General features: G+C 35.3%; 5 protein-coding genes and 1 long non-coding RNA gene across 8 annotated transcripts in view; 5 read left to right on the top strand and 1 right to left on the bottom strand.

The window, feature by feature from the left end:
• Positions 1–731, top strand: part of LOC18100433 (protein SPEAR1) — a 2,093-nt gene extending 1,362 nt beyond the window's left edge. Inside the window, exons 3-5 of the mRNA XM_006381674.3 lie at positions 1–39; positions 207–291; positions 400–731. The exon at positions 1–39 is cut by the window's left edge and continues 32 nt beyond it. Of these exons, the coding sequence (XP_006381736.2) occupies positions 1–39; positions 207–291; positions 400–516 (241 nt within the window). The 3' untranslated portion in view covers positions 517–731. The remainder of the gene's footprint in view (positions 40–206; positions 292–399) is intronic.
• Positions 732–7,756: 7,025 nt separating this feature from the next.
• On the top strand, positions 7,757–13,891 carry LOC112327943 (uncharacterized). The gene is made up of 2 exons (XR_002982470.2): positions 7,757–8,338; positions 13,317–13,891. It is a non-coding gene; the product is annotated as an uncharacterized LOC112327943 (long non-coding RNA).
• Positions 13,892–31,268: 17,377 nt separating this feature from the next.
• LOC18100423 (aldehyde oxidase GLOX1) lies at positions 31,269–33,829 on the top strand. Its single transcript, XM_006381664.3, has 3 exons — positions 31,269–31,857; positions 32,209–32,369; positions 32,476–33,829. Exons 1-3 carry the CDS (start codon positions 31,366–31,368, stop codon positions 33,650–33,652), a joined length of 1,830 nt encoding a protein of 609 aa, XP_006381726.1. The 5' UTR covers positions 31,269–31,365; the 3' UTR covers positions 33,653–33,829.
• Positions 33,830–39,451: 5,622 nt separating this feature from the next.
• On the top strand, positions 39,452–41,490 carry LOC18100422 (probable xyloglucan endotransglucosylase/hydrolase protein 26). Its single transcript, XM_006381663.3, has 4 exons — positions 39,452–39,720; positions 39,870–39,970; positions 40,305–40,498; positions 40,843–41,490. Exons 1-4 carry the CDS (start codon positions 39,549–39,551, stop codon positions 41,249–41,251), a joined length of 876 nt encoding a protein of 291 aa, XP_006381725.3. The 5' UTR covers positions 39,452–39,548; the 3' UTR covers positions 41,252–41,490.
• A 7,965-nt stretch (positions 41,491–49,455) lies between these two features.
• LOC18100421 (probable lactoylglutathione lyase, chloroplastic) lies at positions 49,456–53,607 on the bottom strand. 2 transcript variants are annotated; one of them, XM_006381662.3, is made up of 9 exons: positions 53,213–53,607; positions 52,834–53,032; positions 52,602–52,726; positions 52,328–52,392; positions 51,911–52,123; positions 51,773–51,820; positions 50,739–50,846; positions 50,423–50,563; positions 49,456–49,724 (listed from the first exon to the last, which is right to left on the bottom strand). In XM_006381662.3, exons 1-9 carry the CDS (start codon positions 53,331–53,333, stop codon positions 49,677–49,679), a joined length of 1,068 nt encoding a protein of 355 aa, XP_006381724.1. In that variant the 5' UTR covers positions 53,334–53,607; the 3' UTR covers positions 49,456–49,676. The 2 variants fall into 2 exon arrangements, with proteins under 2 accessions (XP_006381724.1, XP_052310225.1); XM_052454265.1 differs by having other exon boundaries at positions 52,834–52,999.
• Positions 53,608–66,540: 12,933 nt separating this feature from the next.
• On the top strand, positions 66,541–71,644 carry LOC18100420 (uncharacterized). Of its 2 annotated transcripts, XM_024603658.2 has the most exons (3): positions 66,541–66,887; positions 70,441–70,744; positions 70,891–71,644. In XM_024603658.2, the coding sequence occupies exons 1-3, from the start codon at positions 66,689–66,691 to the stop codon at positions 71,498–71,500; spliced, it is 1,113 nt and encodes a 370-aa protein (XP_024459426.1). In that variant the 5' UTR covers positions 66,541–66,688; the 3' UTR covers positions 71,501–71,644. The 2 variants fall into 2 exon arrangements, with proteins under 2 accessions (XP_024459426.1, XP_024459425.2); XM_024603657.2 differs by lacking the exon at positions 66,541–66,887 and having other exon boundaries at positions 68,741–70,744.
• Positions 71,645–72,089: the final 445 nt, after the last annotated feature.

Here is a 72,089-nt window from a genome sequence, read left to right as displayed (position 1 = left end):
CAGATATGGTGGTGATTTTCAACCCCCAACTGCGGCAAGGTACTTAATTACCTATGCTACTTGATTTAATTCTCGATCAAACAAGGTTTTTTTTTTATTTGGAACAAGGTCTAGATTTTCATGTCTTTCCTTGGAAGTTTGCTCAACCTTAGCTACACTAGCTAGGTTTCTAATTAATCTATATGTTTATAATTTATTTACCTCAGTTGGAACTCCGGACATAACATCTATGAGGCTCAACATTATGCACAAGCAAATGCAACTAGACACCCTTGGCCTCTGCAAGTTGAGGTGTTGTTTTCATCCTTCGTAAATTTCTACAATAAGATTCTCAAACTAGGATTTGAATGTGATAGATAATGTCTTGATATCAATCACTCTCGTGTTTCCATTAATTAGGACACGCCGCAAAAACACAGCAAGAAACACCGAAGTAGCTCGATGGGCTCTAGCAGTCAAAATTCTGAATCAAGAGATACACAAGAACTAGATTTGGAGCTCAGATTGTCAATATAACGAGCCATTTTCTGCCAATCAAATGAAAGGAATCTCATTTCATGCTCTTAAGTGTTAATTGGAAGTTAATGATGACAGGCTGGGGCTTTGGTAAACTGCACACAAGGTAGGCAGTGGTGATGAGCGAGTCTGAACTTTCATTTGGAAGGAATCTTAATTATGTAATTGAAGATGGGTTCACTTTCTGCATAAAAAAATTAGATTTTCTTCTTGTTTATGAAGTGTCAAAGAAATGAGAAAATCATAGTAATTGTGCAGAATCCTTCCTTTGGTTCAGGTCTAGCAGGCAGCATCTAAGAAATCATATAGTTTCCTTGACTGAAACAAATCTAGTTCATTGGATGCCGAATGTCTCTATTCTCTTACCCCCCACCCATTGTTCAGTAGTTCTAACTTAAAGAAGATACAAGAGAGATTAAGAAGGACGAAAAATCGTACTAAAAGGGAAATTAACCAGAGTTGTCCATTGACGAAAAAGTGATGGGCAACCTTGGAATCTCCACATAGTTTCTTTTCATGATTTTATGTATCTATCATCAAGGCCGGAAATTAAGCACGGTATTAATTAATTGACTATAACATTAATTTTGATGATGGTGCATTAGCTAGGTGGGTGAATAGATGACAATTTTGCTTCTAACTTCCAAATTCACTAGGTGCTAATAGAGGGTTCAATTCAATGAGACATAAATATTTGAAACCAGGGAAGTGCATGTTGCGGCTACTAGCTAGTGCAAATGTTTAGAACCTAGCTATCCCCCATTCCGTATGTCGTATCAGAACTAAATTCCAAGGCTTAAATGGACAATTGACTTTCTTGTCTATAAACTATAATATATGCACCTCTCAACCGAAAATCAAGCTCAGCTGTTAGGCGGTTTGCTGCTGGAATCAACTTCTAGCTAGCTACGTGGTTAAACAAGTTTTTGATATTATGTTAAAACTGAAAAAACTTAAGTACTTAGATTTAATTTCATGATACTTTGTAACAATAGAAAGGAAGCAAAATTTAGAAGGGGATTGTCTCACACCCCTTTCCTCTTTCAAGAAGCTAGCTAGTGTGTCTTCCCTGCTGATCTGTTTCTCAAGACCAATTCAAAGTTTCTCTTCTATTTATTTTTATTTTTTTTAGTTTAACGTGGGTGTCCGGGCCAGCTTGCGCGCACCTCGACTAATCCCACGGGCCCTGAAGTTAACGACCATGTAAGTCTCCAGTGGCCATCATATGAGCAACCACAGGGTTCGAACCTGAGACCACAGAGGGAGCAAATCTCTTGGTCCCAATCTCTTACCACTGAACCACCACCTAAATGGTTTCTATTTTAGTTTTATTTATGTTGAAGGGAGGGCAATGAGGGACGTTGGTTAATGTACAAAACACATAAATTTATCAATTGAGGCTAGCTTTAGGATATAAGCCACCTATTTGGAAATCGTTTTGTTATAAGCACATGAGTTTCCATGGAGGTGTGTTCGTAAAATACTGGGTAAATATTTCAATTTATTTTTATATAATTAGATACATCTTTGGTACGCACTTACGTTTCTAATTTTATTTATTATATCCTTGTATAATACCCAATTCTCCAATATGTTCTTTTATTATTTTTTTCTATCCAAAATGATAAAATTAAATTTTCCATTAGTTATATAAGAATATAATAGAAATTTTTCAAAATTGCTCAAAATTTTTTTAAAAAAATAAAAAAATTTCAAAATTAATCAATCATAATTTTTTTTAAAAATAAAGATTTTATTTTTTTTAATAAAAACCAAAATTATATTCTTGTAAATCTCAACGATACTTTTAGAATGAAAAATGTAATTATATCGATTTGGGTAGAAACATTTAATATAAACAACTCTTCTAGAACTCCTTCCCCCCCCCCCCCCCCCCCCCCCCAAAAAAAAACCAAACTAAAATAAAAACAAACAGAAAAAAATGCTCTCAACCAAAAGCCCTCCCCTTCCCCCAACCAAGCCCCTTGCAATCTCGATCAAACCTACCTTACCCAATCTCACCTCTCAAACACCTGCAAACACTATTATCAACCTCGAGACATTTCAATTATTTTATTTCTTGATAATTAAGTGTGAAGAGGTGTAATATTTTTTATTTTAAAAAGGTGGGCCTTCTTATAGTAAATATATTTGCTATTTTTTTTGCTTTACTCTTGATTTCTTGATTTTATGGGACCTACGAGGAAAGAAAAAAAATATAAAGTTATCAATGTACTTTGCTATCTTCTCTCCCTGTAACCCTAATATAAATTTCTGCAACCGGTCAAAAACAAAAATAAAGATACAAATCGAAAGAGGAATTTCCCTGCGGAAAGATTGAAGCAAGCCACCAATTAATTCATCTTTCATCAAACAAAACAAGGTAATTGGGCTTCGATAACTTAAATTTAAAATATATTTTTGTTTTGTTTTGAGATGTTTGTTAAGAATTTGATGAGATTTTTATATAATTCTACTATTTTTTCTCTTTTGTTTTTTTTTAGATTTGCTAGTTCTACCAATTATTTTTTGAATTCTTGTTATAGTTATTTTTTCTAATTAATTAGATATATTTTATTGGTTTGTTTTGATTATGTTTGAATTTTTTTATGTTTTGTTTTTAGCAGAGCCACCAAAATTATCAATTTTTTCTCACGATATATGTTTTGATTTTAAGTTGAACCATGAACCTGCGTTGATTAGTGAATAACCTCTTATTAGAATCAACATTGCTCATTTAATTAGATATCCAAGGAATCGTTCTCAAATTTGGAAATACCCGGTTAATCAACAAGGTGAAATTCGAAGGGCATACATTAATTTGGGGCCATATCAACCTTTGATGTCTCATTGGTTCAAAAGTTATTCGTGGCTTGAATATTCAGAGAAAAATACTGCATTTTGTTTCCCTTGCTATTTATTTCCAAGTAAACCATCTGGAAAGACAGGATCAGACACATTTACTGTTAAAGGATTTAATTGTTGGAAGAAAGTTAATGATGGGGAACGGTGTGCTTTTTTTACTCATATGGGAAAAGGTTTCAGCTCATAGATTTGCTACCATATGCTTGAAAGTTTTGAAAAATCACTCATGTCATATTGAGAAGGTAGTTAAGAGGCAAACTATTCAAGAAATTCTAAATAATTGATTGCGTATGAAAGCTTCAATAAATATTGTTCATTGGCTCACATTTCAAGCATGTGCTTTTAGAGGGCATGATGAACGTCCAGAATAAAAAAAACCGAGGTAATTTTCTTGAAATGATAGAACTTTTAACATCATACAATGAACAAGTAGGTGCTCTTGTTTTGGGTAATGCTCCACAAAATGCTAAATACACCTCACATCAAATTCAAAAAGAAATTTTGCATGTCTTTGCTAGAAATGTACAGTTTTCAATTCGTCATGAGATTGGTGATGCAAGATTCTGTTTAATTGTTGATGAAACTCGAGATGAATCTAGAAGAGAGCAAATGACCCTTGTTATTAGGTTTGTTGATAGAAGTGGATTTATACGAGAACGATTTTTGGATATAATTCATGTCAAAGATACAACTGCTTCAACTCTTGAGGAAGAGATTTTTCCTTTGTTTTATCTCATCACAATCTTGATGTTCAAAATATTAGAGGACAAGGGTATGATAGTGCTAGTAATATGCGTGGAGAGTGGAATGGTTTGCAAGCTTTATTCATTAATGATTGCCTTTATGCATATTATGTACATTGTTGAGCTCATCAATTACAATTAGCTCTTATTGTTGCAGCTAGATAAATATATTATGCTCATACTTTCTTTCAGAATTTGATTTTTATTATTAACATTGTTAGTGCTTCTTGTAAGCGTAATGATGAATGACGGGCTTTTCAAGCAGCTACAGTTGAACATTTAGCTAATATTGATGAGATTGAAATGGGTAAAAGAGGTAATCAAGTAGGTGGTTTGCAACGACCTGGAGATAGCAGATGGAGTTCGCACTTCAAATCAATTTGCAGTTTGATAAAAATATATGGGGTAACTTGCTTGGTTCTAGAAAACTTTGCTTTAGATGGATCTACTTATTCTCAACGTGGTGATGCGACCTTTTCATTTAAGTTGCTAATGTCATTTGATTTTTTGTTCATCTTACATATAATGAAGAATATTATAGGAATTATTGACATGCTTTGCCAAGCCGTGCAACAAAAATCTCAAGACATTTTAAATGTTATGCATTTGGTGACTACCACAAAGACTTTAATTCAGAAGTTAAGAGAAGATGGTTGGGAAACTCTTTTAGAAGAAGTGACATCATTTTGTAAGCATCAAGACATTGAAGTTCCTGATATGGATGCTTGTTTTTTTAGTGTGGGACGATCTCGCCGTAAAAAAAATTCAGTAATAGTTGATCATCACTACCGAGTTGATATATTTACAGCTATCATTGATCAACAATTGCAAGAGCTAAATAATAGATTCAATGAGCAGGCGATCGAGCTTCTTAAGTTGAGCACAACTTTAGATCCTAGAAATAGCTATAAATTATTCAATGTTTAAGATATATGCTTACTTGTTGACAAGTTCTATCCTGAAGATTTTTCTGATCAAGAAAAAATTCATTTGAGACTTCAGTTGCAACATTATGAGCGTGATGTACCCAATCATCCAAAGTTAAAGAACATGTCATCGATTGCTGATTTATGTCAAGGATTGGTTGAAACAGAAAAATCAATACTTTATCCACTAGTTGACAAGTTGATTCGGTTTATTTTGACTCTTCCTGTTTCGACAACAACTATTAAACGAGCTTTTTCAGCGATGAAGATTGTTAAAACAAGACTTCGCAATCGGATGAAGGATGATTTTCTTGCAAATTATTTGATTGTCTATATAGAAAAAGAAATTGCTGAAAGATTCACAATTGATATGATAATCGATGATTTCTATTCTATGAAAGAATGATGAGCACAATTAAAATAAATATGTAAGAATCATTCTTTATACTTTTTTACTTTATTTCAAAGTTTATCAAACATAAATAATGTTTCGCTTTAGCTAATGTTTCTTATATACTTTGTATGCTTATATTTGATAGGTATAAAGACCAACAACATTAAAGTAATGAATACATTATGAAGATGAAATTAACTTCATTGCTTTGACTCAATTTGGTATTGCTCCATACCTTTTACCTTATACAAAGATCATTATATGTTTGTAGTAAGTTATTTGAATAAAAAACATCATGCAGATTTTTTTTATAACTCATGTATAATAAATTAAAACAAATATTATATCTTGTTATATTAATCCCCCCCTTGTATGTTTATATTTGATAGATATAAAGACCAACAACATTAAAGTGATGGATACATTATGAAGATGAAATTAACTTCATTGCTTTGACTCAATTTGATATTGCTCAATATCTTTTACGTTATATAAAGATCATTATATGTTTGTAGTAAGTTATGTGAATAAAACAACATCATGCAGATTTTTTTTACAACTCATGTACAATAAATTAAAACAAATATTATATCTTATTATATTAATAATCCTAACTTCGCCCCTAACCTCATAAATCACCATGCACCCTCACCTTTTTAAACATCCACAACATTCTCCTCACTCCCCTGTTAAACCGAGATTTCAAAAACCAGTTTTTTAACCCACATACAACACCCTGAGCAACAAACACTTTTCTAACACACCTCCCCTGTCCTTTGAATTCTCAAAGTTCTACTTTGAACGACTCCCATCTTGGATATATAGGCAACAATGACCTCAAAAAGACTTTCAAAGATTGGTTTCGTCACTAGTCTCTTTGTTTCCAAGAAAAGACATCAAGAGGAAGACGATTTGGTTTTGTTTCTTTCCTCTCCCCTTTAAAAGAAACAAACATTTGCAATAGCATGAACCTTATATGGTTTGACTCGTTCAAACTTCTTGCAAATCCAGTCAGATTTCAACCTCTTCAAGATAAAAAAAATAAAAAAAAATGCCAAACCACACAACCAAACCTGACCCTAAACCTATGCCCAAGTTAACCTTGAGGGACACTGAAACATTTGTTGAAGTTCTCTCACTGTCGCAAAGCCATTAAGAAAGACAGTGGTGTATGAGACTATCCCTGATGATAAGGAATGGCTTTTGAGAAGTTTAGATGGATAGATAGCCACAAACATAAACTATGCTACTTTAGAGCATATGGTTTTGAAATATGTTAAACAGGCAGTTGGCTTTCATTTCTTGGGTGCAAGCCAAGCAATTATCACTTTCACGGACAAGGAGTCTATGGAGAAAGAACTGAAAGATGTTTGCTCTGTTATGAAAAACTCTTTCATTCGTTTCAAACCGTGGGAACAGAAGGTTAAAGCCACAGATCAGATTTGTTTGGGTGTCCATTCTGGGACTACCGTTGGTAGGTTGGAACCGCAAATGTATTGAGACGATTGTTGAGGGCGCAGGGAAGATGGTAGGATACGACATTACCAGTGTTAGTCAAGGTTCGCTTATGAGTAAAGGTGTTACTAAACACGACTTCTTTTGTGACCTTAAGCGAACAGATATCGCTGATTCTTGACGGCGACGAATATGAAATCTTAGTCAACAAATTGAATCCAGATTTTAGTCCCCTGTTTACTACAATCAAGCACTCAATGGATGCATCCGGTACTCGCGTCTCAGATGAGGAGTCCTGCAGTGAGAATAAAAATTCAGAAGGGTACAAGGTGGTAGTTGTACAACGGATACAGTTTTTGCAGAGCATAAGGAGGTGGATATGGAGAGTGACTCTTCTCTCCTCCTCTGTCTAGGCCACGCTGGACAAATGAGCTACCCGGATCACACTGACACAACTTTCAAATCCTTTTGCTTGTTTCCCGAAATTAAGGGAAAGTACACGCACAGTTTGCAGACGAAAGATAAGCAAATGTCCATTGCCCCATACTAGCCGTCCTTTGTTCTGTCATGCTATGATAAATTTATGGCAAACACTCAAGAGGCAAGGGATAGAGACAACAGTTCAGATGATTCAATTATTGAAGTGGGCCTTACCAAAAAACATGTTACAGGTCATAACACCTCTTCAACCCAAGAAACAAGTCTTGTTAACAAGCCCGTGAGGTCATGGGCTACAGGCCTTAACATCTCTTCAGCCCAAGAAACAAGCCCTTCTTCTAAGCCAATGAGACCCAAGAACTCAGACCAGCTTTACAACAAGCGACTTGTGCCCAAATATTCCTATAATAAAAGGAAGAAAGTGAAGAAAGATAGATGTGTTTTGGCTTATGATGGCATATCAGCTGAAGATCTTGAGTTCCCTGTAACAAATATATCCGATCATCAAAAGGATACATCTCTGAAAGACACCAGCTTATCCCCTGTTACTAGGTCAGCCGCAGATGAAAGAGAAGAAAGGAATCCTAATCATGCCTCCACGGAAGAAGAGGTTAGGGGTACAGAGGTTTGTTTACCAGCCTCGTTGAATACTCAGTGCAGTCAGCAGGGCTCTTTAGATGCGAAAAGGAAAACAACGCTGCTAGAAGCAAAACAAGGAAACTGAAAATGTTGACAGCAAGTGGCAGGGTAGCTAATACAACCGAAGAAAGTGTTTCCGTAGACTCCCTCAATTTGGGAATCCAGCAAGGGAATGTTCGGTATCAGATAACTTGCAATAATAATCAAGCTGACGGTTTTGATAAAGAAAAGGAGTTTCAGGAAATGATACAAGATGCAGTTACTCTGGGTTTGGGGAATCCTCGGGATCTCACAGCGTATGAAGATGGAATCTGGAGCAATATTGACAGAGAAGTGAATGAATGGATATCGATCAACCGACTGTAAGTGATCCGTTTTGCTCAGCATGCCTCGTTTTGGTTTTTAGTTATTCTCTATTAATATCTTTGCTTGGAACAGTTGTGGTTTAGATATGTCTAATAAACACAATTCCATCCAGAATAGGCTAATAAATTGTAATGTGGGAATTGTTCTGACTCTTTCATCAGAAATCTGTGAAATGTTGTAAATGTTAAATAGGCTTCCCTGTAGGCAAATCAGGAGGAATAATTGTGATATGGGATAGTTCTATCTTTGAGGTGGATAGCATTGAATTTAGGGGGCAGTGGATTTATTCATGCGGCACAAATGTTAAGTCTTCCTGGTAGTTGGTGTCTATGTAGCATCTTATGTGTAAGAACGTGCTAAATTATGGGAAGATATTACTATTCTTAAGTTTGCTTTTGAATTGTCAATGGTGGTGTTAGGTGACTTCAACGAAACCCTTTACTCTCATGAGAGAAGTAGTGGTTACCTCAATCATTCAGGTTCAGCATCTTTTCACAGCTTCTTATCTGACTGTGAATTGATAGAATTCAATCCACATGGCAATCGTTTCACTTGGTACAGGGGTGGATACATGAGCCGCATTGACAAGGCTTTTGCCACTCCAGATGTTCATCTTTAGTTCCAGACTTTAACTCTCTGCTGTTATTCGAGGGGACCGTCGGATCATTGTCAACTGCTACTTGAAAACTCTAAGGTAGACTGGGTTGCCTCTTGGTGGGCAATCCGAGTAGGCTTTCTACTTGGAAACCAGTGTTGTCTTCTATCAAAGCTAAGTTGAGTACTTGGAAAAGAAAGATTCTAACATGGTTGGGAGGATATGTTTTAAGTTTTTTGCCTCTATATTATATGTCTATTTTTCCTATGTTAAAGGGTATTATCAATGCCATATCTTATATCAATCACTTTTTTTTTTGTGGAATGGTATTTCAAACTCTCATGCTATTTGCAAGGTGGCTTGGCATAAGATCATCAAGTGTAAATCTTTTGGTGGTCTTGACTTGGGATCTTTGCACCATAAAAACTTGGCTTTGCTCTTTAAATGGTTCTAAAGTCTAGACAAATGAGTGGTAGGAGGCTGGCAAGACTTTATCCTTCGAAAATATCAGCCAAATTTTGCAAATGGACTTTCTGTGTTTGTCGATTCTCTTTCCCAAACTTGGCATGACATGGTGTCGACTATCTTCACAAATGAAAGCATAATCATTCCTCTCAAGTCTAACATTGGGTTCAAGGTGGGTCATGACAACAACATTTGGTTTTGGACCAATTCTTGGCTAGGTACTGCAACCCCTCTTCAGATCTTATTTCTTAGACTATATAATCTCTCTCTGCAGCAATCAATAAGCCTTGTAGATGTGTATTGCCTGGCTAATAATTCAGTCAACCTGTCTTGGAAGAGAAGTACCGGTCACGTGAGCTTTGTATGTGGGAAAGCTTATTTGTAGAGGTGGAGCGTGGTCTAGTCTTCTCTGAAGGTGAAGACATAAAGGTATAAATATTTCATAATTTCGACACTTACTCAGTTTATTTAGGATGCTAATTGCTAGATAGCCTCTCTGCTTCAGGGGATCCTTCCTTTTCCATTTTGCTTTGGAAAGGTTTTGCCCTTTATCAATCGACGTTTTCATATGGTTCCCGTTTAATGGAGTCTTAGCACAAAGGGTTTTTAGCTGAGAGGGGGATTATTAACTATGAAGATGCTCTTTGTCCTTTTTTTTTATTGTAAGGAGATTTGGACTATAAATCACCCTTTTCATCAGTGTATTATTACGTGGAATTTTTGGGGTAGATTCATGCATTGGTTTGGATGTTTAGGTTGTCTGCCCAGGGACCCAAATCATAATCTATAGGAATGGCTCAAATCAGTCAGAGGTAACTTTTAGCGTCAGGCTATTACTCTTCTTTACAAAGGCTTCTATTAGTCTATCTGGATAGTTAGCAATCGTCTCATATTTGGGTCCAAAACTCCAGACTAGGATGTGATTTTCGACCTTACCTATAAACACTTAACAAAAAAAAAGTAAAGCTAGAAACGACTTCATCGTTGCTGTCGATTTCTGTATAGGCAACGACACAGTTTTCCCTGCTGATTTCTGGATCAGCAGCGACACAATTTTCGCTGCAGATTTCTTGATCGGCAGCAACACAATTTTCATTACTAATCTCTGAGTCGGCAGCGACACCTTTTTTTGTTGTCGATTTCCGAATCGGCAGCGACATAGTTTTCGATGCTGATTTCTGAGTCAACGATGGTTGGGTGCGCTGACGAATCCATGTGTTTTGTAAAACCTGACAAATCTTGTCTTTGGTCGAGCCATACTAGGAAGAATTAAGGGGTGAAAAACTGGCCAACTTTGGAGGAAAAAAATGTAAATCCCAACGGGAACTTGAATAAAAGGCCAACCAACACTAAACAAAATTAAAAGGACCAAACTGGTTTACTCTTAAGAGGCCTTCAGAAGGGGGAAAACTGGTTTCTCGGATAACTTAATGAGGGATAATGATAAGGTAGAACAACCCCCAAACACCCCAGCACACTTATAAAGGCTATAAATACAAGGAGAAAGAAAGGGTGACCCTTCCTCTTTCTAAAGACTAGTTGTAGCAGCTGTATGCTCTTGCTCCTCTACCCCTTCTCCACAGAAAACCAGACCCAATCTAGCTGCATGCCCCCTCCATTAAATGTGTGAGCTAAAGAAGACCTAGAGAGTGAGGTTAGTGACTGAAATCATGGAAGGAGGAAGGGTGTAGCAGGCCTATTAAGCTGCAGAAGAAAAGAACAAGAGAAAATCGGACAGAAAAAGAAAGAGATACCTCTGAAACTACACTTGGAACCTGTAAAAAAAGACATAAGGTAAGACCCATTTCATCTCTTGACTAAAAGATACCTCACGATTTGGATAAGGAGAAAAAAGGAGAAAGAAGAACCTAGAGGGTTGGTTGGACAACAGGTGAGAGAAGGAAGAAGCTGGACACAAAGAGATGAACAGACCACCAAATCCCTTCCTAAGGTTATTGAAAACCATGAGGTATGAACTAGAACCCTTCTCCACTGTTCTTTTGACTTTGGGACTGAAAAGAAAGAAGAAAACCCTAAGCAAATGGCCTAGGATTCTTACATCAGTTGTTGAGGAAATCTAGATTAGAAAGAGGGACAAAAAGGGGACTGAATAGGGGGACTTAATTCCAGAACACTTAACAAAGGAAATGAACAATTTTGAATGCATAAACTTAGAGAGATGGCTGACCAAAGTGAGGGTTGGACAGAACATGGATTAAAAGGATAAAATGCAAAGATTATCCTTGTTAGAGTTGCTCAATTATGTGAAGCCAAAACAGAACTTATGCTTGTGTTTATGACAACATTTTTGCATATATGAATGATGAAATTATGTGAAAATATGGTAAAAAGTGTTATGAACATAATTGTACTATCATTTGAACCTTAGAAGCATATGGAAATCAGAACTGAATTCACTCCATGTTGATGCCTTGAGTTTGTGTGTGTAATGGATGAACTTGTTTAATTAGGAAGCAAAAGGTATACGTATGAGTACGATATGTTGCTCGCTATACTATTGTGTTAAACTTGATGAAATGCATGTGAAAGATTAGATGAAAGAGGCATATATGTTTCGGTCAAGAATAGGAACATTGACGAAATCTAACATGATGAACCTCTATAAGTTGGTGTGAAATAACATAAATGTGGGACTTGTTTACGTGTAGTTGAATTGCTACAAATTATATTGATGAATTTTGGATAATACCATTGAGGACTTAAAGTGATGTTGGAAGGGATGAATTGGGGAAAACCTTGTTAAATGAACATGTGTTGATATTTGTGTTGTTTGGTGATGAGTAATTAATGAAGTGTGATTCGTTGAGGTTCTAGACCCATCTAGGGTGAGAAATATTGGTAGAGGGAAGCATAGCGTAAGCCTTATGCTTGGCTGAAGGGAAGGAGTGAAACTAGAAATGATTTCATCACCGTTGTCGATTTCTGAATCGGTAGCAACAAGAGTTGCGTTAATGATTTCTAAGTCAGCAATGACTCAGTTTCGTCAACAATTTATGCGTCAACCATAAACCATATGCGCTGACGATTTCAGCGTTAACCGGGAAACTATGTTGCATTGATGATTTCTAAGTCGGTAACGACTTGGTTTTCATCAACGATTTCTGAGTCAGCAGTATCCAAGATAGGTTGATGATTTCCACCAAGTACATTGTTCCCAGCGAATTAGTTCTCGATGCCGGATTTGTGGAGTCAGCAGCAAATCAGTTTCGTTGTCAAATTGTGGAGTCAGCAACGAATTAGTTTTCACTGCCGAATTGTGGTGTCAATAGAGAATCAGTTTTCGCTGTCGAATTGTGGTGTCAGCAGAGAATCAGTCTTCGCTGCCGAATTGTGTAGTCAGCAGCGAATCAGCTTTCATTTTGAATTGTGATGTCAGCAGCGAATTAGTTTTTACTGCTGAATTTGTGGAGTTAGCAACGAATCAGTTTCGCTGTCGAATTGTGGTGTCAGCAGCGAATCAAGTTTTGCTGCCAAATTATGGTGTCAGCAGCGAATCAATTTTTGGTGCCGAAGTGTGGTGTCAGCAGCGAATTAGTTTTCGCTGCTGAATTGTGGTGTCAGCAGCAAATCAGTTTTCGCTGCCGAATCATGTGCTCCAGCGAATCAGTTTGCTAACGTGTTTGTGTCACCAGCAAACCAATTTCACTGACAATTTTGTATTCCAGCGAATCAGTTCGCTGACAAATCTGCAGCACCAGTGAACCAGTTTCGGTGACGAAGTTCTGCGACAAATTACATAACAGAACTGGTTCCATGATTAAAATGATTGCATTGTATGATTGTAATATATAAACGCTAGAATGTGAACACGTGTGTTCTTGAAATTTCTATGGTGATAAGTTGTTTGATTACTGAAATGCAAATGAACTGATTTGTGACCATTGATGTGTTAGGTGATACGACCAGGACCCGATCCGTGACCGGACAAGGACATCCCATGGAAGGAGTAGGTAAGTGATTTCCACCCCCTTCTAGCATAACGTTAGTTTTTGAAGTGAATTTATTACGAAGGATCTATTGTTGTGCTATATGGAATGCTAAATTGTCACGAATGGTGTATGAGCATTACAAAGGATTTACCGTTGTATTATAATGAATGTTAATTATCACGAATGGTTGTATAAGTATTACAAAGGATCTATCGTTGCATTATATTGAATGTTAGTTGTTACGAATGGTTATATGAGTATTGTGAAGGATCTATTATTGTGCATACATAGTGCTAAATTGTTACAAATTTTTGTATAAGTATTACGAAGGATCTATCGTTGTATTATGCTGAAGGTTATTTGTCACGAATGTTTATATGAGTACTGCGAAGGATCTATTATTATGCAGACATAATGCTAAATTGTTATGAATTTTTGTATGAGTGTTACGAGGATCTATTGTTGTATTGTATTGAACATTAACTGTAATGAATGGTTAGATAAGTAATACGAAGGATCTACTATTGTGTTATACTAAATGCTAAACTGTTACAGATTGTTTGTTCGAGTATTACAAATGATTTATTATTGTGTATACTGAATGTTAAACTATTACGGAATGTCTGTACAGGTATTACAAAAGGTCTATTATTATGTTATAGTGCATGTCAAATTGTTATGAATTGTTTGAATATGCATTACAAATGATATATTATCATGTTATAGTGATTCCATAAACCGCCTATGGAATGTTTGATTGGCTAATGATTAACTTCGGTTAATGGCATCCTAGAAGGATAACCGACCTTACTCAACTCATGATCTGACTTGATAGTTAACACTTGTGCAACGACCGATAATTTACCATGATTTGTGCAACCATCCCATAATGGTTCGTCAGAATCTTTCAAAAGATAAAAAAACATGGCCGCATCCGTATTAAGTTCTTCATTTACAATTGGACATTGACTGACATGACACTGACTCATTCCCATAAAAAAACTATAATCCTATAAGGATTATACAACTCCATGCACATTGCTAGCACTAAAAGTTGACCCAACCATTATTTCTACCATGATCTTGTAAGGAACATATGGTTCTCCGTGTGCATACCAACACAAGTATTGATCTATGAACTCTTTTTGTAGAAGATGCATTGTTACAACATCTGAATCGAGAAATTTTTTATTTTTACATCTCTTGTATGGACATCTAATACTGTCTCTATTAATATTTCTTGGATTAGATATTATGTAATTAATAAAACCCTGAACCTCACTATTGTAATCCATCCTCCGCACTCCTTTGGGTAAATATTGATACATCCATGAACGATCATTCATCACTTCTATCAAACCTATATAAAACAATGATGGCAACATGTATTAATTAACTACGTTAACTAAATAAATTTGCAAAAGTATTGGTTTAGCTTAAGATTATTCAAATCTATTTTAATACTTGTTTTAATCCATTATCAATTATCTACGTAGATGCAATTTTGTACATATTTAAGGAAATTACAACTCGGAAATGAAATTGACAAAATATAAAAGGAACCCATTAAACAAGTTATTATTTATTCATCACAAAACATCTAAGTCAGTAATTCGACATAAATTTCAACAATTTACAAACAAATATTATTTTACAAAATCTAAAACAAACCATAACATGTACAAATCATAAATCCATACAGCAAGTTTGTTTAAGAAAAAAATAATAAAACAAGTAAACACCCAAACAAAATACATATACTACAGAAATATGCAAAAAAAATAACATTTTAAAATTATGTTCAAATTTAAAAAAGATAGATTTGCTTACTTAAGGTGGAGAATCCTTAATAAAATTTTAATCAGAACACAAATGCTGACAAACTAAGTGTTATGGTGGCTGAAAAAGTTGTGGGAGGTTGAGTTGTGTTGAGATTGAAGGGGGGTTGGTTGTTTTGTTGCACAAAAAGTTTCTACAAAGAAGAAGTAGAAATGGGGGAGGGGGAGAGGAGGGTCGAGCGCCAGATCATATATTAAATATTATCGATCGATTTATCAATGAAATTATTTCGATGGTGACTTCATCGACAATTCTGTCGATATCAATGCCACATCACTGTACGATTTGCAAGAGAGAGATGTTTTGTTTTGTTTTAAAAATAAAATAGTTTTTTTTATAAAAAAAAAAGACATCAGTTTTTCTTTAAAAGCAAAATAGGTGTTAATGAAATACTATTTTACATTAAAAATAGTTAAAATAGTTATGCTATTCCCAACAAACATATAGAATAATCTAAAATAAATTGTCGCCAAAACACAAAATATTGATGTTGAAACCTCAGACATGTTCGACTTTACTTTATCTAATACTTGCCTAACAATGCCACATTCGATATTAGATTCTTTGAATGAGTACAAAATATTCCAACTGATGACTTCTCTTAAAGTTAGCTAATTCTATTAAGTTCTCTCGCTAATAAATGTCAATATCTAAATTTATATGTTTAAAGCATAGAACAATAAAGAAAATAAAGTATAGATCTTGTGAGAAATTTTATTTTAAAATTTGAATGATAAAGAGGGTTATGAAAATAATGAATTGTTTAGAAATTGTGTCAATACAAATTCTCAATAAAATTAATAATATAAAAAATAGGTTTTCAAATAGAGTTTCATAAAAAATTAGTACATTGGTATGTGTTTATTTAAAATAAAAATAGAAAAAACTGACAATTTAATTTAAAAAAAGAAGGATTCCACGATATCTAACGTTCTTATTTTGATCAAAAGTATATCAAAACAATTTTATTTTAAAATGAAATCTACTTTACTCTCAAAAGGTTTTTACACTAAAAGCAATTGTGTTTCAAAAACACAATAATACTAAACAGATATATAGAATATTCTAGAATAACTTGTAACTTAAAAATATCGATGTTGTAACCTCAACCATATAAGACTACAATATTGGATACTTGGCCAACAATTCTATGTTTAATATTGGATTTGTTCAAATTCTAATGACTACTCTCAATGTTAGTCAATATAATTTTTTAATTAATCGAGAGACTCATTGATTCTTTAGCTAAATAATGAAGGGTAGCCCTTTTATATTATACGATAATCAAATAAATTGAAGTCATTAGAACTCGGATCTAGATTATGCTTGGATACATAATCACTAGATTATGTATGTTTGTTAATATCATTTGGTTCATAAAGAAGTATTTATCATGGGTTTTTTATATATATATAACTAAAGAATTGCATTAAAATGCTAAAAGATGGCGGGAAGGACAAGATACAAAACTGCATAACACTCAAGTTTAGCAAATTTAATAAACTAAAAAGGGAAAAGACCAAGAAACCACAAAACAGAGCAACAACCAAAGGATGCAGCTTTGTCTCCACACAAACAAAACTACCAAGCTAAAATTCCAAGGGATACTTCCGTAAAACCAAAAATATATCTCGATTCTGATTTATATTATTACTATATCTTTCTATCTATCATCATCTTTTCCATATCAAAAGAGATCTTCAGACCAAGCTACTATCATAATGAAACATTATCTCCTTCTTGGATCTATTTTGATATGCCAAGAATAAAATAGAAGAGAATGAATGGTATGGTGAAGAACCAGACCACTCTTTACCACATGCTAAAACTAGCCATGACCTCTCTAGAATTCAACCTTTAACACCTGGCAAAACAAACCATCACCACCAGGAACCTCAAATAGAAATAGATAAAAAAAAAAGGCCAAAAACATATGGTTGACTGCAACAAATTCACTTGTTTTGACACTCCTTGTTTAGCCAAGTGATCTATCATATGATTAGACTCACGATGAGAATGAATGAAAATGATTGAGCCAATGCATGGAGCCAATCTCTCAGCTGAAGAGAAAAGCTTAATTCAATTATAATATGCTTGTGATGTAAGAGAGAGTTAGAAGCTAAGATTTCAATAGCTTTGACAACAGCTCGAAGCTCGGTTTCATTGGATTATAAAATACCAGTCGACAACGAGAAGATACCAAGAAGAATTCCATAATGATTTCGCAAAACACCACCTATACCAGAGGGACTAGGCTTTCCTAGTAAAGATTCATCCACATTCCATTTGAAGCTATTAGCCTTAGGGGGAGACCACATGATAACCAACTTAAGTTTTTGGAGATTAGTCCATCTAAATAGTTCCTCTACTGATCTCAACATATCTGAAGCCAAATAGGGGAAATCAGAATCTATAGCCTTGAGCCATAAGTAGAGTCTAGTAATAATAAGGAAGAATAATGTGTCGTAGTCTGGGGTTTTCTGCTTGAAGATCACATCATTACAAAGAAGCCTAATGGACCATGAAACTAAGAAAAATGGCATCAACCATGCCTTTTTTGGGAACTTGCCATTGACCAAATAATCCTATTAAGAAAAAAGGGTTGAAAAGCTATTCGAGCGACACCAAGTTAACCCCCACCAGTTAATGACTTTGGACCAAAGGATTCAATGCTTATAGCAATGCATAAGGATATGATCAACCGATTTTTCCTCAGCTAGACATGTAGGGAAAATTTGCAACTGAGACATCCAATATACCCCTTTTACAAACATACCATGAGTGTTTATTTTGTTGAAGATGGCCATCCAACAAAAGACCTCTACTTTAGGTGGGACGATCCCTTTGCAAATCCCAGCAAATGAGAAGATAATGTCCATGGAAGGACAAGAGCCTAACTCTACATCTTTATCAAAATTTACCTTGGACAAAATAACATACAATTGGTCTAATAAACCAATATTTTTTCCTCGTAAAGGTCTAAACTAGGAGAAGAACCAAAACCATTCATATCCATCCCACACTCCCATCTAGTCAAGGCTTGCTTCTTTATCATTAGATAAGCTAAAGAGGGTAGGAAACTGATATGTCAAACTACCATTATCAATCCAAGTATTAAGCTAAAATTTGATTCTTTTGTCACTACCAACTAACACCACAGATTGGTGATTAACAATATCCTGTAGCCTATTATCTTTAAAATAGTGGTTAACAGTGCGCAACCATGTACTTCCAACCCTTGAAATAGTATTTTGTGGTATAAGTCTAAAGCATTTGAGATTGCAAATTCTTTTGATCACATCTTTCCTCATGCTAGACTCCTCCAAACCAAACCTCCATAACCATTTGAACAACAAGGCTTTGTTTTTATCCCTTAGAGATCCAATCCTAAGGCCATCAGCACTTTTAGGAAGAGTAATTGTCGACCAACTAACATTGCACAACTTCTTACCTTTCTCTTTCCCTGACCACAAGAAGGATTGTAATTTCTTTTCAATTGTTACTGCTACTACAGCAAGCATAAGGAACGAAGACAAAAAGTAAATAGGCAAGTTACTTAGAATTGATTTAATTAAACACAACCTACCTTAAATGGATAGAAGCCTACCCATCCAAGAGGTGAAGAATAGGTTTCCATATCGATGTTCTATAAGAGCTTGCACCAATGGGACGACCTAGATATTTGAAAGGAAGTTGTTCCTGCTTGTATCAAAAAATTTGAGCTATGTAATCACAAATTTAATCTTCTATACCAACATAAAAAATGTTACTTTTAAAGAAGTTAACTTTTAGACCCAACACTAGTTCGAAGCACAGGAGGATGCGTTTAATATTCTGCATACTATATAAAGAAGTCGAGCTGAAGATAAATGTGTTGTCCACAAACTGAAGGTGAGATGGAATAAACCCATCATAACTTATGTTGATTCCCTCAATCAAGCCCAAATCACAACCTCGCTGCAACATACAACTCAGCCCCTGAACTATAATATTGAAAAGAAAAGGAGAGAGGGTCTCCTTGGCACAAACATTTTTCCAAGCCAAATTCCTTTATGGGGAATCCATTTACTTAGTTGTTGAGATGATTGTATGATCCAACCTCACCATCTACTACCAAAGCCCATATCAGCCATTACCTTATTGATATACTCCTATAAAATAGAATCAAAAGCTTTGTGAAAGTCTAATTTGAAAACATATTCTTTGCCCTTTCTCTTTTTTATGAAGTTAATCGCCTCGATAGCAATCAAGACACTATCTAAAATTTGCCTTCCTTTGATTAAAGCATTTTGGTAATCACTGATAACTTTTGACATAACATGCTTCACTTTGATTCTAGCAGCTTTGAAATAATCTTATAAAGGCTTCCCCCACCAAATTGATAGGTCTAAAATCATTTAAATTATTAGCACCCTTTATCTTAGCAATAAGGGTAATGAAGGAGCTATTAATACCTGAAGGTAGAAGGTTGGATGGATAGAACTCATCAACCATTCGAACAATATCCCCACCAATGATGTCTCATGTTTTTTTAATGAAGAGGAAGTTAATACCATCTAGACTTGGAGCTTTCTTTCCTTCACAATCCTAAACAACTTTAATTTCATCTCTAGAGAACAAAATTTCTAGAGCCAAGGAGGAATACTGAAGCTTTAGAAAATCCAAATTACAATAGGAGGCTTTAGGTCAACCATCATGAGAATAAAGCTTACTAAAGAAATTGAACATGCTTTCTTCACATCAGTAGGATCTGTTAAAGTCGTTCCATCAACATCTAGAGATAATATGATTCTTTTTTATATATATAAAATATTATAAATTTTATAGATCAAAACGAAACTAAGCTAGAAAACCAGCGTGTCAGAACATACAAGTATATACAAGGAAAGTAAATAACCCAAAGGGAACAAGCTCCCTTGAACAACAAAAGAGAATAGCATATAGCCAACAAACCAGGCCATAAAGCAATAGAAGCAGCAGAAACCATATACAAGCGGATGCATAGCAGCTGCCCTACTAGCGGGCAACCAACATGAAAAAAAATAGCATAAACCATATAAAACAAAAGAAGCAGCATCTCCTGCAGTTCCAACAAGGAGGTACCATAGACTTCAGCTAGTAGCATGCCAAACCAGGCTTGCAGTCAGAACCAAACCTGGACAACATCCAACCATACCCATGAATTCCAACACGGGATAGAGCAGCCCATCCTGTAATCAACAGACAATATCCTGGAATTCCAGCATAAGCGATCCAGCAGCCATCAAACCGCTACACAACTTCGCATCAACTCCGGCAAAGAGAGCTAAGAGTTCCAGCAGCCAAGATCAAGAAACAACTTTGTAGCTATAGGTCTCTACTGGACAAAGCAAGCCAGCAGACAACATTAAGGCTCCTCCACTGAGAAGCAATCATCCATGAGGGGAAAAATCAACCTGTATTATTGCAGACAACAACAACAAACCAGTAGTAGGGAACAGGCCTGCAGCAACAAGCTGGACAACTTGATTGAATAGAGCAACTAGAGGACCCAGTAGCGGCAATAAGCTGAACAAACCAAGCTGCATAAAAAAGCAACACATAAAGCTAGAGAAGGGGAAAAACCACATCAACTCCAGCAGACCAGCACATAACAGACCGAAAAAAGCCAGCAAAAGTTCCAGCAGCCAACTTCAAAGAGCTTAGCAAACCAAGCTACAAAAAGCAACAACACAAGCCAGAGAGGGAATCCACACATCTACTCTAGCATACCAGGAGTATCCCACAGAAGCAAACCTAGCAGCATTCTATATAGAGTAGTAATCGGGGATCATAGCAGCCAAAGGCAAGCAACAACAGTAGAATCAGCAGCAGGCTGGTAATAGCAGCTCCAGCATACCAAACGACATTACAAAGAAATAGCCAGCTTCCAGAAGCTGAGCAAACTAACTACAGAAAGCAACAGCCTAGAGGATCTGTAGCAGCTGCAAGCAACACATCCAGCAACATGGAGGACATGCAGATGAGGACTACAACAAACCCAAGAACACCAAGACAAGCACAACCAACATAGGGTGACAGAGCACCAATTATAGCCACAAGCAAGCCTTGACCAAACAAATCTCAGCAACAAACACGAGGAGACAGCCACCACCAACCCACAGCTTAACAGAAGCAAAGCTAAGCAGGGCGGGACAATAGCAATAGCCACTACAACCAATAAAAAAACTCCAATGGGAGCACCCCACACAGAGCAAAACAGAAGCCAAGCAAATATAGCAACAACATTGCAAGCAGCAACAAAATACAAACATATCAACGAATATACATATCGGAAAAACCGACTAACCAGGGAGTCATGAGGTAAACCACCTCATGAGGCTATAGAGGCTGATTAGACCCTCTGATAAACAGCAAAAAAAAAAGCATTATAGAGTGGAAGGGGTAGGGGAGTTCCGCCATGTCTCGTCATGTCCTACAACAGGTGTTGTTAAGGTACCTGAGCGAGGAGAACATCCTGTAAAACCAACAACTGAAATATGTTGTGCATGAACACCAGAGGAGTGAGGGTCCCTGTCGGCGCTGGCAGAGAGAGTCAACAGTCTACCACCGGATGAACAAGAGATCTCGTTAATGCCAACAGATGGGGGATCTAAGACAAAAGGATCTTGGTATGCCGAAGGCAAATCCATATTGCAAAATAGATTTAACTGAAACTCCTCAGGGATTCATTGTTGTTGAATAGAAGAGGAGTGAGGCGTTAATTTCTATGGGTAGCCAGAAATTAACAACGGACAAAGGAGCTCGAAACAGGAACTCGGCAGCTGCAGAACACGATAACGAGAAAATTTGATTCTTATTCTTTCTTGTCGTGGCAGAGAGATGAAAAAATTGAGTATTTCTATCTCCAAACTTACACCACTAAACTCTTGATTTCTTATGCCAAACGGACTCTTGCACTTTGTACAGAGTTCTGAGACTAAAAGCAATGGCGTTGCTTTTGCTTAATTCATCCACTGATAAATCTCTACTTTTGTTTTTTGGAATCTAGGGAATCTGCTTCAAGTTCTAAAGCTTTGATTTTACTATTAGTGTTACCCACCACGTCTTTACTCCACTGCTTACAACTCTCTTTCAATAACCTCAATGCCGAAGCCACATTCCTTTTACCAAAGTTAGTAATCCAAAAGACTTGTAGCACCTTCCTGAAATTAGATAAGAGCCATCAGCAATTCATGAACTGAAAGGGCTTTGGACCCCAGTTCATAGAGTCTAATAACAAATGAATAAGTCTATAATCTGAAGAATACTTTGGAAGCCTATACAAAGTAGAAGATGGGAAAAGCTGAAGCCAATCAATCGACATAAACATTCTGTCAATACGACTTACTGCATTACCTCTAGACCAAGTAAACTTCTTCCCATTTAAAGGCAGTTCAACAAGTTCGCAATAGTTAGTTCAATTCTTAGAGCTTGTTATGGAAAATGAGATTAAAGAGCCACCTTTTCTATTGGAGGGGAATATAGTTTCAATGAAGTCACCTATAAGACATCATGGTTTGCCAACACTGTCTTTAAAATTAACAAGATAGTCTCATAACTCCTTCTTCAGCGACCCATCATTTAGAGCATAAACAAAAGACACTAAACAATCCAAATTTGAATGAGAAAACACACCCTCTAGAGGTAAAATACGCCCATTCATAGCAACTGAACAACTAGAAGCACAAAAAGAGGTTGGATTTCATATGCATAAAATACCCCTATAAAGACCTAAGGAAGGCATTGTATACCAATCTCTAAAATATCAATCCCAAGTCAAATTAATAATATATTCATTAATATTTTCCAGTTTCATTTCCAACGCATTAAGCTTTCTAACAAGATTTCTCGCACATCTTTTTTTTTATCTTTACCCCCTAAACCATATGTATTCCAAATAATCATACTACCCATTTAAAGGATTAAAAACCACACCTTAAAAGAAGCAAGAGAAGCAAGCTTACTGCTTCTTCCTACTAATCCACTCCTCCTGCTCATTTTCTATAAATCCCTACAGTGTCTATGTCATGAGTTGGCTTCCATCATGAATTTGCAAGATAGCTTTTCCCATATCCTAGGCTTCATCCCTAGGGTCAGTATGTAATGGCTTACATGCTTGATCATCAACCCTTAGAGAAAATCTAATGTGTGAACTACTTGCCTTGTTGTTGTTAAATTAATTGAGATCAAATAGAGAAAAGGAGGCTAGAATTCTGAATAATCTGTATATTATGAATGCATAGTCTTAACCTAAATACAAATAAAGTATATATAGGTCAAACTGAAAGTACTATTCTACCCTTAATAAATAAGACTACATAAATATTATTTAACATCTCCCCTCAAACTCACGATGCGGCAGCTATAAGCATCGAGAGTTTGCCAACCAGAAAACGAAAACGAGAGATGGAATGCGCCTTGGTAAAGAAATCTACAATCTGCAAGGAAGAAGGAACAAAAGGCAAAGCAATGGTGCCATGTTTGAGATGATGACGAGTAAGATGACAATCGATCTCAATGTGCTTAGTGCGCTCATGAAAAACCGAGTTATGAGCAATCTGAATAGAACTCTGGTTGTCACAATACATAGGAGTAGGATGAGAAAAGGAAATTCGCATATCAGCAAGTAACCAACGTAGCCAAACAATCTCTTTGGTAGTAGATGCCATGGCACGATATTCTGCTTCGGTGGATGATTGAGAAACAATAGATTGTTTCTTGCTCTTCCAAGAAATAAGAGAATCACCTAAAAAGATACAGAACCCGGTAACAGACTTGCGATCTGTGGGATCACTACCATGATCAGCATCAGAGTATGCACGCAACTCCAAAGAAGAGGTGGATGAAAGTAAAAGACTCTGAAAAACTGTACCCCGAAGATATTGCAAAATACGAAAAACAGCTGCCTAGTGAACAGTAGTAGGAGAAGCAACAAACTGACTAACAACATGAACAGCATATGCAATATCTGGACGAGTGATGGTGAGATATACCAAACTCCTAACAATAGTGCGGTATAAAGTAGGATCTATCAAAGGTAAACCATCAGAAGAAGAGTACCTTGCGTTAACCTCAATAGGAGTATCTACAATCTTGTTATCAGTAAGTCTAGCCCGCTCAAGAATATCTGCAACATATTTCGACTGAGAAAGAAGGTAACCTCTAGGTGAGTATGCTACCTCAATACCCAGGAAATATCGAAGATAACCCAAATCCTTCATTTCAAATCGTCTAGCCAACTCTGTCTTCAAAACTGAAATACCATCAATATCATCACCAGTAATAATCATGTCATCAACATATAAAGACAGAATGATACGACCTGCATCAGTGCACTTAATAAAAAGAGCAGAATCATGACTGCTAGAAACAAAGCCAAGAGACGAGATCACAATAGAGAATTTCTCAAACCAAGCACGAGGTGCTTGTTTGAGATCATATAATGCTTTCTTAAGCTTACAAACATATCCAGAGTCATGTGAAATACCAGGAGGGGGTGCCATATAAACTTCTTCTTGAAGATCTCCATTCAAGAATGCATTTTTAACATCAAGTTGAGAAATATGCCACTGACGAATCGAAGCTACGACAATAAGAGTACGAATAGTAGTCATTTTTGCAACCGGGGCAAATGTCTCCTCATAGTCCATACCATACTGTTGAGAGTATCCTTTTGCAACCAGCCTAGCTTTGTATCGCTCAATAGACCCATCAGAATTAGTCTTGATCTTATACACCCAACGACAACCAACAACACTCTTACCAGGAGGTAGAGGAACCAGATCCCAAGTATCTGTCTTATGCAAAGCAGAAAGTTCCTCATCCATAGCTTGCTGCCAAAGCGGATCAAGAATTGCCTCTTTATAGGAAGAGGGCTCAAAGAGACAATGAATAGAAGCTAAAAAGGAAGTAAATGATGAAGAATAACAAGAATAAGTGAAATCTGGTAGTTTTGTGGACTTACGAATGCGGATGGACTGACGTGGAGGTGGATCCACAATCTCAGATGAAGCTTGAGGGGCTGTAGATGAGAATGGAGCTTCAGGTGTGCCAGAGAGTAAAGTACCAGTACCTGCAGAGTTATGAGTACAAATTGATCGAACATAGGGAGAGGTATCATTACCAGAATCCTCAGAAAAAGGATCTATATGAATAAGATCAGATTTTGTCAGGCTATGAGTAGTGGATGAAATAGAAAAGAAAGGTATATGCTCAAGGAAGACAACATGACGAGACACATAAAGTTTCTGAGTTATTGGATCAAAACAACGATACCCCTTTTTACCTTCACCATAACCCAGAAAGACACAAATAGCGGATCGAGGGGATAGCTTACTGCGTTCTACATGAGGACGAAGAACGAAACAAGTACAACCAAAGACTCTAAATGAGGAATAATCAGGGACATACCCATATAACTTTTCAAAAGGAGATAGACTCGAACTATGAGAAGATGGAATTGTATTAATCAAACTTACAGCAGTAAGAACAGCTTCTCCCCAAAACTCACTAGGAACAAAAGCAGACAACAAGAGAGAACGAGCAGTTTCGACAATGTGCCTATGTTTTCTTTCAGCTACACCATTTTGTTCAGGAGTATCTGTACATGAAGTTTGGTGGATGGTTCCATCTAAGGCAAGCATTTGACAAAATTTATTAGTGTATTCCCCACCCAAATCACACCTAAAGCATTTGATCACAGCAGAATGTTGAGTTTTGATAAGAGCTCGAAAAGCTGCATATATCTCAAAGAATTCAGAACGATGTTTCATTAAATAAACCCAACAATAACGAGTATGATCATCAATAAAAGAGACATAATATCGAGACCCTCCTTTTGTGGAAACAGGAGAAGGTCCCCATACATCAGAATGAATCAAATCAAATGGTGAAGATGAAACAGAAATACTTCGATTAAAAGGTAAAGCAGAAAATTTTGCCAGTTTACATCCACTACAATCAGAAATGTCACAAGTTTTCAAATTTCCTAAAGCTCCTGTGGATGCCAAAAATCTCAAACGAGATGATGAAACATGACCTAGACGGGAATGCCATAAATAAAAACTAGAAGATGAAAGACTCAAACAAAAGGAAGACAAATCAGCAGTAGTAGTAGCAGCGGCAGCAGCAGCAACTAGCACTTTTAACTCATCCAAAATATATAGTCCATTCTCCCTACGGCCTGTCCCAATCAGCTTCTAAGACTGCAGATCCTGTACACAACAAAAAGAACCAGAAAACATGACTAAATAATCACCAGAATCACATATTTGACCAACAGACGCAAGATTCAATTTGAGTTTTGGAATAAGATAAACATTAGGGAGAGACAAGTGAGGTGTGACAACAGAACCAACACCTGCTAAGGGCATAGGAGTGCCATCAGCAGTCATAACAGGAATGGAGGACAAAGGGGACACTGAGGTAAAAGATGAGGAATCTGGAGACATATGATGGGAAGCACCAGAATCCAAGACCCATTTAGGGTGTGACATACCTGAGGAACTATGAGACAACTGACCTATGGAAGAAGCGGACATTGCTTGTGGCTGCAAGGAGAGAAACTTCTGAAATTGCTCAGCCAAAGAATTAGGATCGGTAATAGAGCCTGGGGAAGCTACTGCTGCAGTATTGTGGTGTGGTGGTTTATAACCCTGAGGTGGTCGATGAGCATTAGATTGTGATTGACTGCCAGACTTCCAAGCTTGATTCTGCTGTCTCAACTTAGGACACTGAGCCTTCCAATGACCTTTCTGCTTACAGAAACTGCACTCATCAAAGCCAACCCTTGTGTAGGGCTTGTTCTGATGATTAGAGAATGGCTTAGAAGGTACTGCTAGTATAGAAGGATTTGAAGCAGAAAGAATTCCCTTTTCAGAATAAGACTGAAGACGTATTTCTTCAGCCAATAACTCACTGACAACAGAGTCAACAGAAGGCAGTGGAGTACGATGCAGAATTGAACCTCTAAGTCCTTCGAAGTCACTGCGAAGTGCTGTTAAAAACTGTACCAAACGTTGCTGCTCTCTACGCTCAATATAGGCACCACATGCCTTTAATTCTGCTGATTTTGTAAGAGCCAATTGATCCCAAAGATCTGTCATAGCAGAATAAAACTCTTGAATACTCATATTCTTCTGATGAAGAGCTCGTATGTCATTCTCTAATTGATACTGTTTTGCAAAATTTGATTGCGTGAATAACCTTTGCAGATGATCCCAAACCTCTTTTGCTGTCTCATACTTCGCCAACTGCGTGCCTATCGAATGCTCAACAGAATTGTTGATCCAAGTAATGATCTTTGCATTATTTGCTTCCCATGTATCTATCAAAACAGCATCCTCCTCCTCAATATTCTTAGGTATTATATAAGTTCCACTAACATACCCCTACATCTTCTTTCCCTTAAGAAAATTTCGCATTACATAGCTCCAATACAAATAGTTCTTCCCATCCAACCTCACACTCACAGACTGAAGCGAATCATCTCTTTCAGTAGCCATAATTAACAATCACAGAGAACCAGAATGCAAAAGCAGCGGAAAACAAAATACCAAATTGCAGAAACTGAACAGAGATTGCAGAAACTAAACAAATATCTTCTCAAAATTATACGATTACTCCAAAACACAAAACCAATTTGCAGAAACTGAACACAAATACCAAATTGCAAAAGCTGAAGGGTAGACGAAATACCAAAATAATTGCAGAAACTGACGAAATACCAAATTTTACAGAAGCGGAAGACAAAATCTCACTCCAAGTTGGATCCGCGAACTTGTGCTTGGGATTAAGCCTCGTTTCATAAAACCAGCTCTGATACCATGTTAAATTAATTGAGATCAAATAGAGAAAAGGAGGCTAGAATTCTGAATAATCTGTATATTATGAATGCATAGTCTTAACCTAAATACAAATAAAGTATATATAGGTCAAACTGAAAGTATTATTCTACCCTTAATAAATAAGACTACATAAATATTATTTAACAGTTGTCACTATCCAGTTCCTTTCCAAATCAAATAATAACATTTCTATTCATAATTCCATTTACAAAAACTGAATTCTCAATAACCCTTATCTCGGCTTGCTTAGAGCCTTGTGTTCCCCTTTATGTGCTTTCCTTCTTTAAGGGAGGATGTTTTGCGTGTACATATCATAACTTTCTTTCTTTGAGTTTTCCTATTTTCCAATTCCAGATCATGTAGCTCACTCAGATCAGCAATGGGGGTAATGAAATTTGCAAATGATGACCCAATGTTTGAGTTAAAACTTGTTAACTGGCCCATACTGAAAGTCTTCTTTTGTTTTTTTCAGCCCATCTTCTTCAACTCTTCACTATTGGAGCCTTTCTTTTGGTCCAACTCATTTACCTCAATAAAGAAAGCGGCTTGTGACACATCCATGTCTTTACAAGCAGCTGTAACCATCTCATAATAGTCATAAAGCACCAGAGCCAAGTGGTTACCAGCGTCGTACATAAACTCATCAAATAAAGTTGCATGCTTGTATAATTCTATAATTTCTGGAAATAAACACAAAGGTGGTATGACTGGCCTAAAGCATGTATTGTCAAGCTGATTTTGGCTGCCCAACGCACAATTGAAATCGGATTCAAACTCAACTTTTTATCTTGTAACCTTGGTGGTTGATGTTGCAAAACCAGTTTTTTAATCACCTTCCTCTTCTTCATCATTAGAGATCACAAACTTTGTATAGAGCGAGACATCCATGGAGTGTTTGACTGTTGTGAGGGAAGGAAAGAACTCACTCTTTATCTCTTTTAACGTGGCCTCAATCTATATTCCATCAAGCTTAAGGATAAGTTGGTCATGCAAAGGTTCCAATTTTATGGTGCAAATAAGGAACCTTATATACCAGAAATAGATCCCTGGCTAACACATGTTGTGTCATAGCCAATAATATTTCCAAAGCTCTCTAAAAGATTATCAAAGCAGTTTTTGGTCCATCCTTCCATTTGGTAAACCAAAGATGGCTATCCAAGCAAACTTATCATATACTATAATCCTTTTTTCCCCACTGCTTGAGGTTATTGAATAGAGATTTCAAAGTAGCTAAACTCATTATTCTCTTGCTCTTTCTTCAAAGCTATATGATCCATAAAGGTAATAATAGCCTGACTTGCCCCTAAAAATCTATAACTCACAGGTTTATCAACTGATTTCAAAATCGATGCCTCTAGAGTTGTTACATCTACATTTGACAAAATATTTCTAATCAATCTCTGATATAACCATTTCTTATCCTTGTTTGTGGAGTCATACTCTACCATTCTCCTTTTCTTAGTGTATGTTTGGGGTTTTGAGGCTGTGAGTACCTCAATAAAAGATCTATTATCTTTTAACAGGAAAAATTATGAGATGTGACAAGTTTTGATATGGGTTTTGGGGTAGGAAAGAAGGTTTGAAAGGGTGATGTTTAGCTGGATTCACCCTCATCTTATAGATATGAAACCAAATTTTATTAGCTTGATCATAAATATCAGAAACAGATAAGGGTGATAAGATGTCCACGAAACCAAAGCGTCTTCCATAAGAAATTTTTCTCTTGCATACAAAGAGCTTGGTAACCTGGCCAAGCTTAAGAAAAACCTTTCTCAGATCTTGGTATTCCACCCATATAGGAAATCTCTCGAAGAACAAAGGCACGGACTGGATATCTGGAAGTGGTAGTAAAAGGTGTGGGGCCAGGGTTTTGGGGGGTTGATGAAGAGGATGTAACAGGGGGAGAGAGAGGGTTGTTTGTAAAGAAAAGAGGGTGGTGTGAAGATTTGGGAAGAGGTAAGATTGCCGCGGGAGTGGTGGTTTGTGAATGGTGTTTAGATCAAGGCATCTTGCAGGTTTCTGGGAGCGTTTTGTGTTCAAAGGACGTGATACATTTTTTTTTTTTACAAGTATTTATCATGGGTGTGAACAATAAAATGCCAGAATCTAAATTTAAATAGTTGCTAAAAATTGTTGGTCTCTAAGCGGATGGTAACACCATGAATTTAAGTTCTATTTTTGGAATTTAAAGTAGTTGAAATTGAATAACAATAATCCCAAGAAAAAGAAATGTCTCTAGGTATATATTTTATTTGAACATACGTAGATATACTAATTCGGACAGAAAAGATGGATGTTTTCTGTTTTGCTTGATGTGTTGAAAGATGATCTGCCATTTGAAACAGCATAGCAACCGTGACGATGAGACAGGAATTAAAAGGAATAATTTACAACTTGATTAAAGATGCATGTGGAGCTGCTGGGACATATCTCTCTATCTGTGTGGTCTAACCGTGTTGAGGGATAAATTGCAAATCAAAAGTTGAACCTGATTGTTGCAATATAAAAGGAAATCTTAATTATGATTTAAAGAAAAAAGATAAATGTTATCAATTAATTGGAAGATCATCAATTTTGAAAGGGTGTTTTCTTTTTTTATTAATGTCGGTTCAGATTAATTTATGTATACCTCGACTAATTTTATAAATTTTGAAATTAATAAATATATAAATTTTCAATAACCATAAAATTTATAAGACCGAAAGAACCTTACAAGATTTTTAGTTCATCAAATTAATTACTGATGCCCGAAAAAAATTGTTAGAGAATTTTGCAGTGTCCGGTTTATTACAACATTCTTGTAAACAAAGAAGCAAGTCAGCGACCAGCTTGTAATCTTTTTTCTGTATTTTTTTTAAAGAAAATATCATTTCATTAACCAGAATGGAGCATTAATTGACCTTGAAAATATTAGATTCTGACAAGCACCATGACGACTATATATACATACTATACTAGCTTGCCCTTAAATTAGTAATTTCAGCTAAAGATGTGCTGGAGCTTTTGCTTACCGGTGCCGAAGTAATTAAGCCTTAATTAGCAGTAGCCATGGGTTAACCTATCCATTTACACCATCAGATATACTTTTCTATGCGTGGGACAGAGAGATTTCCATCATAAACATTAAAGCAATCCGAGGTTTGTTCTTAATATAAGGAACAAAGCTCTATTTTTGTCTCCCCCCAGCGAACTTGATTCATCTATAAATTCCTTGAGAAAGAATGGTGGGTCAGGGAGAAAAAAGAACATTTCGCCGAGTGCGAAAGTTTTAGATTTCGTTTCTTGCTAGATTATTCTCAGCAATTGCAATGGCAATTGTGTTCAAGCCTCTTTTTGTTCTCCCTCTCTTTTTTCTTTCCAGTTACGCCCAACTTTGGTTGAGGCCTGATGCCTACGTATTATTAAACAAGAAAAAGATCTTAGGCCCTCATGAATTGTTCAACGACCCTTTTGGAGATGCTCTAGATTATAAGAGGAAAAAGATCACAGATGATTTCGGGACTGCCCCACTATCAGATTTCGAAAAACCTTCTGTTCTTCCTAATTATGTGGGTCTACCTAATGAACCTAAAGGGAGATGGGAGTTGGTTACTGTGAATTCTGGTGTATCTGCCATGCATGCAATCTTGCTTCCTAGAGTTAACAAGGTTTTAATGTATGATGCTACCATTTGGAAGAAATCAGAAATCCGGTTGCCTACCGGGCATTGCCGTCTGCTTAACCAGACTACAGGTGAAAAGGATTGTTATTGTCATTCAGTTTTGTTTGACGTTGCCACAACGGCACTAACACCACTGCAGGTATGTATTTATTTTTACAAGTTAGTTAATTAATTAATAGGTGTTTTGATATTCTAATTTCAATTGTTTTTTATTTAAAATAATATTTTTTTATTTTTAAAAATTATTTTTGATATAGCGTATTTTAATGATATAAAATTACTAAAAAGTATTAATTTAAAATAAAAATTAAAAATTTAATTTTTAAAAAAAATATTTTTACAACACAAAAACATACTTAAAATTAAAAAAATAAACATACCGTTTTATATTACAAAATAATCTCAATTTCATTTGCTAGATCGCTCTCTTTCCTAGCTAGCTAGCTAACAGTTTGAAATCATTCTCTCCTTTTCTAATCTTGCCTTACAGCTTCACACAGATACATGGTGCTCATCAGGAGGTCTTTCCGTTGATGGAAACCTGGTGGGCACTGGCGGTTTCCAAGGAGGTGCCAATACTGTTAGATACTTGGAGACATGTAAAGGCTGTAACTGGAGAGAATTTCCAACGGCACTTGCTGATCGTAGATGGTACGTGCATATTATTTTTCATTTCATGAACGATTGTTTACCACTTACTACTTTTATTTCCTCTCAGAAATTGACGATGTACTTGTTTTTCCTTATCTCAATCAAGGTACTCAACACAAGCGGAACTACCTGATGGTGGATTCATCGTGGTTGGTGGTCGCGAAGCTTTTAGTTATGAGTACATTCCACGAGAAGGAGACTCCAATGCCAAGTCCTACTTCTTTGACTTCCTCAAGAAAACCAGTGATAGGGATGAGAACAATTTGTATCCTTTCGTCCACCTCTCCACCGATGGCAACCTCTTCATCTTTGCCAATAATCGTGCCGTCCTGCTCAATCCCAAATCCAACAAGGTTGTCCGTGAGTTCCCAGCCCTTCCAGGAGGTCATCGCAGCTACCCTGCCACCGGAATGTCTGCGCTGCTCCCAATAAAACTACACTCCAAGAATAATGATGTCATCCCAGCTGAAGTCTTGGTTTGTGGAGGCTCCGGACACAAAGATGCATATACCCAAGCTAGCAGAGATATTTTCTACACAGCACTCCAAGACTGTGGAAGAATCAGAATTACAGATAAAAAGCCTGTCTGGAAGAGAGAAATCATGCCATCACCCCGTGTTATGGGTGACATGGTGATTCTTCCCACGGGAGACATCCTCATGCTCAATGGTGCTAAGAGAGGATGCTCGGGATGGGGTTTTGCCAGAGAACCAAATTTGGCCCCAGCAATATATTATCCCAAAGCAAAGTTAGGCAACAGATTTAAGCAACTAAAAGCCTCTATAATTCCAAGAATGTACCATTCATCTTCTGTGGTACTACCAGACGGTAAAGTCCTTGTGGCTGGAAGCAACACAAACAATGGCTACGTTTATAATGCCATGTTCCCCACTGAATTAAGAGTTGAGAAATTCTCCCCACCTTACTTGGATCCATCTGTGGCAGTGCATAGACCTGTGATTGTAACTGATAAAGCCCCAGAGAAGATTAGTTATGATGAGACGTTCCAGCTCCAAATCAAATCAACAGCAGTAAAAGTAGAGAAGAAAGACATCAAAGTAACAATGTATGCTCCTGCTTTTACCACTCATGGGGTGTCAATGAATCAAAGACTCCTCGACTTGGGTTTGGAGGATGTGATTGCCGAAAATGCTTTCCTAGGGATCCACACTATCACCGTTGTGTCACCACCTAGCGGTAAGGTTGCTCCTCCTGGGTATTACATGCTCTTTGTTGTTCATCAAGGAGTGCCAAGTGTTTCCACCTGGGTGCAGATCAAGTGAAGCTGACTCGACTGTCTTAATTTCTCTCTATAAGTTTTCTCTAATTTTGTGTTGGAATATGAATTTGATTTTGTTGCCGTGGTGCAATCAATATTTTTATGACGGATACAATTGAGGGAGGTGAATTAATTAAACTGATAATTTTTCACTTATGAAATGAAATTCTTTATTTTTTCATTTTTTTTCCCACAATTATTACCAAGAGAGCAGTTCCTGGTTTTATGCCATATTTATGCGTGTGTGTGTGTCCATGGATAATTAAATACAGCAATGAAAGGAAAACCAACCATATGAAGAAGAAAATGATGTCTGACATGAGTTCCCACCATTTAACTGTCACAAATATCAAATTTCAAAGTAAAATTGTTCTCTGTTTTCATTGATCTCTAAAGGAAGAATTCAGTCCTCTAAATACATGTAATAATCCCTAATTTACTGTCTCTAATCCCTGATTTGTAGTCTATAATAAATACAATAAATACAAGATATTCTGTTACAATTTGGTTGTCATATATTGTTGATATTCTTGCCATAATATACACTGACATCCCCCCTCAAATTGATGTTGGCCGATCAAGAACCATCAATTTGTCAATCATGAGTTGATGTCGAGGCCGAGACAAGGCCTTCGTAAAGACATCAGCTGTCTGATGCTCAGTGGAAATATGAGGTAGTGTAAGAATATTATAATCAAGAGCTTCACGAATGTAGTGACAATCAACTTCAATATGTTTGGTGCGTTCATGAAACACAGGATTAGTAGCAATCTGAATAGCACTTGTGTTATCAGCATGAAGAGGTGTAGGAGTGTGCTGAGGAAAACCAAGTTCACGTAGCAAACCCTGGAGCCACACAATTTCAGAACATGCGGAGGACATAGCTCGATACTCAGATTATGTGGAAGATTTTGAGATTCGGTCTTGCTTTTTGCTTTTCCATGAAATTAAAGCATTTCCAAGAAACATACACCACCCAGTAACAGACCGACGTGTATCCATGCACCCTGCCCAATCTGCATCACTATAACCTGTTAATTGTAATGAATTATCAGCAGGAAAAAATAATCCTCGCCCAGATGTGCCTTTAAGATAGCGAAGAATTCTTCGGACAGCAGCTAAATGAGGTTGACGAAGAGCCTGTAAAAACTAACTGACTTGTTGTACTGCAAAAGAAATATTTGGCCGAGTAATGATTAGATAATTCAAACTGCCCACCAATTGCTTGTATATGGAGGGATCGGGTAACAAGTCACCATCATTCTGACAAAGTTTTAAATTAATCTCGAGAGGTGTAAGAACGCTATTCCCTTATTCAAGACCGCCCAAGAGAAGAATATCTTGGGTGTATTTGTGTTGATGTAGAGAAATCCCATTGGACATAGAGTGCACCTGTAGACCAAGGAAATAGTGAAGGTGTCCCAGATCCTTCATATGAAATTCACTGTTAAGAGAACGTTGTAAATCCTCAATGAGTGGAATGTCAGATCCTGTAATGATAATATCATCCAGATATACCAGAAGAGCAACAATACCAGTAGTAGTTTGCTGAAGAAACAGAGATGAATCATATTGGCTCTGAATAAATTTAAGTTTCAGAAGAGTAGTGCGAAATTTTTCAAACCATGCCCGTGGTGCCTGTTTTAGACCATACAGGGACCGTTTCAACCAGCAGACTTTATCAGATGGGTGAGAAAACATACCAGGAGGAGGAGTCATATAAATATTCTCTTTCAGGTCTCCAAGTAAAAATGCATTTTTTACATCCATCTGACGAAGTGGCCATCTCTTAGAAGCAGCAATTGCCATAATGGTTCGTATGGTAGTCATTTTAGCCACAGGTGCAAATGTCTCCTCATAATTAATACCATATGCCTGACAATTTCCAAGAGCCACCAACCGTGCTTTATATCGTTCCACAGATCCATCAGGTTGGAATTTAATAGTGTATACCCATTTGTAGCCAATAGGTTTAATTCCGGTAGGACAAGAAACAATATCCCATGTGTGATTATCCTGAAGAGCCTGAAGTTCCTCTTTCATGGCCTGTTGCCAACAGTCTTGGGTAGAAGCCTCGGCATAAGTCTTAGGCACAAAAGTACTATCAATAGTAGTTGTTAAGTATCCATACCTATTTGGGGCACGTGAAACTCGAGTTGATCGTCTTAGTTGAGGGGAATGATCAAATGTCGGTTCCGTGTCCGGAAAGGGCAAAGTGGATGGTGGATGACGTCTTTGATATACAATTCCTGGCTTAAAACGTTCAAAGATATAAGATGGACTATCATCATCAAATGTGGGAAGCTGGATAGGAGTGGATTCTATAGAGGGACAAGAAGGGAAAAATTTTCTGATTTTCAAAGAAAATCACATTTCGAGAGATACGAATTTTATGAGCATTTGCATCATAACACACAAACCCTTTATGAGAATTATTGTATCCTAGAAAAGCACAACGAGCAACTTGGGCTGAAAGTTTATTACGTTCAGTAAATGGTAAATGAACAAAACAAACACACCCAAAACATGGAGAGAATCATACTCAGGAATAACACCAAATAAAATTGAGTATGGAGATGCAAAGTTTAGAACTTGAGAAGGCAAACGATTAATTAGATGAACGATTGTTGATAGAGCTTCTACCCAAAATCGAGTAGGTACCGAAGAATCAATTAATAAGGTGTGAACAACATCTAAAAGATGACGTTTCTTACGCTCAACAACTCCATTTTGTTGAGGAGTGTAAGGACAAGATCTTTGAGAGAGAATCCCTTTGTTTTTGAGATATTCCTGAAATTCTTTGGACACATATTCCCCCCCGGAGTCAGAACGAAGTATTTTAATATGAGCAGAAAATTGATTTTCAACAAATACAACGAAAGCCTGAAATGTTGAGAATACATCAGCCTTAGATCAGAGAAAATATATCCAAGTGAAACGACTGAAATCATCAATAAACGTGACAAAATATTTATACTGAGCATTAGAGATAACAGGGCTTACGCCCCATACATCAGTATGAATAATTTCAAAACATTTAGAAGCACGACTACCATGTGAAGGGAATGATAATGCTTTGCTTTTACTCAATTTGCAAGAACTAAAATCCAAAAATTCTGTTGAAAAAGAATTTTTATTCCCCAAATATCCATGTTTCATAAGATGAGTCAATACATTAGAATTGGGATGCCCCAATTTCGTATGCCAAAAATGAGGATTATTAATGACAGTAGAATAAGCACAAGAATTAATACTAGGAATAGAAAATTGTATTGGAAATAAACGTCCCACTTTAGGCCCCTTCGCGATCACCTTCCCCGACACTTAATCCTGCACACAACAACCATGACGATCAAAGTGAATTTCACAGTCATTTTCTACCATTTGACCAACAGAGAGTAAACTTGTGGATAATTTTGGTGACACAAAAATATTTTTGAAATAAGACCCCAAATTACCAATCGACAAAATCGGCAAATTATCACCATTTGCTACCTGTATATGCTGATTACCCATGTATTTTCGCACATTACACAACCTATTTTCACTGCTGGTCATGTGATTCGATGCTGTCGAATCCATTAACCATTGTTTATTATGTGCCGAATCCAAGGGAAAGTTAAGTTTATTTTTCTTACCAGAAATCCCAAGTGCAGAGAAGGCAGATATTATCATCTGCTGCACCATCTCGGGAGTGAGAGTGCTCGACGAAGAGCTCACCGACGATGAAGATTCTGGTGTTGACGGTGAGGACACGGCTGCGGTAGCCATAGAAGCAGCCCCGAATTTCGACTGCACAGTAAACCCTTGTCGATTCTGTGGTCGCAGACGACATTCCTTGATTACATGCCCCTCTTTCTTACAATAATTACAGAATTTCTTGCTGCAATTTCTGGCAATGTGCCCTAATTCTTTGCAATTAAAACACTGCACACTCACACCCCTCTGTCGTCCCCTTCCTTGAGCCATGTAAGCCATATTCATCTCTGTGACAGTGTCCTAAGTCAACTCGTGTTGAGTGGCGAGTCGTTGTTCTTCCCGTAACAGTTCCCCCAAACATTCATCCAAAGTGGGTACTGGACTTCGGTTGATCAAGCTAGCTCTCACGGCCTCAAATTCTGGCCTGAGCTTCATCAAGAACTAGTCCCTCTGGCTCTCGGCATAAACAAGGTATAGTGCTTCTAAACTCTCCTTCGGTATTTTAGAGTAAATTATGCCAGTATATTCACTCCATAGGTTTAGAAATCCAGCATAGAATTGTTCAATTGAGAGATTACCTTATTTGTAATTGGCAATACCCATTTCGACTTGAAATTTTTTAGCCGAATTGTTCTGGGAATAGATGCGTCTGAAGTAGTCCCAAATCTCCTTCCCTATGCCAAATGATCGATGATTGTTGATCATATGGGGTTCAACAGACCCCAGTATCCAAGAGACAATTTCCGCATCCTTGCTAGTCCATATACTCAGCTCCTGTGGATCGGTTGGTGCTGGTGAAGATCCATCGAGATGCCCCCATAATTCCTTCCCTTTAACAAACATACGAAACTGAAACTCCCAACTGGCATAGTTTTTGCCATTGAATCGAGTAAGAAAAGCCTCTCCAGACATCCTAGGAACCCAAAAAAATTATCAAATACTGACGAATTCAGTCTATAGATTGAAGAGAAGAACAAAGGTCTAGATCAGAATAATTGGATCTGATACCATGTCATAAATATCAAATTTCAAAGTAAAATTATTCTTTGTTTTCATTGATCTCTAAAGGAAGAATTCAGTCCTCTAAATACATGTAATAATCTCTAATTTACTGTCTCTAATCCCTGATTTGTAGTCTATAATAAATACAATAAATACAAGATATTCTGTTACAATTTGATTGTCATATATTGTTGATATTCTTGCCATAATATACACTGAAAGTAACCATCCAAGCACAATCCTAAAGCCCTATTTGGATTCCTTTGATAATAACATTTAAGCATGCCTATCTTCTCCATTGGTCTCCAAAGTGAAATCTTCAGGCTAGGAATAGTGATAAATGCCCAGCTACAGCACACCATTATCGGCCTATACATGAACCCATTTTGGAATTGGAAGTTTAGAAATTACAAGTGCTAATTAAACACGCTTCGGTATGTACTGTATAGACATATTGGATATGTACTCAGAGAAGCTGGGGTTGTGGAAACTCTACTTATATAATGCATGAACTAGCATATAACATTCCTCATAGGTGTGGACGTGCACATCACAGCTAGGCTGGCAAGGCTAGCTCTCCTACATATTAGTGTCACGCACGATGCCTGCCTGGTCCTACTGCAACCGCGTCCAAAACGCTGCTGAGTCCTCATCAATCCATTACCTAACCTCGATGATCACATGCCCTCCTGACATCAACATTCCTAACACCATCAGAATCATGGTAAACACATATTTTGTTTGTTCTCATAAATGCAATAAAATTGTGTCTGAACTTTTCAGACTGAAATAATTATACAGGCTGTAACTATTGTAGGTCTTAATCTCATAGTATGAGAGAGAAAGAGAAAGAAAAAGAAACACACAAAAAGATATTCTTCCAATCCGGCTGCCCATGTTACAGGGAATGCGTATCGACCTCATGCATGGGAAGCATAACTTAATATGACAGACCTCCTTTCACCTAGACAGTATTTGTTTTGAACTAATACAAATTGTGAATGTCAACCACCAAGACAGAGTCAATATATTTTGAAACTAAATAAAAAAAATATTCATCAAACTTAAGTTTTTCTTAGCAAGGAACATTTGCAGGTTAGAGGCTATATAAAGGCATCGAAGGCTGCTGTCAAAAGCATCCCATTTCAACTCCTAGTATTTGCTAAACTCAAAGACGAAACTTCTGCGTTGGGGTTGAAATGTCAAGTTTACGAACTTTGTTGGCGGCTCTATTCATCTTTGCAGTAGCATTTGATCCAAGTGCAGTTAATGCCAAATTCTCCAACAGCATGTATTTCTACTGGGGTGCCCATCATTCGGCAATACTGGGAAATGGCGACGATCTTCAACTTGTGTTGGATCAAACTTCTGGTAATGATTTGCTTTTTCATCAAATTATTGCCTTTTTATGATTAACACTTCAGATTTTCCTTGATTTAGCGCAACCCCATGGTAATTGATCACACGGATGGAAAACATCAATTATCAGTTTTGTGTAAATCTGTATCTTTGGATTTCAGGCTCTGGTATTAAATCAAAGCGTCCATTCCTATTTGGAAGCATTCAAATGTTAATCAAGCTGGTGCCTGGGAACTCAGCCGGAACTGTCACAGCCTACTACGTAAGTGCAATAATTTTACCTACATACAATACAAGGCCACTGTATAACATAAACATGTTCATCGTTTGAAGCTTAAAAAATTCGACTATTACTTCATAATTGGGACTCTTAAGAGACACGTGAAGAAAAATGAGCAATCACAACCAATTAGGAAGACCTAGTTATGGCCAATCATTTTAATATCACGTTTGAATATATATCTCTAAGCTTAACACCAACTATAGATCAATGTCTAAATGAAGTGGAGATGAAAAGGCTAAGCAAAATGCACCATAATAGAACATTGACACATGAAAATCACTAAATCGTGAAACTCCATAATGAATTTGTGCAGGTATCCTCTTCTGGAGACAGACATGACGAAATAGACTTCGAGTTCTTAGGGAATGCATCGGGACAGCCATACACCATCCACACAAACATCTACACTCAAGGAAATGGAAGCAGGGAGCAGCAGTTCCGCCCCTGGTTTGACCCAACTGCTGATTTCCATAACTACACTATACATTGGAATCCTACTGAAGTTGTGTAAGCTAGCAGACCATTTCTGTTCTTCCATAACATTGCCCTTATGTGTCATTACTTACAGAAGTATGATCAAATATCCACTTTTTATCTACAAAAGCAAAAATAATGACGATGCTATGAAAAGTAGAGGAAACGGAGAAAGAAAAGACACTAGCATGCCTCAACATTCAATTAAGCTACTTTTGTGCACAGCTTTTCCAACAGAAGTTAAATAGTCTTCCGGAAGCTTTCGTTAAACTTTTATTGTCCCAGCTTAATTACTTCACTACATCCTCCAGACCTGGCATCCAATTGCTAGATAATCCAGAAGGTACCTAACTTAATATATATCACTGCACTTTCAGGTGGTATGTTGATAGTGTGCCAATTCGCGTATTCCGCAACTACGAAAATGAAGGGATTGCTTACCCAAACAAACAGGGCATGAGGGTTTACTCCAGCTTGTGGAATGCTGATATCTGGGCAACTCAAGGTGGGCGAGTTAAGATTGATTGGAAAGTTGCACCATTCATAGCAAGATACCGCAGTTTTAGGGCAAGGGCTTGCAAGTGGAATGGACCAGTTAGCATCAGTCAATGTGCTTCCAACACCGCAGCTAACTGGTGGACATCCCCTACCTATAGCAAGTTGAGCAATGCCAAATTCGGACAGTTGACGTGGGTCAGAGATAACTACATGATCTACGACTACTGCAAAGACACTAAGAGGTTCAATGGAAAAACACCACCGGAATGTTTTAAGCCACAGTTCTAAAAATAAATACCCCGGCAACTCCAGTTACTTTTCCTGCCATCAGCATTCAATGGAAAAATAAATTTTGCTTCGCTCTTTTTGCTTTGACCTCGTTGATTTTTCTTCTTTTTTCTTCTTGGCCTTTATGTTTCATTCTACTACCAATTTCATTGTTTCCGTTCAATTCAATTAAAAGTAATAATTGATTTGAACAATTATTCCCAGATATGCAATGTATATGATATCAAGTTTGATTTTAATTGCAGATTGTGAAGATTTTAAAACAGGACAATATTAAACTAAGAACAATCTAAGTTCATGTATACAGCAAAGCATGCTAAATAGATCATCTCTCCATCTCATCAACACAACTTCTCCTTCGTTCTCAGTATTACACATTAACATTAATGAAGAAGCATTATGTCATTTATAATTAGATACTACCACAATATTATCACTCAACTACACAAATTAATTTATTCCTATAATACATAAGTAAAACTCAATGCACATGTTAAACACTTAATTTTTATGTTTGCATAATTCCAAATTTAAGTACTTCAAATATTACAATCCAACAAAATTATATGCAATGGCTACATAAATACTAAATCAAAGAAGCGATAATTATTAACTACTCTTGGCGAGTCTGTGACGAGTCTGTGAGGTATCTAAAATAAAATATCAATGCCATTTGCTTAAACCTTGAGTTTTAAGAGTTAACTTGAATTTTTTTATTTTTGGATAAACTTGCAATATTTCTTCTTAAAATCATGGTTTAATTTATTCAATTTAATCATTAAACGACTCATCAACTAAATTATCTCATTTAATCTATTATCAATTCTAATCCTTCCTTACTTGATGTGTGAAAAATTCAAAAATACTCTTGCAATGGTTAATCACTTCAGCATTCTCATTTAGAGGCTCATTAATCCGATAATTCAACATGGATACTAGCAAACCCATCATGGTTGCCAAATCATCCTAGCATTTCTATTTGGAAGCCTTTTGATAATTCTATATGGATACCAATCATTTCAGCGAACCCATCATGGTTGTCAAATTATTTTGACATTCTAATTTGGAAGCCAATTAATCCGGTGATCTCACATGGATATCAATCATTCTAGCAAACTCATCATGGTTGTCAAATCATTTCGACATTTCTATTTGGAAGCCAATTAATCCGGTAATCCCGTATGGTTACTAACCATTATGACGAACCCATCATGGTTGCCATTATCTCATAAATTCCATAATTTATTGGTTGTATATACAAACATAAATCTAATAATCATTAACTTAGGTTAAAGTGTTGAATATCTACTTGCAGCTTGATTATGTTTGAAATTTCTTGCTCGCCATACACGATCCAACAATTTCTCCTATATCAACATGATTTTATTTTTTTTGTTATTATCTTATCCAAACACAAACATAATCCATGCATACGGAATAACATCGAATACTAAATCAAACTCATTCATTTCTCTTTAAGCCAAGATTATTCATTTAATCCTTTTAGGTTTTTCCCTCGCGTGTCTTTTTTTATTTTTTTTTGGTGTCATACCAAAAATCACGCAACCTACTTCCATAGTAACAAATTAAAATTTAAAACATAAAATTATAAAACAAAAATAAATATTATTTTCGATGTTACCTAGTTGCCGCATGATTCTCTCATACCCTCCTCACAACATTGTTGTTCGCCCTATCCCACTCAAATTTGTTCTATGTAAATAATTCATATAAAATAAAAATAGTTCAAGATATAAAATTATAAAAATCATTTATTAAAAATAAGCTGGAAATTAAAAATTAACACCGACCTGAAATCGCTTAAATCATGCATCGATATTAGGTTTCCACTCAGGATGTCTGGAAACCTGGCTCCATTGAAACAATGGAATCTCCATCGACGATTTAAACGCCAATGTTATAGTCCTTGCAGCCTCAATGTTTGTGAACCTGAAATTAAATAAAAGTAGTAATATTATTTAGTTGTTCATAAATTATGTTATAAGTATATAAAAAAAAACTAAAACCTAAACAAACTTACATTGAGAGGTCATCCTTCCATTGTGCCTAGTACTTGCGGGTGAATTGACCCCGCTGTGAAATCGCGCTAGAAGAGGCAGCATCACAAGTTGGCGTTGATTCCTCGCCGTGATCAGCACATAAGGATACGTCCTCCTCGCTGCTAGAAGAACTAGCTGCAACCGTCTTCTGACGACGTGCTGTAGATTTCATTCTATGCATCTACACAAATTTATACGAATAATTACATAATTAACTTCGATTATTTTAAAAAAAAATTCGACAGAGTCTCCCCTATACTGGGGGGTCCCAAGTTATCAACAAAATCATATTACACTTCCAATTTTATTTCACATCCCGATCCAATCATCCTGGATCTCAACCCAACTCATCATCATCAACACAAAACATCTTATTCAATAACATCATATAATGAAATTCAAGTAAAATAATCAATTTCAACTATGAACATTCATTGTTAAATTGGTACTTAGAGTTACAAACATTAGATTAAAGTCATACATTCAAATTTACGGATTAATATTACATTTCAAGTTTTAGGAGACATGACTCTTAATTTATAAATAATTTCTTGGTCAAAAGCAAAAGGTAACTAAATCAATATCATTCCTAACACGACCCTAATGGACCTCAAAATAGAAATTAACGTGTATACATAAATATAAAAATGTAATAACAAGCAATAACAATGACAGGTAAACAATAATATCCTAAAATTAAGATAAACTAATTAAATTTAATTCTATATTTCAATTAACATTTAAAACATAAATTCAACAATAACAATTATAACAATACAAACAATAATATCCTAAATGAAGATAAACTAATTAAATGTAATTCTATATATATAAATTAACATTTTTAACATAAATTCAACAATAACAATTATAGCAATACAAACAATAATATCATAAAATTAATAAATAAAATGAAAAAACTAAAAAACACTATACAAAACAACATTCTTTTTTCCACTAGTAGAGCTCAGAACAACATTCAACTCCTCTGCGTCAACATCAACAAGACTATCGTTGAAAACATGAAAATTCAAATTTTCTTCTAAGTCAATCGAAGGAGAAACTCGGTATGGTTCAACCAACTCACTAGCTTGAAAGACTTCATCTATCACACTTGTGTCTTCGTTCTCATCCTGAACAACCTCGACACGACCCTTGGGTTTTGTTTTTAAAACGGATAACCAATCAACTCTTGATCGGTCCTTTCTAAAGGAAGAGGTGTATGTGTAATAAACTTGTTGGCATTGCTTTGCGAAAACAAAGACGTCGTTTACATTGCGGTGTCTAGCTTTTAAGTTGATTTCAACGAGACCATAGTGAGGATCTACTCTGATTCCTCTGTCAGTTGTGTCATACCAATAGCATTTGAATAAAAACACTCTATTTTGCTCGCTATGATATTGCAGTTCGATGACCTCTTCCAATCTACCGTAGTAGTTAACTTCAAACTCACTAGAAGTCGATCCCTTAATACAAACACCGTTGTTTTATGTCTTTCTTCCATGCCCGTATTCTTCAGTATGAAAGACATATCCATTGACAAAATACCCGTTATAGCACTTGACTTTTCTTTCAGGGCCCAGGCCTAGTAAAGACAGTGAAATAGCAGCACTACCTCCCATTTGATAAACCTAGCTTGTAAATTAAATACAACAATAATCAATAAACGGATATTATGTAACATTGACTACAATTAATTACATTGCAAGAGATAATGAGTTTGTGATAGGACTTACATGTGTTCTAAACCATGTGGAAAATTGTTCATCTTGTAATTGAAAGATCTGGGATTCGGTCAGCTGTGAGTTATTGGACAGTAAATATCATCGATGTTGCCTGCAAGGTTGTTCCAAATTATATGAGTGTATGGTATCACAAAACATAAATAGTACACTCTTGACAAAGTTTAAGTCGAACATCTACTTACTTAATAAAAGGTCTCAGCTCATCACAGTTAAATAGGACATAATTGTGTGCTTGTCTGAACTCTATTTCAGACAAATATCTTCCCCTCATGGCATTTTTAGGTGTGGGTCGTCCAGGATTGGAGAATATTGACAAGTTCCCACTTGAAGGCACTTCACCACTATCATCATGCCGTGGAACACAGTTGATCCTCATTCTCAAATGAGGTTCGAAATAGTATGAGATAAATGTTGAGATCTCCTCAACAATATAGGCCTCACATATTGACGCCTCAACATGCGCCTTGTTCTTAACCTTTTTTTTAAGATTGAACAAGTATCTGCATATATATTAATAAAAAATTATAAATTAAAAAAAATAAAAATAAAAACATTTAATTATAAATTACATAGCTCCTGTAATATTTAACCTCTCGAATGGATACATCCATATGTACTGGACCGGTCCTCCAACTTTTACCTCAAACGGTAAATGTACGGGTATATGCTCCATTGAGTCAAAAAATGATGGAGGGAATATCACCTCAAGTTTGCATATTGTCTCGACGATATTCTTTTTAAGCCTTTCAATGTGATCAACATTCAACTTGCTGGAGCATATATCTCTGAAGAAATGACTGATCTCCGTTAGTGCATTCCATATCCCCTTTGGCAACAAATCACGAAAAGCTAATGGGATGAGTGTTTGCATAAACACATGGCAGTCATGACTCTTCATTCCATATAATCTGCATTCCTCCGTGTTAACCAGCCTTAATATGTTCGAGGCATGTCTATCGGGAAAACGCAGACTCTTAAGCCATTTGTAGACCAGTAGTTGTGCGTTTTTCTCTAGCACGAAGCTTGCTCTTGGTTTTGCGACCCGTGACCCATCACAAACCAACTCCATATTTTTACGGTTACAGAACAGCGCTACATCCAATCTAGACTTGATATTGTCCTTTGTCTTCCCCTTCACATCCATAACGGTGTTGAAAATGTTCTCAAACACGTTCTTTTCAATGTACATGACGTCAAGGTTATGGCGGAGAAGATTGGTCTTCCAATAAGAAAGCTCTCAAAAGTTACTTTGTTTTACCCAATTATGGGTCAAACCAAAACCAGGAAACTTCTGCTTACCTGATTGGAGACCAAACACAATGTCACCGTACTTTGACACAACATCAAACAATTCTTCACCGGAAAGACGCGGGGGTGCAACATCCTTTTCAACTCTGCCACCAAAGAAATCATTTTTGTTCTTTCTATACATGTGATTCGGCGGCAACAAATGACGGTGACAATCAAAAAAAGAAGCTTTACCCCTGTTTGTTAGCGTGAATGCCTTGTTGTTCTCCATACAGTATGGACATGCTAGCTTTCCATGCGTGCTCCAACCAGAAACCATTCCATAAGCTGGGAAATCATTGATAGTCCACATCAAAGCCGCTCTCATAACAAAATTTTGTTTCCTCGAGATGTCATAAGTCAAAGCTCCAGAGGACCACAACTTCGTCAACTCATCAATCAACGGACAAAGACAAACATCTATATTACGCCCCGAACTGCACGGACCTGGTATGACCATAGATAAAAACATGAACTCCGACCTCATACACATCCCCGATGGCAAGTTATAAACCGTCAGTATGACCGGCCAACAAGAATAAGGAGCAGCAAATGACCCGAATGGGTTGAATCCATATGTACACAACCCAAGACGCACGTTCCTTGATTCAGCTGAAAAGTGAGGATGCACACTGTTAAAGTGTTTCCAGGCTTCACCGTCAGAAGGATGAACCATCACTATATATAAATTTACAGAAATCACAACTTCGAAATAGAATTGATAACAATTAAAAAAGACTCGTTAAACAAGCTATTAATTATTTATTTCATCACAACACATTTAATTCGATGTAATTCAAACAAAATTTCAATAATTTACAAACAAATATAATTTGACAAAATCTAAAACAAACTATAACAACTACAAAATTATACACTCATACTACAAGTTTCTTTGACAAATAACAATCAAACAAGTACAAACGTTAACAAAATACATATACTAAAAAAACAATAAAACTCACATTTAAATATTAAAACTAAAAAGGATAGATTTACTTACAAAAAAATGATAAAATCCACAAGAAATGGATATTGTGACCATGTACAAGATATAAGAAACTTGAATGCTTGTGTTGAGTAGTGGAGAGTTGGGATGGGTGGTGGACTGCAGTTTGGGAGGGGAGAGGTGGGATGGGAAAGAAGAAGAAGGAGAAACAGAGGAAGAGAGCGTCGGCAGATGGGGTGGGTATTTAACGGTTTTTTTCGATGGAATCACCGACGGATTAATTCCGTCGATGATTCCATCGGTGATTCCGTCGGTGACAGTGCCATGTCACTATATGGCTATCTCAGTTTGAATCCCTCGGTCATTCCGTCGGTAAAATCATCTAAAAAAACTCCATATCACTACGTCGTTGCATCTTTCCAGACAAACTGTATACTCCATCGGAGAAACGGTCGGTATATACCGACAGATTTTGAGACGGAATTATTTCCGTCGATAATTCTGTTGGTTTTCTCTGGTTTTCTGGTAGTGAATTAATCCGGTGATCTCACATGGATACCAATCATTCTAGCAAACTCATCATGGTTGTTAAATCATTTCGGTATTCCTATTTGGAAACCAATTAATCCGGTAATTTTATATGGATACTAATCATTATGACGAACCCATCATGGTTGCCATTATCTCATCAATTCCATAATTTATTGGTTGTATATACAAATATAAATCTAATAATAATTAACTTAAGTTAAAGTGTTGAATATCTACCTTCAACTTGATTTTTATTTGACATTTCTTGCTCGCTATACCCCTCCAACAATTTCTCCTATATCAACATGATTTTTTTTTTGTTATTATCTTATCCAAACACAAACATAATCTATGCATACGGAATAACATCGAATACTAAATCAAACTCATTCATTTCTCTTTAAGCCAAGATTATTCATTTAATCCTTTTAGGCTTTTCTTTCCATTTCTCCATTCAAAGTTATTCTCATGCTTTATATTTATATTCATATAAAATTATAAATTCATTTTCAATCTCTACATCTCGTACAAGTAAAAACATGGCCGGCCATTAAGCACTTATTATTTCATTTTTACCAAATCAATTTATCACCAAAATACCTTAATATTCGTTTGTTCATAACATCATTTTCTTACTCCATATCTTCATATGGATTTCAAAGTGCCAACATGTTACCCATATCATTGTTTTTCATCATATACTAACATAAGAATTTCACTCAAATTTTGAGTCATCACCATCAATTCCTTACAAAATAATTTCATGCAATTATTAAGAAATTTATAAAATCTCATATTTTCTGTTTTCTTTCCCTCAATGATCGGCACCACAACCTCTTTTAATACCATGATCCATTTTCAATATTTATTCATAAATCTCCCCTTACATAAGAAATCAAGCACAATTCAATAATTTTACCTTTAAATTCGATAATCTTCCTCAAGAATTCCAATTCACAACAACATAAAATTTCATTCATTTAATGTAACATAACTAAATTCATTTACAATCATCTTCCACACAAAATTATGCATTAATCTAACACAATTCGCTTGAATAAATATAATTTCATCATATACTAATTTATCTCCTCTTGGTTGGCCATATAGGTTCTATTGAACCACATGATTTCCCTTCATGATTCCTTCCTAATTTCCCCTCCAATATAATCTACTCTACCCTAATATTTATCGTTACAACAAATTTTATATTTCCTCCAAATACCTATCATGAACACTAGGCTAAAATTCACAAATTTAGCATCAATCCTTCTCTTTTTCAATTGAGCTTGTAGAGTTAGGTTTAGAACCCTTTACCTTGTAATAAAATAAATCTCAAACGCTAACCAATCAAAATTTATCCGTTCTTCCTCTTTTCTTCTATTATTGTCATCACTTATCTCTCTAGTTTCCCCTTTCTCTCTCTTAATTCTCTTTTATTTTAGTAGTTAATATACTTAAACCCTCATTCCCTCTTTAATTCAAGCTTTAAACCTTGAATCCAATTAGAACACAATTCATTGGTTATTTCAAAAGTTTGCACTATCCACATCTGCTCAGAAATGGCTTGTTGCAATACACATCTTTTAGGTGTTCTGCGGATGCTTACAGAACTTAACTTTTAGAACGGGCTGATCAAACATGAGTATCTTGTAAAAGAGACTTCAGTTTTATCTACAAAATGAGGAAACCTAATGCAAAGCTACCACCAATAAGTTTATTGCTTTGATCCCTGTGAAAGAGACTTTAGTTTTATCTACAAAATGCTGCTTGATCACTATCTCACATGAGACAAATTTTGACAAATGTTTTGACACAAGATTAGAAGCGGGCATGACATATTGATGCTGTCCTCAGACTCCCTCCAATTCCTTGAGAAAGTCAATGTTATCTACAAAAACCTGCAAAAGAAAATAAATAACTGTAAAACCAAACGAACAATACAGATGCACAGGGTTCCTTAAAATATTCCTTATGACACAAAATGGACAGCCAGATTAATAACACAGAAAATTTTACATTCGAAGATAGGATTTACAATTGAATATGCAGTTATACACATGATAACAGGTGAAATACAAGCAAGTTTCACATCTTCAATTTGTGAAGACCAACCAAGTTTTGTAATGTTCTTTTGTCGGTCAAACCTCAGAACAAACCCTCTACTTATTAAGATGTCGTCCTAGGCTCATGTTGAACAATGCCTCGCAGGCACGTAGCCAGTGTTTCAAATATTGAAAGAAAAAGGAAACCAGATGACGACATCGGTCAAATTTGAGCAACCTTTTGTCCTAGCAGGGATCTGGCTATCTGGTCCTATACCATTCATATCAAGCAAACTCTAGCAGTCATGTCTTGCACAGGCACATCCTCCTCATAAAGAAGTTAGTGCATGTAAGTAAGCCAAGTGATACACCTATAGCATAATATGTTCATGAAACATGTTCAACAGATCATGCAGCGGTACTGTCAAAGATTTGATAAAGAATAGAAAATAAAATCATTCAATGTCATTACAGTTTGTTCCGACATTACTGCTTCGATAGCAAAAAATGTCATCAGGCAGAAACATAGAGTAAAAAAAAAATTGAAATCATACCGTCTTCCAACCATCTGGATCTAAGCAAGCAGTGATCTTGGTGTTGATACCAGGTAATGGTCCAGGCTCTCGGGTAACTTTTCCACCAAAAATTTCAACTGCTTCTGCAGTTCTATAGACATCATCTGTGCCTATCGCAATCTTTTACAATGAAGAAGAAAAAAATCAGATCGCAGACTATTCAAGGAAAAAACAATCAATCATTCTCATCAAGTACACCACTAAATTCATCAAGAAACAAAGGCACATAAGCAACCATGGTATTTTGAGAATAACACTGAAACAAATTCCACCATACATAAGAAAAAAAGTCCACCTGAGCATACGCATTTCCTTTGTCATATTCAGTGACCCCATAGTTGTACGTCAACTCCAGCACACAATTTTTATCTTCAGACCCATAACCCATCATGGCTATTGTATACTGACAGTAGTGGACACAAGTTTGTCAGTTTAAACAATAAATTAGATGTCAAACAAAGGATATGTATAGAATTTTTTAAATGATCAAATCAACTGATCTCGAAATGCAAGCACTGTAGACACTCAATTCAAAGACACATAAATCAAGTTGTAATGGAAATTTGTCGTGAACGTGAGAAAGGTCTGGAATATGATCCAAAGAAACAATGTATGCAAGAGAATCAAGCAACAAGTAAAACCTTAAGTTCTTGCTGTTCCCTATCAAATATCTCTCCAACATGACATTTTCATGTAGACCTCCCCATAGAAGACCTGAACTTAGTAGAAAACTTAGGCACCAACAGATGTTTTGTTTTACTCTTCACTTTTCGCATCTCGCAAATTTCTCCCAATAAAGGATGAGAAATTTCTATCCAAAAATATTGCAGACTTGTAAAAATGTTTGTATGGGACCTCACAACACAACTACTGGTAAAATGAAGTGGTTGATTATCTTGCCAGAAACTCCACTTTTGAGTTCTGACTTCAATAGGAATCAAGTCACCAATTGCAGAAATTTCTTTATAATGAAAAAGACCACTATTTGATAGTAAAATTTGGAGACAACAATAAAGGAGAATAAAAACAGTAACTTATTGCAGCCCACCATGGGTTCTGTCCCATGAAAGCTATGAAAATAATCTTGTTGTCTCTTGGGGAGTGTTCTCCTGTCATGATGAAATGTTTTGTTTTTATCCTATATCCTGTCTAACACATAAGTAAGGTAAAGTTACTGTTCTCTTCCATGCCTAATCCTTTTGGGGAAAAAATAAAGGACGCCAACTAACCAGACCTAATTATTGATCCTAAGAAACTAATTTATTATGGAGTATAAACAAGATATGAAATGGTGAATGACATGCACTTGGCAAAAAGAGGCCAAGTTACCTTGTACTCTGGATTATCTCTTTTGCGGAGAAGCTTCATGCCAAAAGCCTATATCATGAAACAAGTTGCAGATTTATCACTATTAACATGAAATAATCACTATGCAAATAGTTGCTTGATCAGGCCAGAATTACTCACCTTCTCGTAAAAATTTATAGAACGATCAAGATCACCAACACGAAGCATGACCTGACAGAGTGGCTCAGGGGTAGGTCCCCTTTCCAATAGTTCAAATTTATAACCATCAGGATCTTCAATAAAAGCAATAACTGTACTGCCACCTTTAACAGGACCGGGTTCTCTGTTCACTTTGCCACCCTTGGCCTTTATGAGTTCAACAGTCTTGGCAACCTAATCAAAAGAGCACACAAAACCTAGTTCAATTTTTTTCGGGAATCATCAGAACATCAGACAGTCTACGATAATAATAATAATAATAATAAAAAAAAAAAACTAAAGGACAGCTAGGTCCAAATAGCCCTGACATTTTAATTTCACAGCAGTTTCAAGAATAATGATAAAAATAAAAAAGAAAGTTCAGATACAGGAAATTACATCCTCAACTGCAATGCCGAAATGTCCAAATCCAGCTCCAATATCATAGCTGTCAACTCCATAATCTGACAGCGTTAAACAACTAAAAATAAGCACCCACAAAATAAAAATACAAGAAACCAGAGACATCTGGTATCGTATTTATAAAACAACAAATCACATTGCAACAATTTTACATTATGGTGTAAATTAGGAAAGGTAAAACATAACCTCACAGTTTCAGATATTAGAAAAGGTTGACAAAACTGAATGGAGTGGTAGTCCGTTCACTTACTGTAAGTGAGTTCTATGACGAAGTGGGAGTCTTCCGGTCCATATCCAAGAAAGGCATTTGTATATCTCTCCTCAGGTATGTCACGTTTCCTCAGCAGCTTCATCCCCAGACACTCAGTGTAGAACCTGCATTCAGCAGGACAGGTTTTTCATTTTGGTTCGACCATGAGGCTTGCACATTATCAATTTCCTATAAGCAAAAACATAGAGACGAGATAAAACACAATACATACTTTATAGTCCTGTCCAAATCCCCAACACGATAAACAACATGTAGCATTCTACGCTTGTCCTTTTTTACCCACTCCAACAAACTTTCTTGAGTAGCAGCTGTGCTTGCTTGTGCCATATTTCCAGTTGCAATGGTTCTACTCTCTCCTCTCCAAATCTTAGACGAAGCTTTCAAACCGAAGAAATGTGATTGCGGAACAGCTGCATCACCATTACATATCAATGCACAAATTAAGCAAGGAAACAAAGCCCTAGCTTTCAATATTATCACTATAAAATCTACAGAAATGTAAATTTAATTCAATTATGAATTCGATTAATTCAAATTAATAAAAAAAAAATATAAATCAAATTCAAGAAAGAAAAGAAGAGTACAGTTACCGGTAGCAAGATAAGCGAATCTGCGAGAAGGGGCACAAGCATTACAGAACATGAATGAAGAACAAGTCAGGTAGGATGATGGTCTAATTGAGGAGGACACCATAGGTATTATCCTCACCATTTAATTAATTTCTTATTTTTACTATTTGAATAACAAAATCTCTCAGATATATCTTCTTCTTCTTCTTCTTCTTCTTCTAGTATCAACTACCCTTATTCTGTGCTGAGGGAGAGAGAGACACGGGTTTGTGGTAAGCAGCGAATAGGAGGAATAAAAGTTAAAAAGTGGTTTATTTATTTTTATATTTATATTATTTTGTGCTAAGGAGCTGGGGTTTCTAATTCTATTGTTAGATTCGAGTGGAGGGAGGCTCTGTCTCTTGTCTTCTCTTGTGTTGTGCTGTGTTGTAATGGATGGAATGGACGGCGATATTCACGAGCTCACTGCCCAGTTCAAGTCCCGTTTATTAGCAGATTATTATTTTCTAGTCCAAGTTCTTACTTCTGTTTTAATTTAGTCCTTTTAAAAAAAATCATTGATTATTCCATTGACCATGTTGACTGTTCGATTTTTTCAAATATTCCTTTCAAAATGCATTTTTCTATTTTTGTTTATAGAGAGATAGAATTCGGTTTTCTTTTTTTCTTTTTCTTTTTTTAAATGTAATGGAAAACTAAACCAAAGATTAAAAGGTCATTTGTATTATTTATTTTCTGTTTTTGATTTTTTATTGTTGGGAAAAAAATCAAAAAAAAATTTTGAAACAAAGCAAAAACAAAGGCCATTATCACAGTTTTTGAAAACCACTGTATCTGTTCTAATGTTTTTGACAAAAACCAAAATGGTTCTAAGTGACCTTGATTTATTAATAGATATAAAAACACAAAGATTTAATATAGAAGTTTTTATATTAAAGGGGATAACTAATTATTTTTTATACGATCCACGTAAGGATTGAATAATTAAATTTGGATTTTAGTGTAATGTTATATGCTATCTGGTTTCACGCTAATAAGCATAACTATGTATCCGATTATTGAATCAAACTGAAATTTTACTAAAAATTTTCAAATTTATCTTTATATATTAGGTTAAAAGTTCAAGTTAATCAAAGTTTGAGAAGGCATCACGGTACATATCAGAAGGTTTTTGTATGGATTTTTCTAGTTGTTGCCTTTTGACATGTGAAATTCTTACATGGAAATGATTCTTTTCCTAATGATACAAGTATAATTAGCAGCTTATTCTTTAGAGTTTCTTAGGCTGTGTTTGTTTCCTAGAAACTAGTTTCCGGGAAATCACTTTTCACATTTTATTGTGTTTGTTTGCCATTAGAAAAGTTAGTCAACAGAAAACATTTTCCAGTCAAAGAAAAATTTGGCTTGGTTTCCAAGAAAGTGTTTTCCTTTTATTTTGGGCGAAAAACACTTTCCGGAAGTTGTGAAAAATTTAGAAATGTCATATTATTTGCTGATTATATCAAACTTGGTCTTCAAACTTTTGATTGCTATATATATTTTGTTTTTAATATTTGTTTTTTAATTTCATCCCTTAGAATTTAATTTTTATATTAATTTTGGTCCTTATTTTTATAATTGTTATTTGCTTTTCCTTTATCATTTTTTAATTGAAATTTTTTATCTATCAAATTTGGTCCTCATTCTTTTGATTGTTACTTATTTTATTTGAAATAATTTATGAAATGTTAATTATTATTATTTTAATTTCTTCATCTTTTAATTTTTTTTATTTTTTAGATTTGATCTCTATTATTTTGATTATTATTTATTTTATTTGAGATAATTTATGAAATTATATTTTTTTTTCAATTTCATTCTCATTCAACTTTTTAATTTGTAAGATTTGTTCCTCATTATTTTAATAAACTTGAAAAAAAATAAAACATTAATAAGTTATTTTCCAGCTCATTTTCCATGACATAACCAAACACTGGAAAATGTTTTCCAACTTATTTTTCATTACACTACCAAACATCGGAAAATAATTCACTTTCTCGGAATTCACTTTCCAAAAGAAAACTACTTTCCAGCAAACAAACGGGGCCTTAGTTCTATAGAATCTTTAGTGAGCAGCAATATAGTTTTCAAGTATAACAATTATTCTTTTAATGTTCTACAATCCTTGTTCTTACAAAGATTCTCTATTCATCCTAACTATACAAGGAAATGAAGGTTGGGTTGGTGGTATTTAATGGTAAATTTGTTTTGGGCAATTTCATGTTAAAAAAAACAAAGAGAATAAGTCTCACCTTTTTTTACTCGTGTTTTCCTATGACTATGTGTTTCAATCACCCAAAGAAGTTCCCACAATTGCCTTGTCGTAAGTAAATAACGAACACAAGTAAATGCACTCAAGGCTATTAAGATGTGTTTAGTTCCCAATGTTGTCATTCCAAAAAAGTTTAGAATGATAGAATTTATCAAATATATTGGAACTCAATACTCTATAACTCATCTCAAAGCATACTACAACAAAATAGCTGAGGTGGTTTATGATGAGAAATTATTGATTCATTTCTTTCAAGATAGCTTGGGTGATGTTACCTCACTTAGTATATATGGTTGGACACTACCAAAGTGAAAAGATAGAAGGATTTGGCTGATGCTTTTATTAGACAATATAAGTTTAATATGGACATGACTCCTGATAGGTCAAGTTTAAAACCTATGAAGAAGGGCAACAAGGAGTTTATAAGGGAATACGCCCACAAATGATGTGAAGTAGTTGCACAGGTTAATCTTTTTTTGTTGGAAAAAAAATGGTCAGTTTATTTTTCAACACCTTTAAGCACCTGTACTTTGAATACTTGGTGGAAGCTGTTCACAATATTTCACTAACCTGGTTGTTAGAGCTGAGAGAATTGAACAGGTTATCTAGTTGGGTAAAATTGTTGACTCAACTGAGAATGAAGGTTTCATTGGAAAAAGAAAGCAAACATATTTGTCTTTGACATGAACAAGAAAAGCTATGATTTGTTTCTGATCCCTTCACTAATTTCTGGGATTGATTGTAGTAAAGATGTCATGATTGTTGAATACAAAGGAAAACTCGTCATAACATGTATGGATGAGGAACACAGCTTTGTAGAATTATAGGTTATGAAAAGCTATAATTAAAATGAGTGGCATAGAAGACAAACAGTGAGTATAAGGGTTGTGATAAAAAGAGAACACCTCATGACACCTCTTGCCTTTTATGGTACTAAAACTATATTAATGGGAGGATATTTTTCTAACGTGATGCTTTCCAACTTTAAAGCCAGAAATATTAACATGCTACAATGAAAAAGTGGTCGTCTTGATTCATGTTTTCCATTTCAAGAAATTTTTCTTGACAAAAAAAAAAGCATAGTGGAAGATAGATTATCAGAAACATCAACCACCTTGAAGATGAGAGTTATAGTGTCATTAGGCCGAGAATGGTCTACACATGACCCCAACTAACTATTGAAAAAATATCTCTATTGGTGAGTTCATAAGAGCTGAATGATTGGGAGATTCTTGAAAGTTCCAATTAAAGGTTGTTAAGTGTATTTCCTTATTATGTGCTTTGTTTAACTACTATGTTTTACCTTGCTAGAAATCATGACTAAAGATGTTGGCATAAGGTTTTTATGGTTAAACCTATTTTCTAAAGCTTTAATGAAGGATTGAGTTTTTCCTTCAATTGTGTCTCTTTTTTTAAACCAAACATCATTCGCTTCTAGGAATCTAGAAAGTGAGTCCCAAAGAACCCATAAACACACCTTTATAGCCTTGCATGATCTCATTTCTTCTATAAAAAATCTTTTCCCTAATGGAATTTTGGAAAATTGAACATGCTTTCGATTTTAGAAATGATTTGATAATTGTTTAAAATGAATTAATGAATCACGCAACTCCCTTACTAAGGTAACCAAACTCTAAAACAGAATAAATGAATGGGAAAAAAAAAAGTAGTCACCCTCATACCATGTCTCTTGAGCTATATTTTATTTGTATGTATAATGGTATGTAATGGATTCAATGATCATGGACTCATAAAATGCATTTCTTTACGAAGTCCAAACCATTATACTAGACAATGTCAAAATTTATTGGTTTTAATCGTTTGCTCTTAAAATGAGGAAATGTCATCTTTGTTATCCCTTTCACATTCTAAAATGAATATATTTCTTGTGGTCCTTTTTTCAGCCTGAATAAATTTTCTTTCATAAAAAATCATGACTAGGATCACACCCCACACTAGGAGCAAATAAAATTTCAAAGATCAATAATTGATGAAAAGTCATGAGAAAGCTAAAAGGTAAAGGAGCCCAAGAAACTCAAATGCTAGGGGGTATGCCTAGATCAAAAGGAAAAGTAACAATCAAAACCAAATCAGAATGCCCCACCAAAGTAATAAAAAGGCAAATCAAAGAAATGCAGCAAAAGAAAAGGATTGAAAGACACAATGAGTCAAACTAATGATAGTAATCTTGAGTATTTGAAACCTTGAAATACTTTTTAAGTTTTATGAATCATTTTCTTTCATACCCAAGACATATAAACAATACTCTCAAAATGCAAAATATTTTTTTTTTGTAAGAGTAGTGACATTGCGAACAAAATGCTCGTTATTATTCATGCTAATAAAATTAATGCTAAAAACAAAGTTCTCATACAAAACCTCGAGCCTCTTGCTTTGAAACCCATAAAAACAAAAGGTCATCTTACCATGTATCTTCACCAATTTATACAAAGGTAAGAAGTAAAGATGTTGATTTATACGAAGGTGGGTGAAAAAGTTGTTCATCCTCCATATCTCCAAACATGTTTCCCACAATGATAATGTTTTGGTTTGACATGTTTCCCGCAATGATATCATTTCGGTTTAAAGATTGCCTAAAGACTTCGAAATGCAACTAGAAGATCTTCTTCTTGTTTAGCTTCAATGTCATTGGTGGTGGGATGAATGAGGAGTTGCTAAATTTTTGTTATAAACATAGTGATGCTCAGTGGATTCATTTTTTTAATTTTGATCTGTTTGCTTTTAATTTTTTTTAGGGGGTTAAAATTAAGAATTGAAAGATCATGGACCATCATTTATTAAGGGTGTAATTTGTCAAACTTTTAAAAAGATTAGGGACTATAATGTATTTTTATTAAAACAAATCATCAGATAAAATTCATTTTCAGTTTTGAATCAAATTTAAATTTGAAAAAATAGAGTTTGTGTTTTCTTAGAACTATGTTTAATTTTATAAATACACATTCCAAGAGATAAAAAGAGGGGGAGCATATAAAAAAATCTATATAGAGAGCATATCTCAACATAAGAAAGAAAGCAAGAAGAATACAATACAATAAAGCCATTCATTCATCTCTCTTGTCCCTTAGTGTCACTGTATACATACATTGTCCCTCATCATATGAAATTATTTAACACAAAAATAAATCGTTTTGGTGATCGAAATCTTCATCAACGATAATTTTCTCTCTCTAAGCTGAAATCCAGTGACCCCCTCTCTCTCCTCCACAAAAAAAATCTAAAAAAATAGGAAAATGAAATTTGGTACTGAAATGTATTTTTAAAAAATTAAAAGGACTAATTACCTGATAGCTTAAAAAGATGGGGATAAAAACGAACTTTTTAAACAAATTGCAGGAACACCACCTAGTTTACCCGTGTTTTCCACTTCAATCCTCTGTCTTTCAATTCAACCCTCGTAAAAAAAAAGATGCAATTGGGTTCTAATTTTGGCTAAAACAAGCTCAATTGTACAAAATAGTAGATTTTTTAAAAAAAATCTACTATTCTAATATACAGTGATATATAATAAATCTATTTAATAATTTGTAATCAAAACACTTATGACTAGGGGTGAGAAAAAAAAACTGATAAATCGATTAAACCGAAAAAAAAAATTAACCAAAAGAACCGAACCAAGAAAAAAACTGATCAAACTGATTAGAATATTTATATTTCTTTCTGGTTCGATTTGGTTTCGGTTTCGTAATGCTGAAACCAATTAAACCCCAACCGAACCGAACTAGTTCGGTTCAAATAAAAAATGGTACTATAAATAAATAAAAAAGCTTTTGTGAGGTTGTAACCCTAAGAGTCACACGCCCGCGCCCTCCTCTTGCCCTTAAAGACACAGACAATCAGACAGACATGCCCCCCCATCTTCCAATCTTTATTCTTCAATTTTCACTCTAGATCTAGCATCCCAGCGACACCCCCAAGCCTCAGCAGCAGCTAGCAGTCCATCTAAGCGCTCTTCTTCAGTTCATTGCAATAAGCCAATAAGATTTCTCCTTTTGTATTAACTAGCAGGCCGCAGGCCGAGTTGCAATGTTTATATATATTTTTGTTTTTTTTTGGTGGATGAGTATAAAACGGGAGGGTATATTGTTTGGTGGATGTGTATTAAATAGTTCAGAACTGTTGCAAACATATACAGGGAATTGTGATTAAAAAACCATGAATCCATGGGGAGGGACGAGTTTTTAGCATTTGTTGCTCTACACTAATTTGCCTTTGTTCGTTGTACCTATATAAATATAAGCAAACATCTTGGTGTCAGTATATCATTACCAATGTTAGTCTTCTATAATTTGGCCTTCTAAGAGCACCTAAAATTTTATGGTTCTTATGTTAACTTTTGTTGCATTCAGGATCCCTGGGTCGGTGCTTGTTTGTCATCCATTGGTGTATACAACTCTATCAAGTTTGAATTTTGAGACCCTTTCAAAGGTATCTATGCTCAAAATTACTTTGGTAGTTTATTTAATTTCATATTATTCATTATTTTTGTTCATTTTTGTTAAGTTTTAAAATTTAGGAATATATTTGATGTTATCCTGATCTTGATCCATAAAAACAAAGTTGTTGCACCCTATTGCATCTTTGATTCTTGTATACGTTTTGGGAACTTTATCTACAACTTTGTGTATTAAATGTATTCCTAAACATGGAATTTACATTAGTGATCTTTATATATAATTACAGCAATAATATTGAATACAAATTATTGTTTTTTACGCAAGTAAAATGTTGGATCAATAGGTTAGTTAGAAGCTACTCAAGCCTTACATAGAACTGAGATTTTCCTTCCTGCTATGGATACAGCACCGCACCCTGATTTCATAAAATAAAAAAATAAGAAAAATGATAATTAAGTGATACAAAAGAATGAAGTCTATGAAGGAGGGGGGATTGAGTAATCTAAGTTATTGTAGTTTTTGGTTAATGTTAGAGAATGAAAGAGGAGGGGGGGATTGATTCTTCCTCCAGAATTACTAGTATTCCTTTAATGATTACAAGAAGGACAAAAAAAAACATGTATTACTAACATTTTCTATTAGGGTAAAAGAATTTGTTTTGAAATAGAAATAGAAAAACTGTGGGAAACTACAATTAGACTATATGTTCAGTTTCTTTACACAAAAATTACAATATTAAAAACAGTAAATCACAGTTGCTTCCCAAACAGAACCCTCTTTTATTGCCAAAACGCATAAACAACATTAAAAATTACAATATTAACAACTTTTTCTCACTAAAAGTTATACTGCATATTTCAACATACATAAATATTAACATGTTTTTATTTGGTAATTGCAGATAGAAGACCTTTAAAATCAAAATGCTTCATCCACTGTCACTACCCCAACATCAACCAATGTCCTAACTTCAAACACTAACCCAACATCAACTACAACAGGATCCGCCACAGATAATAAAGGTAAACAGCTTCAAGTCCTTACATCAAGAAAAAAAATGTTGATGATAAAAAAAAAGTTACAAATTTGGGATCACTTTACAAAACTTGATGGTGATCCTAAAACCTCTAGAGCTTAATGTAATTATTGTGAAAAGGATTACACATGCCATACTATTCTTAATAAGACAAGTAATATATGGAGTCATTTAAAAGTATGTAAAAAGTTTTCTTTGGTGGTTGATAAGAAGCAAAAAAATTTGGTATTAGAACCTAAGAAAGAGAAGGGTGAATTAGGAGATCGAAATATGGGCACTCTTAAAGCAATAGGTTATAATTATAATGAATGTAGATAAGCACTAGTAAAAATAGTTATAATTCATGAGTTGCCTTTTAATTTTGTGGAGGGTAAGGGATTTAGATTATTTTCTAAGACCATGCAACCTAGATTTGACATTCCTTCTCGTTTCACTGTTATAAGAGATTGTTTGAAACTTTATGTTGAAGAGAAAAAAAGATTAAGAATAGCTCTTAAGGGTCAGTGATTGTGCTTAACAATATTTACATGGACATAAATCCAAAACATTAACTATATGTCCTTAACGGCTCATTGGATTGATAATGAGTGGAATTTGCATAAAAAAATTCTGAATTTTTGTCAAGTTTCCAATCATCTGGGTGAGATAATTGGTTAAGTTATTGAGAATTGTTTGTTAGAGTGGGGGATTGATAAACTTTTGACTGTTACACTAGACAATGTAAGCTCTAATAATTTGACTATTTCATATTTAAAGAATGTGATGAAAGATTGGCCAACTAATATATTGTCAAATAAGCATTTGCATGTTAGATGTTGTGCACACATTGTAAACCTCATTGTGTGTAATGGCTTGAAAGAGATTAATGTTTCGGTGTTAAGATTTGAAATGCAATTAGGTTTGTGAGATCTTCACCTTCTAGGTAACTTGCATTTAAAAAATATACAGAAACGTTGCATATGGAGTGTAAGAAGTCACTGTGTTTGGATGCTGCAACTCGATAGAATTCAACTTATCTTAACTGCTGAAAAGTTTGAAAAGGTGTTTGTGAAGTTGGGTGAAAGTGAACCTAGGTATATGAGTTACTTTTTGGATGTTGACTCAAAGGGGAATAAAAAAAAACATAGGGCCACCTAGTTAGGAGGATTGGGAAAATGCTAGAACTTTAGTGAAGTTCTTAAAGATCTTTTACATGGTTACATTGAGATTTTTAGGCTCATTGCATGTCAAATCAAATTCTTTCTTCAATAAATTGATTTACATGCATACAAACTTGTTGCAATTGTGTAAAAGTAAAGATAATCTCTTAAGTGGAATGACGATGAACATGATGTTAAAGTTTGAGAAGTATTGGGGTTATGAAGTAAATCAGAATGTTTTATTATATGTGGCTAATGTTTTGGATCCACATCTTAAGTTAAAATATGTGAAATTTTGTTTTGGTGAGTTGTATGATTATGACAAAGCACAATTGTTAACAAAGAAGGTGAAAGATAATTTGGTGAGCTTGTATGAGTTTTATTTGAAAGCCGATGAAGATGTGGATAATAATATGCATAAACAGGATATTAATGATGTTATTGATGACATTGAGGTAAATGTTAACACTTTAGCTCGATTCAAAAGGCGTTTACATGAAGAAGATAGTGTGGAAAATAGAAATGAGGTTGAGAGGTATTTGGTTGATGGTTGATGGTTGTGAGGATCCTAATGATGATAAATTAGATATTTTGGGTTGGTGGAAGAGTAATGCTTTGAAATATAAGATACTTTCAAAAGTTGCACAACATGTTCAAGTTATTCCTATATCCACAATGGCTTCTGAATCAGCTTTTAGCACACAGGCGGTCGTGTCATATACTCAACCAATTTTAAAGTTCTTTATCTCCAGTAACAATTCAAACACTTATTTGTTGTCAAAATTGGTTATATCATAGACCAATTCCAACCGATATTGGAACCTTGACGAATGATTTTAAATCCTATGAAAACCTTGAATCATGTAATTTTTCTTATAAACTCACACATTTTATTTTATAATCTATTATTTAACGCATTTTCATTCTAACATGTCTAATTTTTTATTTTGTAGAATTTGGTGGAAAGTTACATCTAGTAACGGATAATAATTAGAGATGATGTGCATAATGAAGATTTATTTTTCTGGCTTAAAGTGTTTTATGACAATGTTATTTGTTGCTTTTTTGAAGCCCTTTAAAGACCATGCTTTGTAATTTGAATTTTAACTTATCGGTGTGTGTTATTTAAATTCTTCTGCAGTGGGAGTTGGGAGTTAAACTCTTCTACAACAAAAGTTCTACTCACTCAAACAAAATAGAAGAAAAATATTAGGAAGGCAAAAAACATATTGAACATAAGATTGACACTAACAATTTAATACAATAAATATTTAGTGGAAAAAAAATTATATATACTTTGCAATCTTATAAGAAAATTAGACAATATTAACATCATTTACAAGTCCATTAGAAAGTCTATTAAAAGCTCATTAGAAAGCCCATTAAAAATGATTAGTACTTAAAAGTGCATTTTTATCAAAGTTTATATCATCATTTTGCACTTGAAGTATCAATAACTCCTTAACTAAAGCATGTTTTATAATAACAAGTCCGATACTATAAGATACCTTAAATTTATGGTAAATGTTCATCTTAAATGCAGGCCTATCACATAAATCAAAGGATTGATTGATGAGTTTAACTACTGAAATTGAGAAGACAAAGAGAGGGTTAAGCTTAGAAAAGAGATGCTAGTTCAGTCCAAACTGGAACACTGTTCAGTCATTGGGTCATATCTGGAGCTGTAGATCTTGGATTTCAATTTGGTTTATATGGCTAGAAAGCTAAGACATAGGCCTAAAACATTTATGAGGAATGCAAGACTCAATTATGCTGTTCGGAAGTCCAAATCTTAGCAACAACGGAGGAGTCGGAATCTGCCCTGCAGCCTAGACACTGTTCAGTGTTTAGCCCATGTCTCGAGTTCTAGAAGTCCAAATGCATTGATTCCTTTTGCATTAGAAAGCTGAGACAATTTCCTAGAACTTTCATGACAAAAATCTATTCAAAATCTGACGTTATCAATGACGTTTTGTTTAGACAAGAAGATAAGAATTGTCACCAAGTCAAGATGTGGCCACTCACTCAACAATTAGTCATCAAATCAATAGTTTTAAATTATGGCCTATAAAAGGAGGCATTTGCCATGCATTTAAGCATCTTGATTTTCATATCAAGATCATGCTCTTGCTCTCTCTCTTTATATTTTTGTGATGCTTAAGTTTTTGTTTATATTAATCTCTTGTTTATGCTTTTCATTTCCTTTCCTTTACTTAGTTAACTTATATCTTATTTATGTTCTTATCTTGTTTATTTATGTTTCTCTTCTTCATTATGTTTAGCTAAGTTTATTATGTCAAGGTGAAAAGGTTACACTAATGGTCTAAGAATAAATATAGTATAAACTCAACATGGACTTTAATGTTTGATACTAACATGTTTTGTATTTGTTATCTTATTCACTCTTAATACTTTGCTTGTTAAATGGTTAATCTAGATTTATGCTGTATAACCTTGGTACAACAAATACTTAACATTTTCATAGCCCAAACCATATGGTATAACCGACACCTGTGCTATGAAAGGAACTTGATTTGTTGTTAACATAAGTTATAATCATGAATATCTGACAACATTTACAAGTATTAACATTATTCGAATAAGATAACTAATGTAATCATGTTAACAATTTGTAATCCGATTGGAACCTTCTTTGTGTATGGTTTCCAATTGAGTAATAAGAGTTTATAATATACTTGTTTGAAATACCATTAGCGGATCCTCTAACCTTGACAATTGTTTTTATCATTGTTTAATCCTTATATCAATATCACATCTCAAAGCTCTCTTCAACTTATTATTATTATTATTACTATTATTTATAATTTATATAGTTAACCTCCTTATGGTTCGACCCCAGTCTTGTCGGGTTATTTATTACTTCGACAATCCTACACTTGAGATAAGACATCAATCTTTTGGTCGTGTCAAAAAACCCAATAGAAAGTCCAGAAAGCAAAAAAAAAACAATATATGTTTTTTTGGTTTTTTTACATAAAAAGTCGAACCGAAACCGGTTGGTTTAAACCGATTTAGGTTTTTTTTTCAAAATTTTGATTTAGTTATTTTTTTGAATAAAAATCAAACCGAACTGAAAATGATCACCCCTTTTTATGACCATTTATTTAGTTCAGTGTAATACTCCATATACATTGATTTGAAGGGAGAAATAATAATAATAATAATCAAGGTTTGGTTGGGAAGGAAGCTAGTTAGGTACTACAAGCAAGATTGTTAAAATCGCGAGTTAACTCGTAAAATCATAAGATTTTACAAGTCAACATGTATTTAACGTGCTAAATCGAACTAAAAACTCAAAACCAGTAAAATCAGGCTTAACTCGTGCAAAATCGATAAACTCGATCCGATTTTACGAGTTTACTAAATTTGTGATATGAACCAAGTCATGTTCAAATTTGACCTTAAAATATCTGCTGATTAGTTTTGCGAGATTGAACATATCTTTCAAACCGTATATTGGATAAAGCTGAAATTTTACAGGGGAATGATACATGAAAATATATTGTGGTAAATTTTCAGGTCAAATGGAGTTAGGGAACATAATATTTCAGATGGTCAAAGTTAGTAAACTAATATTATCAAATATGTCAAACAAAATCTTCGTGTACTGTTTGGGATATATCTAGAGCTACAGGTAAAATTTTGTTTCGATTAAAGTTGGGATAGAAACTAGACATCTGAAACTTTTCAACTATATATCGTAGGCCCAGTAATTCATCCAAACGAGAGAGAACGACATGTTTGAAATCAGGATTCAAATATGCCAAGAATATGCAAAAATTAGAGATTCAGGCTACATGGAGGAATTTTAATATGAAGATTTTTTTTTTATTATTCTATTTTATTTATTTAATTAATTTTAAATAATTATTTTTAATTTGAATTTTTTCTAGCGCATTAAACATTGTTTAGAGGTTTATTTTATTATTGAATTTATGTTAATTAATTACTAATTTAAACTTATTAGCTTGCAACCCAAAATAGGTCTATCAAAACTTATTGTGATGGGAACAACCAGGTTGCCACTAGATTTATGTGTGCTTCCTACCTTTTAGTGATTCTCATGTATTGAGAAATTTTGTTCTACGACTTTTTATTTTTTCATGTCATTAATTTTTTTATTCATACTATTCATTTCTCTTATTTTATTTAGATCATTCATTGATTATAAATAGTTGACTTATTTTATCTGATTTTAATATTATTTAATTTCTTAACTAGAATTATTAATATATAATTAGTTCAAAATATTACTTATAATTTTATAATTTGAGTTTATAATCTAAATTTATATTGTATTTTTTTTTATGTCGTGTTAACAAAAAAAAAAAAAAAAAAAAAAAAACGCATTTTTAACGACCTAGAAGGATTAGAAAGACACACGATAAATTACTACAAAATTTAACCATAAGAGGCTGACAAGGCAACAAAAAATTACGCAGCTTTGAAAGACCATCTCCTCAAAACAAAAACAAAACCAATTATCCGAAGGCACTTCTTTAGGGTTCATAAAGTCAAACAGGAACGCGCTTGCTTAATCACTTACTACTTCAAACAGAGAGAGAGAAAACGATGGGGTCCAGAGACAAGGACCAAACGGCACCGCATCACCAGCCTCTCCTTAGCAGCCTCGTTGTACGTCCATCCGTCAGCGACGGAGGTGATGCCGCCGGAGGTGGAGGCCGTGCCGGTGGTAGCGATTACGAGCCTGGCGAGGTCCGCCGTGAACTTCCATCTTATTCTCGCTCCGATCGATACTCTGACGATCCTGGTTCGGTTTTTTCCTCTTTATTTTAGCTTCCTCGTTTTTTTTATCTGCTTTTATTTTAATTAATATTCATATATGTGAAGTTCATTCTTTTCTTTTTTTTGAAACCCTAGATCGGAGTAGTAGAGTTATTTGAGTCATAATATAATGATACGATTGGCTGTAGATTTATTTTCAGCTCTAGAACTAGCATTCTGAAAGCTATGTTTTTTTTTTTGTTGTTGATTATTTTATGAATTGTGTGTTTGAAGGATAGGAGTGGAGTGATCTGAGGAGAAGTTTTCCTTATAATAATACAATTCATGACATGAATGAAATTGATTGGTTGTTTTAGGTTGTAATTTGCACCTTTTATTGCTTAGTTTATGGAAATCATCGTTTAATTATGTGTGAAGTCTTCTGATATTGATAATGAAGCTAATATTAACTATTTGGAATCTAGCTTGTATCTCATAGAATGAGAACATATCAGTTTAATTGTGTAACTTTGTTGGGTGGAGCTCGGTTTAATTTTGTAATCCTGTGTATGCTTCGTTTGTTGCTTCATAAAAGTTGATAGTGGAATGTTGAGGTGGCATCATTTCACAGTTTGATGTTAATCCTCCAAATGATTGAATTGCAGGAAACCTTACAGTGGATCGTCTGGTTAAAATATCCTTCTAGCTTATGTTAAAATATTGGGCATTAAAATGGTGATACCAAGTGTTTGTTCAATATGTGATGATTCATGTAGAAGGATTTAGAACTGAAAAGAAAATACATCGACCTTTTCGTCTATTGTGTACCTAATTGTGATCTTCCTCTTCTTGTTTTTCCAATAAATTCGGCAATGATGTTTCTAATTTGTAGAATAAACAATGAATCCTGTAAGTGAATGTTGTAATCACATTCAACTTTCCAGAGGTTAGGTAAATGTTGAAAATACCAAAAATAATAAAAAAATAATAGTTTTTCCCTAGAGTATGTTTTGCCTACTAAAATGGCATATCAAATATAGAGTGAGATCTAAATCATCCCATATACAATGAAGTCATTATGTATTGAAGAGAAGAGTAGAAGTATGACCATGAAAAGTTTGTTTTTCAATTGCATATTGGATACCTTTGGAGTATGCAAGCTTTTTCTCAATTTAGGTTTTTTGGATGTGGGGGGAGTCTATATCTAAGCATGCTACTGCATTCTTAAACTTAAACTTTGAATATAATGATACTACTACCTTTACTTTTTTTGAGGCTTAAGTGTGCTATTACAAGTATTTTTCACTAAAATTTATAACTGAAAAGGAACTTCCGAACATGATTGCATGTTGTAGAACTTCTACAGGATCCATGGCATGCCCATGGAAATGAGTATCTTTTATTGTGGGTTGAATTATTTTGGAACAATAAGAGACGAGAATGGGATCAATAATTGATTTATTTTTCTTCGACAATTGGTTGAGAGGCTGTACCTTATAGGCTTCACTGAGAAATAGTAATCAACTTCCTCTTGCAATTTGCTTCTCTTATGCTGAATAACCTGTTTTATATTTTATAAGTTGAAATGGTTCTCGTAACACTATGGTTTATATTTCTCCTCATTTGATGTGATATTTTTTTCTTTTGCTCTATTAGATAGAATATTTTCAAAGGTTTCTTGTCAGCATTTGTCATTTTGTTAAATTTATAAATTTCTGCAGAGTCGGATATAAAATCATATTAGGTACTCATTTTGGTCATATAGTATTTATTCAACAAGTTCATCTATTTATACACCAAAGTACTTTTTTCCCACTCATTGCATTTCATGTCGAGCTTCTTGGTCTGCTACCATATGAGTGTCGAATTGCAAGTAAATTTTGTTGTTGTGTGTTACAGCTTGCCTGCAAGAACTTGGGTCTTGAGGAAGGCATGTTGGTGTGAGTGCAGTCTTGGATCATGATCTCAGGGGATTTGGTTTTTCTATTATGGTCAATATATTTATGGGAAATGCAACTATCATTATTTTGAGTGGTATGGGAACTTCATCGGATGCTTTTGTCATTTTGCTGGAAAGCCATTTTTATGTGTATGTTCAGGGATGTTGGGGGACTTAATAAAATGGTTTTGTATAGCGTGGGGAAAACAAATATTGTCCTGTACAAGCTGTTTTCTCTTAAGGATAATTGAGATGCAACATGGTCTGTGAGTGTTTTTGGATACCACCATTATCAATTGCAACAGTAACCTTGATTTAAGTGGTAAGGGACAATGGGGCTGGTATGTTTGGGGTGTGATCAAGTGTGCAGGCTGCCTTTCGACACCTGGAATTATTGCAGCTAGCTGATGGGTATCTGGCTCAGGTTTTTTTTTTTTTAGTTGGTGGTAAATTCCTGGTAACTGGTAAATTCTAGAAGGTATCTGAATCTGTGTTGGAATTATTGTTGCAAGAATCAGTGGCTTGATTGGGATTTTCATTATTTTAATTTACTCTTCAACATTTGGATGGTTGAATCAGGTTGAGTTGAATGGTTCTTAGTAGCTGTTCAGGAATTCTACTTTTCAGCATTGTTACATCAAGTCTGAAGTCCATAAGAACTGGGGAATTCTATTATCATCTCATTTTTTCTAGTCTCTGTTGTGCTGTTTAGTTTTTGTTTAATTGGTGATTATTTAGTCTGGGAAGTTGCTGCATACCTCTTTAAAATCTTGGGTGATGGTCTCCATTGGGTTCCGATTTCCAATTTACTTTAATTGGCTGTATGGGGCAGGTATTAACCGGTGGCAGATTGAACATAAAAAGTACCATTTTGTGTCAAGGCAGGTTGTAATGGCTTCAGCCTACCTTCTACCTTGAGCTATGGGGTACTGTGGTTGATAGGAACATATATTGTATGAACTGTTTCTAATAAAACACTCTGGTTTCTGAAGATAATTGGGACTAATTGGTAGCTACTTGATTTTGTGAATTATTTGGCTACTGTGAACATTAGTGTCTTCTACTGGTGGAGTACTTGGTCTTCCTGCTCTTATTGAAGTATGTTTTGACTGAAGTTCCTGGGACATACTTGTGATTGGGTTTTGCTGGTCTGTGCTGGATTCAAAGTTTCATTCCCATTGCTATTGTGAAGTTATGGCTGCTCCTGATAAATTGTATTGGTGTTGGTAGTTCAGTGCTTAGGCTAGAAACATATCTTTAAGGATGCTGTTGGTGATGAAATAGTTGGGGATGGCATGTTAAAGTAGGAAAACTGGACTTGATTTGTTCTCGTATATAGATTGTGGTGATTTCAAGTAATTGGTTTTAGTTATCTCCCCCTCCAGTTGTATTCAATATAATGTGGGCTATCATTCTGAGAGATAGCAACAGACCTTTATCATGCAAACGCCTTACTCTCCCACGCTTGATATCTCCTTTTATACCACTTTTTATGGGGAGATGCCCTACCTGATGATTGATATCTTTGCAATTTTGTTGAATTGGTTATTTCACAGTTTTTGGGTTAAATCTGCGGCTAGCATTGCTACTTTGCACCAACAAAATTTCTCCCTTGTTTTTGGGGGTTGCTCATCTTTAGACTTTGCTGGCTTTTTTCCAGGGTATAGACTTCGTGCAGGTTCTGGTTCTCCTGTACGTCGTAGGGATGCAGATCGCCGATACAGTTCTGATTTTGATAATTCGGGGGCCCCACCTCGAGGTCGTGATTTTAGCAATGGGAGGGATCGTGGTAGATTTCGAGATTCTTCACCCCCCTATGCTCGAGGAAGAGGTGGTGGCAGACCACTTGGCAGAGGTTTTGATGGGCCTGGATTTGGTCCAGGGCCTCTTAGAGGGGAGGGCGTGAGTAGGAATAATCCAAATGTACGCCCAAGGGAAGGCGACTGGATCTGCTCTGATCCTTTGTAAGTTCGTCGTCATTTTTTTTTTTTTTTTTAAGTGATAAAAGAAAAGGTTTTACATTTTTAACAATTGATTTTGTTTTAGCATGTTTCTTATGATACCATGAGATGGGTGCCTTCGGATCTTATATTTTTTTTTCCTGTCTCAGATGTGGCAACCTGAACTTTGCAAGGAGAGAGTACTGTAACAACTGCAAAAGGCCTCGATATAGACCTGGGGGAAGTCCTCGGCGGGGCTATCCCGGCCCTCCACCTCCACATGCTCCTCCAAGACGCTTTCCTGGTCCTCCATTGGATCTTTCTCCAGGCAGGACCATGAATGGCTATAGGTCTCCTCCTCGAGGTTGGTCCAGAGATGGACCCAGAGATTTTGGGCCTGGTGGTCCTCCACCTCCTAGGCAAGGAGGCAGGTTTTCTGACCATGATATGCGGAGGGAGCGGTCTGATTATCCAGATGATGAGTACAGGGTGAGGAACAAATTTGATAGACCTATGCCAATGGACTGGGGTCATAAAGACCGTGGAAGGGATGGCCTTTTCAATGAAAGGAAAGGGTTTGAGAGGCGGCCACCCTCTCCACCTCTACCTCCACCTTCACTTCCTCAACGTGGCAGATGGGGACGTGACGGGAGAGATAGGAGCAGATCTCCAATTAGGGGAGCCCCACCACCAAAAGAGTTTCGACAGGATATGTACATGGAGCGGGGGCGAGATGATCGGCATCCTGTTGGGCGAGACAGAATGAGACATGTGTATTGACAGTAGTGAGGCTATGGAGTTTGATTGGTTCATCTTGGTATAATAGTAATTGTGCTCTTTGTTGGGTGATGATGGATGTTATGGCACAGCTCTGAATTTATTTGCGTTTTCCGACTATTTTAAAGATTGCGTGATTTTTGTTTATTAATTTTGTTTGGAAATTTATCTTAGTTATGATGCATTAATGTGGTTATTCAATTTATTTTAATTTTTTTTTTTAAAAAAAAAAAAAACACTTGGAACCGGTCTATGGTTGTAGTTACAGTCGCCGTATCACTTGCGGCACCGAAACTAATTTTTTGCTGCTCTTGGATGGTGTGTTTTTTATTTATTTATGAAAAATGCACTTAGTTACAATGTGGCATGTAAGCAGTGGTGCAAATGATTCATCATATGATTTACTACTGTGATTATCAAGAATACAAGATGGTGTCTGCATGATTATTATTTGGGAAATTTACACTTGTAGTTTAGGGTTTTTTTTTTTTAGTTTACTTGCTATACTTTCTAATTTACATTTTTAGTCAACAAAATTTCTAAACATGATAAAATGATCAAATATTATATATATATATATTTATTGAAATAT

This window comes from Populus trichocarpa, chromosome 6 (assembly GCF_000002775.5).
Source record: "Populus trichocarpa isolate Nisqually-1 chromosome 6, P.trichocarpa_v4.1, whole genome shotgun sequence".
In the NCBI taxonomy this organism is placed as follows: Eukaryota; Viridiplantae; Streptophyta; class Magnoliopsida; order Malpighiales; family Salicaceae; genus Populus; species Populus trichocarpa.
This window is presented reverse-complemented; position numbering and strand designations above follow the sequence as displayed.

Coding starts and splice junctions, on each gene's coding strand:
- LOC18100423 (XM_006381664.3), top strand. CDS start 31,366: ATGGCAATTGTGTTCAAGCCTCTTTTTGTTCTCCCTCTCTTTTTTCTT. Junction 31,858..32,208: donor CGGCACTAACACCACTGCAG/GTATGTATTTAT, acceptor CTTGCCTTACAG/CTTCACACAGATACATGGTG. Junction 32,370..32,475: donor GCACTTGCTGATCGTAGATG/GTACGTGCATAT, acceptor ATCTCAATCAAG/GTACTCAACACAAGCGGAAC.
- LOC18100422 (XM_006381663.3), top strand. CDS start 39,549: ATGTCAAGTTTACGAACTTTGTTGGCGGCTCTATTCATCTTTGCAGTA. Junction 39,971..40,304: donor GAACTGTCACAGCCTACTAC/GTAAGTGCAATA, acceptor GAATTTGTGCAG/GTATCCTCTTCTGGAGACAG. Junction 40,499..40,842: donor TGGAATCCTACTGAAGTTGT/GTAAGCTAGCAG, acceptor CTGCACTTTCAG/GTGGTATGTTGATAGTGTGC.
- LOC18100421 (XM_006381662.3), bottom strand. CDS start 53,333: ATGGTGAGGATAATACCTATGGTGTCCTCCTCAATTAGACCATCATCC. Junction 52,124..52,327: donor TCGGCATTGCAGTTGAGGAT/GTAATTTCCTGT, acceptor TCTTTTGATTAG/GTTGCCAAGACTGTTGAACT. Junction 50,847..51,772: donor GAGATAATCCAGAGTACAAG/GTAACTTGGCCT, acceptor CACTACTGTCAG/TATACAATAGCCATGATGGG.
- LOC18100420 (XM_024603657.2), top strand. CDS start 70,221: ATGCAAACGCCTTACTCTCCCACGCTTGATATCTCCTTTTATACCACT. Junction 70,745..70,890: donor TGGATCTGCTCTGATCCTTT/GTAAGTTCGTCG, acceptor TTCCTGTCTCAG/ATGTGGCAACCTGAACTTTG.